Below are 72,089 nucleotides of genomic sequence, written 5' to 3'. Positions count from 1 at the left end.
GTTCGGTGACAGAGCTTACTTAGCGTGTCTGAAGCTTCATGTTTGATGCCTGGCACCACCAAAAAATGTGGAAAACATGACCCAGAAAGCCAAGTGTGGGTAAGTATAGGTGAAGGTGAGCACTGTATTCGGACATCAATGATTCCATATTCTGTTCAGGTTATCCCAGTGTTTCCCGAGTATCCATCCTCAGTATATTAATGATATGAAGTCACAGAGCTGCAGGGAACCTGGAGACTACCATATTCTGCAGGTCTTTCTAGGTTCCCAAGTAAGGCATGATTACATGTGACCTGTCCCGAAATTCACATCTGCATAGTGGCTTCCAAGGACACAACTCCAGCCTGAAGGTTTGTTCCCTCTGGCCATTCCTACTGGTCATTATCACCTGCACCCTCCTTGAAGACAGAGGACTAATATTAACCTTAAATTTTTTTTTTTTAGATTTATGTGTATGAATGTTTTGTCTGCGTGTATATCTGTGTACCGTATGTGTGCGCAAGGAAGTCAGAAGAGGGCTTCAGATTCCTGGAACTGGAGTTATGGATGAGTGTGAGCCACCATGTTGGTGCTGAAAATCAAACTCCAGTCCTCTGCAAGAGAAATGCTTTAAACCACTGAAGCCCCCTGATATTAGCCTTTATGGATCTCTTACTATGTGCCAGGCACTCTGGCAAGGCTTTACCTAATTTCCTCCTCATGGTACCCTTATTAGGAGACACCCTTTCCTCCTGGTTTTTCTTTCCTGATGAAGAAACTGAGGCAAAGCACAACATAGAGGATGCACTTGAACACAGGGAAACTGGTAGGAAGCAGAGGAAACAGGAGCAGCCGTGAGTTTCGCTTGTCAATTCTTTTCCCATTCTCTCAACTGCATATGCCTTTCCCCCATCTTGGTAACTTGGAAAAATAACACCCTTGGCTGTCTGCTCACAAGGCCGTGCCCCACCTTTGTAGGAGCGTGACCTTCTCCTCTCTGTCCACACTTGCTTAGTCTACCCTACTGGACACATGCAACCAGACTTTTGTTGTATTTGTAGAGGTGATATTGTCTTGACTAAATTAATTCGTTAAGGGTATAACTTTTGTGTGTGTGTGTGCTTAGAGTCTAGAATAATGAGTAGGATATAGCAGATCACTTACTTTTTTGGAGTGAAGACAATAGTCTGAGCCAACATGGGCATTCCATGAGCTGGGCTCTTCTGTGGAAAAAAGAGAATGAGAAGGACCCTGATCTTTGACATCCTCAGAGATAAGTGTAGCCCTGAACAGTGGCAGATTGTGATGGGTCACAGGGTCACAGGTGGGGTCTTGGGGTTTCAGACATGCCCTTTACTCTATCCTTAAGTCATTTTACTGGCTCCATGGGTCAAATAATCTGGAATTTTATCAAGTCTTCCTCTGCAGATTTAGGATCCAGTTAAAAATGAGCAATCTCTGAGGGAATTTCATGTACAAATTGGAAGCAATACTCAGTTGGTCAGTGGAGGTGGTTTGGATCTGCAAAGAACCTCTAGGACATTGGACATTTGAAGCTGATAAACAACCTTTGCTAAGAAGTTGTCCAATGGAGGTTAGTTGGTGGGCCTCAGGAAGTTCAGAAACCTAGCATTGCATGTTGATTGCTGACTGTGTTGCTCCAGAGAGCCTTCAGAACATCAGAACAGGCCCGGGGCTTGATTGAGAACAAAGGGGAGATGGTGGCCAATGCTTCATCACCCTAACCTTCCCCACCTCCAGCTTTCAGCTCTGGTTACCTAGGCCTTCAGGTACCACTGTCTAGTATAAAGTAGTAGTTCAGAAGAGAAGAAGGAATAGAGACGAAGAGGGCCAAGGCACTGAGAAGTGCTGTGGGATGGTCTGTATGTCAAGTTGCTCTGATTGGTCAATAAATAAAATACTGATTGGCCAGTGGTTAGGCAGGAAGTATAGACAGGACAAGGAGGAGAATAAAGCTGGAAAGTGGAAGGCTGAGTCAGAGAGACACTGCCAGCCGCCACGATGACAAGCAGCATGTGAAGATGCCGGTAAGCCACAAGCTACTTGGCAAGGTATAGATTTATAGAAATGGATTAATTTAAGATATAAGAACAGTTAGCAAGAAGCCTGCCACGGCCATACGGTTTGTAAGCAATATAAGTCTCTGTGTTTACTTGGTTGGGTCTGAGCGGCTGTGGGACTGGCAGGTGAGAGAGATTTGTCCTGACTGTGGGCCAGGCAGGAAAACTCTAGCTACAGAGAAGGACTGCAGAAGCTAGAGAATTAGGACAAGGTTAGGAATGTTAGGCATTAGGACTATGGAGTCTTGTGCTCTAACCCCCTTGTTAGTAGATAAGGAAATGGAGGTCCAGGGAGGTTAAGTAACCCCAGCACTGGGGTCATTCAGTAGTTTCCTTGCCAGAGAGTGGCCCTGCTCTAGGACATCTCTGTGGCCTCACAGTTTGTTCATTAAACAAGAGATAAGCTCACAAGGAAAGACCAATAGTGCTGCTGCTATCTGACTGTTTGGGTGATAGCCACTGTGCTATTGGAACTTGGCATTTGTAATCACAGATAGGACAAGGAAAACATTCTTCTGGGGATATGTGAGTGGATTAGAGTTGGGTTTTGTTGTTGTTGTTATTTTTGACACCTGACCTAAAAAGCTTAAGATGCTAACCATTTATTCATTCACTTCAATAACATTAATTGAGCATCCATGGCAGCCTCTGTGGAGGCTAAGGACAGAAGTAAGACGTGAGATGTAAGGAGGGACTAAGCCGTGATTATGATGAAAACCGACCCTGCAGAGGTAATTGGCTATTTGGATGGGGTGGAGTGCCCTTAAAAGAGCCTATCATATTCAGGTCAAAGAGGCAAGGCCACCTAGACTTCAAGGTGCTAAATCTTGGCTACCAAGGCTCAGGTATGGGTATGAATCTTGCCATAGACACAGATTCAGTGGTATGTGAACCACCCTAAGAATTGTGTATTCTCTTGGGGACCTTTTACCATTGTTATCATGGGATCACATAGCTTCAATTGTCATAGAGACTAATGTAAAGACCAAGGAACGACAACCAACACCACAGGTGTGTGGCTTGCAAGCTCCCCCACCCCCCAATCTCAGCACATACACACACCCACCCCCTGCAGTGGAGGATTCACTTCCCTAGCCAGAGCTTAAGCCACCTGGGAAGTGAGTGAGCTCATGGGGCTAGTTATTTTCAGAGTTGAACTCAGGCCTTCTGACCCCAAATCTTCATATGGTGTCCCTTTCCTCTTTCAGGTTAAAAGCCAAAGTTTGAAAAATTCTGATGAGGCAAGCAACAGAAAAAAAAACAAGTGGCAGGAGACAAACCACTGTGTTTTTTTAACTGTTCTTTTCCTCCTCTCAGGGACAGGATCAGTGAGAAAAATATGGCTTTGATGTCAGACAAGCCCAGTTGGATCCTAGGGCCCTTGTTAAGCCTCTGGTCCCCCAAATAATCACGACTTGTCATGTGGCTCAAAATGCCTTTAACTACCAAGGTCTCAAAGACTTCTAGGTCAGTCACTGCTGACATCCAGGGGAGGTAACATTAGGTACCCCAGTGGGAAAGCAGTGGATCATACACTGAGAAACAAGAGGCACCATCAGGGGCACAGATGAAGTCAGATCAAAAGGATGTCCTTGCCCTGGGCCTGCTGGAGGTGGATGGGCAAGTTGTGAAGAAAGCAGGACTTCAGTGAACCTCTTGTGCTAGCTAGTGCTGGGCCTCAAAGATGAATGAGAAACCCCCAGTGATAACTGATGGGCACTGTGAGCTGACTGAAATGTGGGGTGGGCAGCATGTGTTTTTCATGGACTGTCAAGTCCTCCTGTGTGAGGAAGCCACTGGGTGGGGTGTCTCAGTGTGCCTCTTGCTCCCCCATCCCCTTTCCGCATGTCTAATCAGTCTGAAATTTCAGTGGAAACACTGAGTGGGTCAAACCCTTGCCCTGGAGTTGGTTCAAGACAACCACATATTGATCTGAATTTCCCTTGTGAAGTCTTCATTTTCTCTCTCTTGTTATAGAACAAGTAACTCGTAATTGGAAGCTTGCTGAGCAGGATGGCCAGCCCCACCAGGTCAATCGATAGAGAACAGTGGCAGGATGTGACCATGGCTAAAGCATCTCCACTTTTAAATGACCATGAGTGAGGGATCTTGCTTTGCTGAGTCCCCGATAGTTGCTTCATTTCTTTTTTTCTTTTTTTTTTTTTTTTTTTGGTTTTTCGAGTCAGGGTTTCTCTGTGTAGCTTTGCGCCTTTCCTGGGACTCACTTGGTAGCCCAGGCTGGCCTTGAACTCACAGAGATCCGCCTGTCTCTGCCTCCCAAGTGCTGGGATTAAAGGCGTGCGCCACCACCGCCCGGCAGTTGCTTCATTTCTAAAGGAAAAGATTATTACACCTCAGCATATTCCCAACGCTGAGAACCTCGTGATCCCTCACCGGAGAAGATCTTGGGCAGCTAAGCCTGTGGCTCTAGAGTATCTTGGCTGCACCAAGATGACCCAGCCCCTGGGACTTTTGGCTTGTTTGTCTTACTGCCTTCATCTCTAGATAAGAGAACTGGATGTAGCAGCTTGTTAAATAGTATAATCACATACATATCCAATAATATACTTTGGTCATTCCTCTTTGTTCTTATTTATCCCCCTTCCTCTCCAGGAAAATCCCTTAAGTCTTGGGGGGGGGGTGCGCACACACACACACACACACACACACACACACACACACACACACACACACGCACGCCCATCCCACTGCATTTGATGATTGCTTGCATGAACATGGGTGGAGGGGGCTATTCACTTGAGCATGGATAACTTAACAATGGCCATATCACCGAGGAATGTGATGCTTCTTCCCCCAGCAACCATTAACTATGCCTTACTCCTTAATGTTTGTTTAATGAAACCCTCTGAGACTTTTTATGTAGTGTCTTTCCAGTTTAAAGCAAGAGTGCCTGGGGGCCCATTTCAGATAGTAAAAGGAAGGGAGAGATTTGTAGCAGATAGGAGATAGTTCTGGGAAAGGAGGAAGCTGCCTTCTCTGAGGAGGGAAGACCTGAAAGAGCAGGGAGACACAGAGGTGGAAGTGGAGGGGGAGCAGAAAGGGGAGGAAGGGGAGGGGGAGACGGGGAGGAGGAAAGGAATCAGCAGGTGGGATGTTTATAATCAATGAGACTCTGACCGTGAGGGGAGATCAGCGATAACCCAGATGAGGACTGAGGACGCCTTTGACACCCTTACAGCCAAGTAGAAGGGAGAAGGATTTTTACCAGCGCATAAGAGTAAAACTGAGCCAGAAACAATCTAGCCTTAAGTGTGCAGGACAGAATGAAGGGGGAGCCTGAAAGGAAGGCCCCCGGGTGACAGTGGGGAGTGAAATAGGAACAGATTCAGGCCACTGCAGGTTTACTGTGAGCATGCCTGAAGACCTGGATGTGGTTCAGGAAGTGGGATTAGGTATGAGGGAGAGAGGCCCAAACTCCTGTCTTTGGGGAACTCACATTCGAGAAGAAACAGAAGTAAAGACACAAAATTTAATCAGTTAACACTCCATTTTACTTTAAAGAGATTTAAGCAGTTTTATAGTAAAACACGCAGATCTGAAGGCTAAGTATAGATAAATGATTTTGTTATTCTCAACATCTTCTCTGCAGATAAAATAGTTTCACAGAGCTGATCTTACGAGGGTCAGTTACCATCTGGCAGCCAAGCATGACTAAACGAATTTCAGAAAAGATACCACCAATTAGACCCCATCATGTGGTTCTGTCTTTAACTTAGATAATGAGCACGAGGCTGCAGGTAGGCCAGAGTGGGCGCTGGACTCGCGGACAGATACTTTGACATTGTACCTGGTATTTTAGAGGAAGGCTGTGCTATCATGCTGTGTGGCTATCAGCCCATGCCCCTCACCATGCATGTCACCTGTGCAGCCCCTGGAGGCCTGGAGCCTCCCAGGAACCCAGAGTTTTCACAGGAGATTTTTAAACGAATCCTAGAGAATCTAGAAGGAAGATACAAAATTGCACTCAGCCAACCGCTGAGAATACCTGTTCGTCATGAACTGAGCAGAAGACACTGTGAGGAGCTATTCTACAGTGAAATACAGTTAAATGTGTTCTCTCTCAGAGGGGTCTTTGATGCTCTGGGCCTTGGGTCTTCGTCAGAAGGAGACCTGGGTTTGAGTACCAGAAAACGGGCAAGCACGAGGATAGGAAAACAAAACTTGCACCCCATCTTTCCCTTGAGCAAGCTTGGCTGGGTCCCAGAGACCCAGGACCCCTGGAGCATCAGAAATGGAATCTCCCCCTGGAACAGAGTAGGTGGGGGTTGGAGTGCTAGGGAGAAGAGGACTATAGAAAGAAGCTGGGGAGGGCCAGGGTGACACAGGCTTAAAGTCTCTAGGGTGAGTGCTGCAGGAGGAGAGACGGGAGACTCGGGTCTTATGCGCTAAAGGTACCAGAGAAGGAACTCCACATCCCCATGGGTATGGGGTCTGACCCCCAGTACCCAGGCCCATGAGGGGAGCTACAGGAAATGCCTGGTTCATACTGCATAGGTTTCCCTCTCCCAGGGTGCTGGCAGTGGTCCCAGCCAGACTCTCCTCCTTGCAGGGCCTGGAGAAGGGCAGCACCTGCCAGCCCAGCGATGCCCTGTGCATTGGGGGAATTCTATGACTATTACCAACTTAGGAGTAAAGCAATCTGTTAAATCTGTTTTTGAAACATGAAAAGTTGCCTTTCTGGAGATGTCAGAGCCAGTGATAACTCTTCAACCATTAAACATGTCTGTACTCATAAAAAGTAAAATATGGTCCAGAAGGCCAAGGAACTGAAGGAGAATGCCTTGATTTAGGGCCAGGGCATTTTGGGGGAAATATCTCACAGTGGCTGGACATCGCGGGGCTAACATAGGAAGGGTATACAGGTTCAAAAGAAAGGGGAGGAGAGGGTGAGAGACACCAGGATTCTGAAGCTAACACAAGGAGGTTTGGGTCTGGAGGTCTGAAGGGGCTTGACAAGTCTGGGTTTAACACAACTGTGGAGTCATGATGAGGCATCCAGATGGCTGTGTGTACAAGGCAGCTGGGGCTTGAGAGACAGACGGGAAAGGGCCAGGAGGGAATGGAGGCAATACCCACAGAGAGGTGAAAAGCCCCAGCTGGGAAATGCAATGAGTGTTATAGTATGAAGCATGGCAGACAAATACTTCAGCTGCGGCTGCTCTTGTTTGGAGGCCTGAAGGACAGGCACAGAGGAGCAGGGCAATGGAAGAAATGGGAAAACTTGCTGCTAGACATAGAGCAGGTGTAAGGATGACTGGTACACGAGTCCAATGCCACAGGAGGTGCGGGTGATGGCCAATACTGTTTTTTCCAGAGGACCTAAGTTTGGATCCCAGCTCCAATGTTGGGCAGCTCAGAACTGTACATAACTCCAGCTCCAGGGAAGTCTAGTGCCCTCTTCTGGCCTCCAAGGGCACCCTCACTTTATACTGACACGCATATATATTTAAAATCTGTTTTTAGAAAGAGGATAAAGGCACAGATGGGACAGTAGGAAGGTCGTGTGCCACCACTAAGAGGCAGGCATCAGTGGTGTGAAGTAGAAATCAGGAAATGTGTCAAAAGAGAGGCAATGGGAGTGGGTTATTTGTCATGAAGAAAAAGAAATTATGGCATCAAGAAGAGAGAGGAAGTTGGAGGTGAAGAAAGCGAGGGAGGAGAAGCTGGTGTTGTGGAAATCATGAAAACGAGTTGCAGGTAGTAGAAAGAACAAAAGTGTAGTTAGGATAGAGAGTGAACTTCCAAGCCAGGAAGGTTGATGCTCAGCTTCTGCCTTCACTGCTGGCTCCCACACAGCCTCATTTCCCTGCACTCAGGAGACTGAAGGAAGAGTGGCATGAATTCAAGGTCAGCACAGACTATACAGTGAAGCCTTGTCTCAAAAACAAGCAGAAACCAAGATGAGGTATAGCACTGAGTATATTCTGTAAGGCCATTGTGACTGTTGAAACAGAGTTCATATGCCAATTGATGGGACATCCCAGAAGATAGATTGGCCATATTGGGGTACCAGTGACACTATGTCAACACCATTTACTCCTTTAGTAAAACTGGGAGGAAAAGATGCTCTTTTTTTCTAATCTTTTTTGGTGATTCATGCCTTCTGGACACACATCAACTCTTGCACATCCGTCGCATCTCCTCGTTCGTCCAGGATGCTGGCACTTCTTCTGCCTCCACTGGTCCCCAGCTTCTCCACGCGTCTTCTGTACAATCATTCCTCTCCCCATGGCCTTCCCTTTTCTATTCTGTCATTAAATATTGGTGTCCTTTGAATGTCTCAGTCTGAATGGCTTCCTTGTCCAGTGCTTTCCACAGCCCAGGGGTTAATTTGGACCTACACATCAGTTCTGTCTTTGGTTGGCTCTGACCTGCTGCCCCCTGACCCTCGAGCTACTGGACATTAGCACTTGAGTGTTTCAGCCGTTCCCAGAACTCACATTTTCTAAACATTGATGATGAGTTTCCCACACCTTGGAAATGGAGGAGGAGTGGACCTGGGGAAGAAGGGAGACGGAGGAGGGGTGGGGCGCACTGGGAGGAGGAACGGAGGGAGGGAAAACCAGTCAGCATGTAATAAATGAGAGAATGATAAAAACAAACCACAACAAACCTGCTTCCGTCTCAGAGGATGGCACCACCATCCCCCCTCATGTAGAAGTTTCCAGTCAGGCAGCTTAGGGGCGGTATTTAACACTCTTGTCTCGTCAGTTTCTGCCACCTGCGACCATAGCTCTCCCACTCCTCTCCTGCCCACAGAACTGTGGAAGATAACCAGCTTGTCTCTTGTCAACTTCAACACTCACTATCTCCATAATGTTCTTTCTGCTGTAGCCAGAGTGTTTTAAAATGTGATCTGACTGATTTTCTATGATTGTCCTTTGATATACAGGACAATCCTTCAAGCCAAACCGCCACCGTCTCCATGAGTGCAGCTGTGCCCACTTGCAAAAGCTCACCACAGCTGGACCTGTGGGCTGGAGGTGCAGGAGGGTTGTGGGACCCTCACTTGAGTATCCGGGCATTCCTCCTAACCAGTTGTATGCAATTCTGCCCTGATTGCGTGTGAAGCCAGGGAGGGACTGGAGTCTATAAAGTGGGAAGGACTAGGGAGGGGGTTCATCTCTATATCTATGTGTCTACTGGAGAGTGAAGAGCCATGCCGACTTCCCAGTGAGGCTGGTGCTCCTGTCCACAGTCCTTCTCTGTAAGGAAGCCTAATTAACTCACTGGCTCCCCAGAGTGAGCTGTGGTGGAATCACACCTCCATTGTCTTCAGGACCTTCCAAGGGGGGAATAGTTTCTATCTTCCCCAGGGAAGAAACTTTGACAACACCTTTCATTTCTTCCCATGTCACACTTGGTCAGCTTCTCAAATCCCAGCAGCTTTATCACAGTCTATGTGAATGTGTCCAGCCCAGCGCACCTCACACAAGCCTCCCTCTTTGGGAGCTCTAGGTCCCTAGCTTTCTCTGTGTGTTTTGTTTTAACTGATGGTTATTTCTTATTAGCATCGAGCTTTCCTGCCCACCTCTACCCTGTCTACTACGCAATAGTCCCTTTACTTCTAAGCACAGAATGTTCTCCAGACAAAAAAACGGCCCTCCACTCGAAGTAGATAGAATTTCATCTCAGAGGAATAAAGTAAACGGACATAAGAACCCAGTGTCCATAGATTCTTTTTCTCAGATTACCCCATGCGGGCCGCAGCGTCTCCCCAGGACTCTGGGAGAAATCTTCTCAGGGCAGGCCCCTGGGAAAATTTCAATAGACACTAGCCAGGACACCTGAGGTAGGCCTGGAGAGATGTGTCTGGAGCCCTGTATCAGGTGGGCCCAAGCATGGGAGGCCATAATAGGTAAAGACTACCTGAAAATAGCAATAGAAGATTCCAAAGTGATGACCCTCAGAAAGCCAGTGGAGACTCAGGTAGTAATATTGCTCTTGATAGCGCTAAGCACTTGAAAGTCTTGTGTGTGTGTGTGTGTGTGTGTGGTGTGTGTGTGTGTGTGTGTGTGTGTGTGTGTGTGTGTGTGTGTATGTGTGGTGTGGTGTGGTGTGTGGCTTCTCCTGAGGAAATATACAAAAAATTACTTACCCCTGATAGGCCATTGACAACAGATTACAGGTATAATTCCTCCCAAATCTAGCTTAGGGACAATGAGTGTATTGGTGTCACAGGAACATAGGGGAGTCCAAGGCAGGTGCTTCACCAAAGGCCAACCTATCAGGGACTATGGGGGTCCAGCCCCTCAATAGTCCCCTCCCAGGGTCCGGGAAGAATCTACAACCAGCTGATAATTAATCTTTGATGAGAAGAAATGAATCTATGTACATGAAACTCCTTAGTCCATATACTTTATTCTTCTGAGTCAGTTACAAGCTTATATTCTGCTCTCGTATTTAGCTCATTATATAAAGGTATATAAAGGGAGGGTCCGAGCTAAATTGTGTAAAGCTATTTACTTCATGTCCACCTCACCTAGGCGGTGTCTCTTTGTGGAATTTACTTTAAATCAGGAGACTTGCCTGTGGGCTGCCATCATTGTTAGTCCTAGGAAGTTGGGCGCCCCGCTGGGTGGTGTCTCCTTGTGGAATTTACCTTAAGTCAGGAGACTTGCCTGTGGGCTGCCATCATTGTTAGTCCTAGGAAGTTGGGCGCCCGCTGGGTGGTGTCTCCTTGTGGAATTTACCTTAAGTCAGGAGATTTGTATGTGGGCTGTTATCACTGTTAGTCCTCGGAAATTGGGCAACCACCTGGGTGGTGTCTCTTTGTGGAATTTACCTTAAGTCAGGAGACTCCCCTGTGGGCTGCTATCACTGTTAGTCCTAGCAAGTTGGGCGCCCCGCTGAGTGGTGTCTCCTTGTGGAATTTACCTTAAGTCAGGAGACTCGCCTGTGGGCTGTTATCACTGTTAGTCCTCGGAAATTGGGTGACCACCTGGGTGGTGTCTCCTTTAGTCCTTGAAAGTGGCTAGGGGAGATATCTGATTCCAGAGAAAGCCTTTCCTGAGGCTGTTCTCCAAATACCTGGAATGTGTAGTCTAGAGAGTGATCAGTCCACATTGTTAGCCCTTCTTAGGGAAAAGTCAATTGGGAAAACTATGAAGGCACACATGATTTTCATAACAGAATACAGCTGATATATAACAAGCCAAGTAACACCAAAAACTCCTTGGGATTTGGCTTCCTCTGGAGGAATTGCCTGATTCCTCCAGGTAGTGACTTTGCCATAACCAGCTGAGTTCTTAGGATAGATTCCTGTGGCCCGCAGCACCCACCCAAACCTGGGTTCTGTCTCACAAGTGTGATGTGCCAGGAGCTCCCTCACCAGCTTGTAGGCAGTCCCAGGATAGAGTCTCCTCTCCACAGCAACTGTTCCCTCTTCTACCACGCTGGAGGGCGGTCTTATGAGTCGTGCAACGTTCTGAAGAGACTGAGCGTGAGCCTCCTGTCTGCCTCCAGGAAGGAACATTTCACCTCATGGCAAACAGCTAGGCATGTGGGCTTTGGGAGTGAGAGCATGGTGTTACTGGCAGGGGACTTGAAGCTACCTCTTTGAAGTTCCAGGACTTGTCTACATTCCTGTCTGCTATTCAAAAGATTCTGTTCAACCAACCCAGGTAGCTCATCAGAGTGTTGTGCCAAACACAAAAACCAAAGATCAATGAGACAGGACTCAGGGGAACGCTCCACCTGCGCCATCCAGACATCAGAAAAACTCAATCCTTAAACAAGCTCTTTCTAAATAACCTACCCCATCAAAGATGGCATAGTATCCACATGTAGAGACCCCAAGATTGTCATAACAAGCAACAACATGGCACAAATAAAAACATGGGCATTGGAGAAGACCACGTGGGTGCCAATCCAGGCTCTGCCATACAAAAGTTGGGTATCCTGGGACAAGTCACAAGTCACCTGACCCTCCCACAGCTCAATCTCTTCTTGTAAAATGGGGACAACCATACATTGCTCACAGGGTTGGTGTTGGAGTAGTATCTGCCATACAGCCAATGTTTTGAAAGTGTTACAAAAATTCTTTTTCTGTTTTTCTTTATGTGATGCTCTCACGGGGGTTTGACATGCTTTTGGGAAGCCAGGCTTCTGAGTCCCGTTTGGATCTAGACATCAGCAGCCTCTGCTGTGAGTGGTGGTTAACTACTGTAAACACAGCCATGCAACTGGAAATTGAACAAAACAGTCTTGAAACTTTAGAGAATATTTGTTATTATTCTATGACCTTTAAATTTTCCGGCCAAAACATTACTCTTATCACAACTTATACTTCTTAGAAAAACAAATAATAAAATAAATATTTTTGTACACAATAATTTAAAACAATTCATGCCTTAAAGTGATTTTTCTTTATCTTTTCTTTTTTTGTTTTTTGAGACCTGATTTCTTTGTGTAGCCCTGGCTGTCCTGGTACTTGCTCTATTGACCAGGCTGGCCTCAAACACAGAGATCCACCTGCCTTTGCCTCTTGAGTGCTGGAATTAAAGGTGTCTGTGAACATTGCCTGACCCATGCAAGGTTCGTAAACTGGGCATGGTGGTGCATTCTCATAACCCCAGTATTGGCAGGTGAGTTCAAGGTCCAAGTCAACCTGAGCTTTATAACTTGCACCTTTCTTATTAAAAAAAAAAAGTTATCAAAAGTATTTGAACATTCCTTTCTTCCTCCTCTTCCATTATTTAATTTGTTAATTTTTTTTGGGCGGGGGGTGGGGGTGGTGGTGGTGGTTTCGAGACAGGGTTTCTCTGTGTAGCTTTGCACCTTTCCTGGAACTCACTTGGTAGCCCAGGCTGGCCTCGAACTCACAGAGATCCGCCCGGCTCTGCCTCCCGAGGGCTGGGATTAAAGGCGTGTGCCACCGCCGCCTGGCTAATTTGTTAATTTTTATTTAGTGCATGCGTGTGTGTGTGTGTGTGTGTGTGTGTGTGTGTGTGCGCGCGCGGGCACGTGCATGCTTGCAAGTGCACATGCTCAAATGCTTCAGTGCCATTGTGGGAGTCAGAGGTCAATGTGAGAGGTGGTTCTCTCCTTCTACCATATGTGTTCCAGAGCTCAAACTCAGGTTGTCAGGCTTGGCTGAAGGTGCCTTTACCTGCTGAGCCACTGCATTGGCCTGCTTTCTTTTTCTATTGAACATTTTTTTCTCTGCAAAATAAAAAGCCTCAACCCATTCAAAATAGCTGCTCATTAACAAAGGAAGCAGCTAAGAACAGTGGCCGATTCTTCATTCTCCAAGTAGACCAATTGGGAACGTGTAACAATTAAGCTGCTCGACATATGCACGGGCATCTTCAGTGTCACACACATAATTATTATTTAAATGATAGGGTAATATAATGAATTAGCAAAATGATGAATGCACTGAAGGAGTTCAATTGTGAAATTTCTATAGTTACTAGAAATCAAAGGTTGCATAGAGATCAGGGGAGAAATATTATCACATAGTGCCTAAGAATCTGGTGAAAGTTATGGCCTTTCTCTTCTCAAGAGTGCATGTGAGGGCCGGAGAGGCCACTCAGGCGCTGAAGTGCTGGCTGCTTACAGAATGCCCACATTCAATTCTCAAAACCTGTATCAGGCAACTCACAAATGCTTGTATCCCTAACCCCAGGGCTCCTGACACCCTCTTCTGGCCTTTTCAAGCATCTGCACACATGTGTGCATACATACATGCAAACACATACACATAAATTAAAATAAAATCTTTTGAAAAAAAGTGTATGTGAAGCCAGCTGGTGGTGGTGCATGCCTTTAATCCCAGCACTCAGGAGGCAGAAGCAGGCCGATTTCTGAGTTTGAGGCCAGCCTGGTCTACAGAGTGAGTTCCAGGAGAGCCAAGACTACACAGAGAAACCCTGTCTTGAAAAAAAAAAAAGTGTATATGAGTACATACAAAATTTTCTGTAGTAGATCAGGGGATCCACACAGCTCCTGACATCCAATTTGAGTTGAGTTTCAGTATGAGGTAACACCCAGCCAGTCTTGGCGAGTCTCCTAAACTTCTGTAGAAAGTGTTCTACATAAGGGCAAAACATGGAGAGTGTCATCTGCCACTGGAAAATCCATTTGATGATAATGCTAGGAGTTTCTTCAACTTGGCTTCTGGAGACCCTGCCATCCATCCCTACAGAGCCTCCCTGTGAGCAGAGTTGATAAAACACCACTGAAAGACCCAACAGCACACTGCTGTTGAAAACCAGCTGAGCCTGAAAAGGGATTATCCTGCACAGGACACACGCCATCACTGGGACCCGTCGGCTGCGTGGCCCCTGAGCCTGCTGCCAGGGTGTGCTGCTCTGCCGATGATTCTCTTTCTCCATCCCCTTCATTTTGTTTCTCTTCTCTTTATTCTCTCTCTCCTATCTGCCTCTCCCACCCCCAGCCCACCTCTCATACTTATCCCCAAGAACATTGTCTAACTGGTCTGGGGTTCTACTTCTCTAGATCCCCATTAAAGCCACCAGAGAAAGACTGTCACATGTAGCACGTCTTGAATTTCATAGATACCCTAATGAAGACCCAGAACACTTGGATGGTGTCTAAGAAATGCATTCTTTCTGTAGAAATATATAATCTGAGAAAGTAATTTTGATCAAGGGAAGGGACTGGGACATTGCTTGTATTTGTTTAATTTTATCTCTTTATTTTTGTATTTATATATTTACATTGTGTTTGTGTATGTGTGTGTGTGTGTGTGTGTGCATGTGAGTCCCGGGGGCTGGACTCAGGTTGTTAGACTTAGTGGTGGGAGCCTTTACCTGCCCTTGACTTGTTTCATTAATTGAGTCTGCTTTAAAGAAAGAGGATTGCCTAAGTCAAGCTTCTGCTGAAGTAACAGTGTTTGTTCCTCTGGAATGAACTTCAGAGAGTTGACTCTCAATTGAGCATGTACGTCACTCTACACACTCAAGGGCAAGATGATAAAGTTCTATCAGACCAACCGTTGAACAGGACCTGAGTCTACCAAGGCCATCCTTGTTTTGACTTGTAACCACAAATTTGTCTTGTCTAAATGTCCAATCACTATAAAACAAAGTGCCCATCTCTCCTTTCCAGCACCCCTAGAAGTGGCAGGAGCTGTAGCCAAACCTAGGGGTTTAGTTTCTGACCTCACCACCGCTTTGTTCCTATAGAACTGTGAATTTGTCTTCTGAGGCCAAAGATCACAAGATGTTCCTGGAAATGCTGAACCCCATGCACTATAATGTCACCAACATGGTCCCAGAAGCTATGTCCATCAGTGTCATGCCGCTCCTGCTGATCATGGGCCTCCTCCTCCTGATTTGGAATTGTGAGAGCGCATCTTCAATACCAGGTGAGCCACTTTTTAAGTTCTATACCTAAGCAGAATGTTTCACTGGGCTCTTTGGTCCGTGGCAACAAAAATATTTGTTTGTAAAAAGATGAAGAGCAAACCTCGGAAGGTTTCTGAAGACCACAGCTGTGCTAGCAAGTGAGCAGTGAAATGAGAAATGTTAAACTGATCATCTGCACGTGGTGGATGAACACATCACAAATGCTGTGTAGATGCTTCCTCCGGTCTGCATAGTGTTTTTGGAAGGTTTGATTTGGCACAGAAAGTACCTTAAAGGCAAGCTTGAGATGGAGTGGGACAAGGTAAAATTCTAGAGATTTTGTTAATTAAAAGAAAAACAACAGATTCAAATTCATTCCAGTTCTGCTCTGCAGGTGGAAGTGTCTCTGTGCCTCCCGCCCCCGCCCCTGTCTGTTTTCTCCCTCTTTGTCTCATCCACACCTTCTACCTTCCTTGTATTTCTTCTTTCTCTTAATCTTATCCTTCACTTTCTCTTATTGGCATCATGGTGTCACCATAGGGCTTACTGGGAGCTGAGTAGTGGGAGAATAGGGACTCGAACCATTCTTTGGGAGCACCACATCCTGATGGAAATGTCAACCAGGTCTGTGTGTCAATCATAAGTAGAGACTGATATAATTATTCTGATAATCCCAGTGACAAATTTTGACACTGCTGCTGAAGTGATCAATTATCAAATTAATTCAGAATAAACAGAAAGCCCAGATAATGTCTTTAAATTTGGGTGTGAATACCTCACGGTTATCACCAGTTTCTAACGCCATAAGATATCCAACAAGGTTTGCTTCAACATCCTAGGGACCACCCATTCACAAACATGCCAAGGCTCTGCACAGGGTGATTGAAAGTGGCAGCTGGCCTGGGGACAGCGGGGACAAAATGCTGTGTCTGGATTCTTTTTGAAGTAGTCCAGAGAATCGCCCATCTCTCTGATTCAGCCTTGCACTTCAGGTTACTTGAATATCCAATTTAGCTGAGCATTATTGAGTTTGTTCTCTTCTCCCTGGTGGGGTCACCTCTGGAGGAGAAGGTCTAGATGCTGAAGGAAACTCCTCCATGACTTTGGCTTGGATGCTGCCTTCCACAGATTTCCCTTCCCATGGGGAGGTCCTTGGTCAGAGTAAAGAAGTTGAAGCTGAGACTGAAGATAGGGTGCAGTAGAATGCTTCTCCTTCTTTGTCCTGTCATAGGCTCAGGTGCTCAAGTCCAAGTCATCTGGATTATAAGAGCATCTTGCAAACAGGTCAGCCTGGCCATCAATCATCGAAGCCACACACTGTCAAATTTTAGTATAAGAACAACCTGGAAGGTGGGAGTAGGCTAGCTGATCCTCAAGCCCTTCCCTGGAGTGTTTGAATTGCAATGCCCTTAAAATGTTCTCACTATGTAGCTCTGGCAATCTGACTGGCCTGGAACTTACTACGTAATGTAGACCAGGCCTGTGTTGAACTCAGAGATCCGCCGTCCTCTGCTTCCTGAGTGCTGGGATTAAAGTCGTGCACCACCACACCCAGCTAAAACATGTGCTTTGAAAAGAAGCAGGGTGAGAACTGACAGCCCCCAGGCCTGAATCAGGAAGCTAGGTGGCACTTATTTGTACCTACCACTTCTGGGCCACAGATACGGTACTGTCTGTCACCAGTGGCAGCCACCTAGACAGTACAGTGGTCCTCAGCTCTGTCTGAGGTAGGGCCTCCAGGTTGAGACTCTCAAACCTTCCTTGGTGTTTCAAGAGCAGCCAAGGTTGAGAGCCACAGAGATCCTCCACGTGATAGAAGGGGAAGCCCCTGAGAGATGCTCTGTATTGCCGGGTAATGTGTTATGACAGGTAAGGGAAGGCAGAAAGTCCAAACAAAATAAAGGATTAAATCCTGGAGGAGGGAAATGGCTTGCTGATGCCAAGCTAGAAGGAAGATAGGAGCCCCAGCAGAGGGCCGGGAGTCTCTAGTCTCAGACTGTGAGCTCCTACCTATGCTCATGCTTTTCCTTGGAAATACGAGGTCTGGTCTGTTCTCTCCAGGGGCACAGCCCAGGATTCTCGGGCTCCTGTCAGGCCTAGGAAATAAAAAAACTGGAGGTTCTCCCAGCTCTTCTGTCATTGCTCTTGAATCATGGCTCTCCAGGCTCTTTGATTCACAAGTTTTAGGGTACTCTGGGTCCTCAAAAACCCTAAGGGAATTTAAAAGGTGTCGTGGTTAAAAGCCCTTACTTAGTAAGTTCCAGTTCCAGCAGCTTCCTCTCTGTCAGGCGAGGTTGGTGACAGTGCCCTTTTTTTGGAGACCAAAGTGGTCTGGAAGAGGAGAGATCTGACCCAGTGTGTCATGGCTCAGGGGCTCAGGTGTAAGCTGCTTCGTTTATTCTTGCTGAAAAGTCCGGCTAGACCTGGTGCTTGGCGACAAGGTTTGTGCAGAGAAGAAAGGTGTGGGTCCTGACCTGGACAGCGGCAAAGACCGGCTGATAAGGAGGGGAGGGTCTGCAGGTGTTGAGGAGTAAAGACTGGTTCCTATGGGAGGTGGTGTCACTTCGATTCTGAGAAATATCCCAAGTCCTCTGATCTCTGGTCAGGACTTGTTGTTAGGCACCTGGTAACCTTCCTCACCTGGAGAACACACTGCCACTCCAATCTTAACATTGGTCTTCTCCCTCCAGACAACATTCTTCCCCGAGCATCACGTACCCAGAGCAAGATACGAGGAAGCGGACATGACAACATGTCCCTCTTTTTCTCTTAAGAGAATAATTCACAACAAATGTACAGGGTGATGACAGATTTGCTGTCAGAGTCCCGCACAAGGAACAGGATGTTAACAGTGTTCCAGATGTTCTTGATGCCTTTCTTCTCCCTCTCTCCCCTTCTCCCTGCCCCTCTCTTCTTCCCTCTCCTCACTCCCCCTCCTTCTCTTTTTCCTTTGGTCTCTCTCAGAGGTAAACATTTTGCTTGATTTTGTAACAATTACTGCCTTGTTATGTTACAATTTGGGACCAAATTTCACATTCCCAGACAATATAGTTTTTGCCTTGTTTTAAATATTTTAGCAATAAATTGTATATTACTTGTCTTTCTTGCCCCTTCTGATTACTGTAGGTAAGATCCATCCATGATGGTGATATCAGTGTGCTTCCTTTTCACCATCATATAGTTTTGGATGTTATGCATATCTCATGGTTTATTCATCAGACGATGTCTCCACTTGGGTTACTGTGGACAGCATTGCTGTAACAGTGTGTGCCTGGGGCTCTTGAGGGTATATTCATAGGTGTGAACAGCATTCTCTGACTAGGAGAGCTGTTAAGTGTTCCTAGCCGCTAGCTTTTAGGGGGCGATCTGGGCATATCAGTGTACAGTGAAGTATATACTGCTCCTGGAGCAGGTGAGGGGTCTCTCACAATCATCCTATGCCTAGAGAAGCATTCCCAATCTGAGAAGCAGAGAGCTGCCTAATGTGGAAGTGACCAGAATACTTTCCTCATATTTTACCACCTAGAGTAGCTTTCCATCTGGGCGTAGTGCAAGATTTACATGCAGATGCAAGGAATATGTGCACACACACACACACACACACACACACACACACACACACACGTATAATGTGTTATAATTACCTGCTTTTATAGTTTTCACATTTTCTCAACTACCCTGAAGAACATAGAATTATTATACTTATCATGGAATCTCTAGACCCTGACTTGGAACAAATGTCTACAGTAGGGCCTCCATAAGTGTTTCTTGGATAAACTAAGGTGATAGACAGGTGGTCGTTAATGACCCCAAACTCTGCATCTCATCCTGGCAGAACCCTCAGGTTCTTAACCCATGTACTGTCTAGCAATCTTCATTTTCCAGTAGATAAAAATCTCCATTGTCATATTTTTTAAACAAATGTTTCACTTTGGTCAGGCAAGGCAAGGTGGCACACATCTTTAATCCCAGCACTTAGAAGGTAGAGGCAGACAGATCTCAGTGAGTTTGAGATTTTGTGTGTTAGTCTTCTTCTTCTTCTTCTTCTTCTTCTTCTTCTTCTTCTTCTTCTTCTTCTTCTTCTTCTTCTTCTTCTTCTCGTTCTTCTTCTTCTCGTTCTTCTTGTTCATCTTCTTGTTCTTGTTCTTCTTGTTCTTGTTCTTCTCCTTCTCCTCCTCCTCCTCCTCCTCCTTCTTCTTCTTCCTCTTCTTCTTCTTCTTCTTCTTCTTCTTCTTCTTCTTCTTCTTCTTCTTCTTCTTCTTCCTCTTCTTCTTCTTCTTCTTCTTTTTTCAAGACAAGTTTCTCTGTGTAGTTTTGGTGCTTGTCCTAGATCTCGTTCTGTAGACCAGGCTGGCCTCGAACTCACAGAGATCCTCCTGGCTCTGCCTCCCAAGTGCTAGGATTAAAGGTGTGTACCACTGCTGCCCAGCGAGTCCTCCATTTTTGATCAAAATGTAAATACAACCTAAAGCATCCTAAGGAAGAATAAAAATTGCTCTTATTGCATTTAAAAATTTTACTTGTATATGCATATGCATGTGTCTGTGTATGTGTGTGTTCTGTGTGTATGTGTGTGTCAAGAACAACATTCAAAAGTTCACTCTTTTTTTTTTTTTTTTTGAGACAGGGTTTCTCTGTGTAGCTTTGCGCCTTTTCCTGGAACTCACTTGGTAGCCCAGGCTGGCCTCGGACTCACAGAGATCCGCCTGGCTCTGCCTCCCGAGTGCTGGGATTAAAGGTGTGCGCCACCGCCACCGGCCAAAAGTTCACTCTTTATATTATATGCACATACCTTGTTTATTTGAAAACATTTACTAAGTAAGCATCTGTGATGTACTAATTTATAATATAAATGGTATTTTGTTTACAACACACATTTTAATAGATTAAAAGTTGGTACATCTGATATTTTGAAGAAATATATATTCAGTCAAATCTGCTTGTTTACATCTTTGAAAGAACGTAAGGGAATTATTTTGATATAATGTCAGTCATCTATGGGATAATGTAGTGCTACTAGAGTTAGAAGATTGAAAACCTTTGATCCTATTGCTCTTTTGATTCAAAGATCTTTTCTTCAAACAGGGGGAAGAAGTCTGATAACTGTATTAATAGGAACTCATTGCTATAAAATGAATGGTTAAAATTGCTAAATTGGGAGTAAACATCCAGGTCAAACGACTCAACTAAAAGCTTACACCATCTAGATCATCGCATTGCTCATACAAGTATACACGTTTGGCTTTATAGCAATGTCATTGACAACACGAACTTTTAAAAAAGATTTAGGAAAATTATTTTACACAGCAATTTTTTAAATATTGAATTCTTTTTATCCAACTTTTTATCAGTCACTAGTAAAATAAAGTCTAGCAGGTTTGATTGGAATCCTAATACTTGGGAAACTGAGGCAGGAGAATCTTGATGTTCAAGGACACCCTGAACTAAGTAGTTTAAACCTGTTCTCAAATAAATAAATAAATAAATAAATAAATAAATAAATAAATAAATAAATAAATAAATAAATAAATAAATAAATTAAGTACACAGAGCATATGTGTAAAAATGCTGGAAACATAATGAAACCCATTACTTTGCATGCTAACCTAGCACTTTAACAGAACAAATTCAAGCTACCGGCTCATCTTGTGATATAAACCACATGAAGTTTCCTACCTTTTCCCTGAGTTCATGCTCTGAATGCTGCTGCCATTGCCCATGTAAGCAAGGCTATTAGCTGGCTATTGCTCTCGGCTGAAACTGGATCCTGGTACATGAGCTCTGGCATAGGTAATGAGTTCTCAGGTTTGTGTTACCTCGTGAGATTTTTGCTTAAGGCTCCTCTTTATAAACTGAGCCTTTTGCAGGCAGTGGATGCTCTGAGATTGGACATTATCCTTGCAGACCTTCTCTCTCACGAAAGGAAGCCATGCTCAGCTCTAACCCATTCATTTTCTCAATCGGGCTGTTCATAACCAAGAGCTTCCAGATAAAGAGCAGCAGAAAGCCATACAGTTCCTCAGCTTGTCATCTATCACAGTTTCTATGCTTATTAGCAGACAGATCAAATGATTTTTATTCATGACTCTCAGAAATTAGCAAAGAGCCTCCTGTTGAGTGGGACTGAAATGACAGACCATGAGGAATTAGTGTGTAGCCATGTGCTTCTCATTCGTGAAGAGGTAGAGAGTCTCGTGTTTTGTTCTAAATCATGTTGAACTCCCATATAGACCAGAAGATGTGAAAAAAATTAAATATGAAAGAACAACTCTGGGGCTGGCGAGATGGCTCAGCAGTTATGAGCATTGGCTACTCTTCCAGAGGACCCAGGTTCAATTCCCAGCACCCACATGGCAGCTCACCACTGTCTATAACTCCTATTCTAGCAGGTCTAACACCCTCACACGGACCTACATGCAGGCAAAACACCAATGTACATAAAATACAAATACATGTTATTTTTAAAAAAGGAAGAACAACTCTTTTGGCGTTATTAAGAAGTTCACCATCATCTCATGATTGTTGTAGGTCCTGGCTACTGTCTGGGAATCGGACCCCTCATCTCCCATGGCAGATTCTTGTGGATGGGGATTGGAAGTGCCTGCAATTACTATAATAAGATGTACGGAGAGTTCACAAGAGTCTGGATCAGCGGAGAGGAAACACTCATTATCAGCAAGTGAGTCTGTGACTAAACTGGGCTGGAATGGCCGAGGAGGGTTACCTCAGCAAGAATGTGCGCTTAGTGTGTGCCGGGCCTGGGTTCAATACTCGGTACAAACGCCACTACCACTTCGACTACTCCTATTGCTCCCTTTAAAGCAAGGCTGAAACTTTTCCTATTTTTTAAAAACAATATTGAGTTTTTCCTACTAAAAAAAAACATATTTTGTTAAAGCTTCATCCCTGCCCCCGACCCCTGTGGAAATGAAGACAGAAAAACGGCCATGTAGCAGTCTGATAAGCAAAATAATTGAAAGTTTCTTGAGTCGAAGCCAGAGACACGTAGAACCATAGAAAGTTGGGAAGTCATTCAAAATTTCTCTGAGTAGCGAATGTGGTAACTCAGGGTCCAAATGGTTTTGGCCAAGCATGCTTTAGGGAAAAGATAACTTTTTTTTCTGCTTTCCTGAGATTATTTCTACAAGTCAGTGTACAAAAAATAAAAACCAAACCAAAACAATCCCCCCAATCCTAAACAGCAGCAAAAGAGAGGCTGATCTTAGCGTGGTCACCCTGCAGGTTCCTGGACATCTTTGAGGCAGCAAACAGCACAGAGGGAAGCCACCAGCTGCTGGCCTCTGGCTCTGTGCTGGCGTCATGGCTGATTTACCTGAAACCAATCAGGATCAGGCATGCCCATTAAAAACCAAAGCCCTCCCTCCCACACTGCTGTACTTTGCTGGATTGCATCCATCCTAGGATTAACTAAATACGAATCGACTATTAAGAATGATAAAAAAAAATAAAACAAAAATGAACTGTTTTCTTGTTTGCTAGTTTTCTTGTCTATTGATTTGAGAAGATGGAGGAATTAAGAGAAGGCATATTCCACTAGACTTCCAGCTATCTCAAGTTAACTTTTTAGCAAAGTTATCTACAACCACCATATCATAAATATTTTATAACCTCTGGTAGAACTTTTCCCACAAGCTAAAATCTACTGAGGCGTTTTAGTGATTCATTTGATTTTATATATCATTTTATTGAATCTAATAGTATCCTGAAGCCCAGTTCTTTGAAGTAAATACTGAAAGGGACACAAGGAAGAAAAACATCCTGTAATTCCAAATATTTCAATATCCCCGGTGGTGGTGTTTTGGATCTATCCAATTCCTTAGTTTTGGCCTGAGGTTTCCTTGTTTCATTTACTCTGATGTTCTAGCACTTTGAAGAATGGCTAAGGCAGACCACATCTACACAGTCCTGAGCAGCTGTGGGTGGAAGTGTCAAGCTCCTCACGGACCAGCGCTGAGGTTTCCTGGCAGGATTCCTTCAGCAGCAAACCACCACAGAGCTCAGAACTCGTTAGAAATGTACATGCTTGTACTCCACCAGGACCTACTAAATAAAAATCTGGACTAGGACCCCATGGTCTGCTTTGACAAGTTTTCAGATGGTTCAGAGGCCTTGCTCCAGTGCCGGGATCACGGCTTTGATTTGCTCTGTTACGGTCTGCTGAGCTCTGGCCAGCCTAACTCAAGCCGATTTGATACATTTTCTCTATGTCTTCGGTGTTTTAGTCACTTTTCAACTGGTTATTGTCTTAAAAAATGTCTTGTAACTGATGCCATTTAGGTTTGGGGACGGGGACAGTCACTTCCGCTTTTTAGCACATCGACAGGCCTGCTAGCTCTACTCTGCTTAGCATGGCTTCCTTTCCCCTTTCCCCTGGCAAACAGGTGAAATATGCCTCGGGATATTTATCCAGAAGCACATCAGCCTGAGCAGCAGTTCTTTCATGGGCAAGCCAGCCAGGGAGCAGTAGGAACCCTAATGCTTGGGCTCTGAGATCAAGCCTGGGTGTGGACAGACGCCAGTGCTGTTTAAGCTCTCTGGGTGATTCCAGAGAGCTGTGGAGCTTGGGAAACTCCTACCTGTGGAGCTTGGGAAAGGAGGGAAAAGTTGTTCCTGGAGCCAGAGTGCCTTTCTCTGGGACTAGGGCAAACAGCTAAGCAGCTCTGGAGCATTTCTCCTCTTACTGCATTACCCTTGAGGCTAGCCAAGGTGATGGATCTAAGACTAGATTTGAAATGAAGAATGACAGATTTGAGAACCGAGTCCTAGGTAACGTTGCTCCCAGAGAGTGGACATTTAGAAACTTAGGTCACCAGACAAATCCATTGGATGTCCACATACAACTCCTAAAGTGGGGTCCCTGTCACAGTCAGGACCATCCTCCCCTTCCTTCTCCATTAGGGAAGCAACTTTAGAGACTCTGCCAGCAGTCACGGAGGCACGGATACAGCCTGCCTCCCCTCCCCCAGCTCCTCCGGCTCATTTCTTGTTATGTTCCCGAAGTCCTTTCACTTGTTGGAGCCTTTGTGATCTCCTTAATTGCCTCCAAGCCCTCCATTTTATTGTTAAGGGCTGAGCTCCCCTCTGGAATAGGACGAGTCTGTCCCCATCTCCCTCCCTTGCCTGCCCTTCAAGTCCTTTCCAGAACTACCTGTACCTCTTGAAACAAACCCGTTGGACCTCAGCAAGATTGTTGTTTTGATTTGGATAGTTCGCCAGATCTCTCTTCCTTTTGAAAAGTTTGAGGTGTAGAGTCATTACTACCGTGGAGTGACTGCAGTCCAGCTTTTCCAATCAGCCCTGTCCCAAAGGATCAGAGGCTGCAGAATTTCAGGGGAGGCAGTCAGGAGGGGTGCTGCTTGCATGCTGCCTGCACATCCTGGAGACTTTGAGGTAAGGCTCTGAGATGTGCGTGACTATGGAATCGCCAAAGAGCAAGCACAGTGCCCTCGGGCAGTTCCGCTCCACACCTGCAGATGCTATACTGTATGTCCAGTATGTGTGTACAATTCATTTTGTCACAAATACAAAAATAAAATAATTTAAATGACATTCATAAAGGATAATTCACGATTAATATGGCAAGGAAAGTTTCATTTGCACACCTATCTTAATTATGTGTAAATTTACAAGGAATTCATTCAACTTATATTAAGACCGTATGTACTAAGCGTCAGCTCTCCAACCCTGAACAAATGGCTAACTGAGGTGCCTATTTAACATATCAAAGTGGACCTGGCTGCCAGGTTCTCCCAGCATTCCTCAGCCTCTACCTGTTACAGGGTGTGGCTGGCAAACCTTGCCCCCTACCTTAAACTTCTCCAGCCCCGGGGCTGGGCTGCCCTTCCCTCAGCCGCCCTTCCCTGTATAAGCAGCCATTTTGGTTACCTGGCTCTTTTAGTCTCTCCATTACCCTATTGGCCAGTCTCTTGGCCCAGGCCACCCATCTTGGTGGGCTATCACCTCTCCCCTCCCCCTCTCCTCACATGGCCCAGCTCAGTCTGGCCGTGTTCACCCTGGACTCTCCCAGATGTCTCTATCTCCCTCTCTGCCTATGCTCCTACAATAAACTTTCTCCTCCAACATACCTAGGAGCAGTATGTTAAATAGGCCCCTCAGTTAGCCATTTGTCCCAGGTTTGAGACTTAACACTAACAGTACTAATTGGCTTTTTATTCCTTTGATAAATGAGAAGATACTGAACACCAGGTTCTACTCTAGGAACACAGCAGTATTATATCTGGAGAATAAAAACAGCTCAAAGTTCTCACCATCGTGGAACAACATACAGTTAGTATACTGTGAATAAACAAACGAAATGTACAGGCTAGTCATGCATTCCTTAATGATGGGTGCATTCTGCAAAGTGCATTCTGGGAAATGCATTCTTAGGCTATTTTGTCAGTGTATGAGCATCATACAGTATATAAGATGGTCACTATAGTAATTAGGTGACATAATCTCATGGGGCCACATTGTTAACTGTGCAGTCCATCTGTGATGGAAGTGTATACATGATGGCCAACTGTTCAGTTTGCCTGAGATTAGGAGATTTTCTAAGCTAGGAGACTTTTAGTGCTGAAGTTGAGACAATCCCAAGGATTATAGATATGTAGTTATGTATAGATCTATACTAGTAGATATGTACTATATGGGGTGGGGGGAGGTTAGGGAGGACTAGTTGCGGGGAGCGTTGTATGTATAATTGTGAGTGAGTTGGTAGCTTGGGGCAGGCCTCGTTGATGGCAGACTCAAAAGGAGGGCTGGAGAGATGCACCAATGAATAAGGGGGAAGATTGACCAAAGATGATGATTCCTGGCATCAACTGAAGGCTTCCATGTCTACACTCACACACGTCTGCCTCCATAGATGTAGACATAGGTACACACACACACACACACACACACACACACACACACACACACACACGAAAAAGGAAAGATAAAATACACCTTTCAAAAGACTTGAAGTGAAGACGTGATCCAGACAGAGCTCTGGAGAAAAGTGCATCGTACAGAAGGAGCAGCAGAAGCAGGGGCCGTGAGGCAGGAGCTGGTCTGAACCGTTCAATGAACAGCAACGATGGCAGAGGGGCTGAAAGGAATCTGAAAAGAATCTCGGTAAAGACTCGATTGTGCCTGAGAGTTGTGGTGGCATTGGTGAACTACCGAGGAATTGCTAATGAAGAAAAGGGGGGTGCTATGTGAAATGTGAAGCTGTCTCAGGGACATGTTGGGGGACTAGTCTTGAATAAGGACATAACATTTCAACTATAGCAATAGGAAGGAAGGCCGAGCGTATAGCATGGGTCCCAGGGATTGTCTTCTAGCTACTACTCTTTCCTCAGGAAAATCTCTCAAGTCTTAGTTTGGAGACAGACTCACAACAGAGATGAGGTTTGCCCATTTTGGTGATGTCTTAACTTCAGCCATGTTTAAAAGTATGACCTCTGACCTCAGTGGCATTACACTGTTCACTGTCTCTTCTGAACTTGGGGACTCTGCTGACAAATATTCACTCTCCCAAACAGGACGTTTTCCCCAGCCTGGCTTGGCTTCAGGGCCAGGTCTCTGTGAGGGCCAGGAGGAGCGTGGCCTGGGGTCCCTTGTCCTTCAATAGTCTTCTCCCTCACTGTCCAATTTACCGCTTTATTCATTCCGCCTCACTTTGATAAATGACCTTGCTTGAAACGGCTTTTCTGCGGCTGGCATTTTTCCCTGATGGTTTCTCTGCTTGGCAGAACTTCCGACTGAAGATAACTGGGACAATAGCACCCCCTAAGGGACACGTGGATTTTTAAACGGTAGCTAACGTTCAGTAGGGTCCACAAGACAAATGTAGTATACATAATCCTTGGGAGCCAGGGCAGAAAAAAACAAGGCTCTGTCCATCCCTCAGGTACTGAAAATCGTTAGCTACAAGGTTGTGAACGAAGAATGCTTTACTTATAGAGTAAGCTAGGAAAAGGGAAGGGAAGCAATAGGTCTTATTTTAATTGTCAGTAATTTCAGTCTGTTTTATAGAGTGATAATTCTACCTAAGTAAAATTTGAAACGCCAGGTTAATTTGTTGGCATTCAATTTGAACCGTGTGAATTTTTGTTTTTGTTTTTAGAAAGAAAAACTTGTCAAAAACTTGAGTCATTTTAAGAATATTATTGGAAATTAAATTGGGAGACTTTGTTTTGATAGCTTTTATTTAAGTTTTTTCTGAAATAAATGTCAACTAAATAAGTTATTTCTTAGCATTATTATTATTTTAGAATTTTTTTATTTTTAAATTAATTCCAGTAGAATAAACCACGGGCATCCCCCTCGTCCCCCAAACTCAGCATGTTTATTATGTAGGGTTGAACGGGGAGGCAGGGTCATTGCATACAGCTGAGCAAGGACTGGGGTTGTTACATACAGATAAGGAGGCGGGGTTTATGGTATACAGCTGGATCAAGGAAGCAGCTTTAGCTAATCCCACTGGGAACAGTCTCTATAGGGGAGCAGTCTTCAGGCTGTAATATCCGGGGGAGAACGTGATGGTGGGTGTTTTCTGTACACACTGTCAACATCCACACGTGGACCAGAAGGGAAGGCTCTGCCATTTTCTTCTGATCACTGACATGGCGGTGCCATTGTCAACAGCACACATTCATTGACTCAGGACTCCGAGACTCAGGGCTTCCCCCTCTCCCTACAGTGATACGTAGGGATCAGAAAGTAGATTAAACTAGGATGTTCTCATGCTTCCCAGCATGCTCACTCAACCTGAACACTAGAAACCATACTTTGTATTTGGATCAACATGTTTCTGTTAAGAAAGTCACCACACAGTCTGAATGAACTGCCATAAATCCCCTCCCCTCCGTCGGCTTAACACCAAGGTTCGCTTTCTTTACAGGTCCTCAAGTATGTTCCATGTCATGAAGCACAGTAACTACATCTCCAGATTTGGCAGTAAACGTGGACTGCAGTGCATTGGAATGCATGAGAATGGCATCATATTTAACAATAATCCCGACCTTTGGAAAACAGTTCGCCCTTTCTTCATGAAAGGTAAATAGGAATGCTACATTCTTTTCTCAGGTCTATAAATGTACTTCTTTTAAAAAAAAATATGATTTAAGCCGGGCGGTGGTGGTGCATGCCTTTAATCCCAGCACTCGGGAGGCAGAGGCAGGCAGATCTCTGTGAGTTCGAGGCCAGCCTAGTCTACAGATCCAGAACAGGCACCAAAACTGCACAGAGAAACTCTGTCTCAAAAAAGCAAAAAAAAAAAAAAAATTATGATTCAAATTTTGCTGCCACATAATTTTGAAATAATATGAATAAAGCTTCTTTATACCTTTGCTTATGCATCAAACATCATTCTAGACACTTGACATTGTAATTCCACAGCAACCTCATATGGAGACATTTCATATCACCTGCATTTTATAGGCAGGAAAACAAGTTTCAAACAGGTTAAATTACTTGCCTAAGATTACAACATTAGCCCCCAGAATACAATCCCAGAGTCTATGATTATAGCCAAACTGAAGAGATTGACCTGCCTGAGGGTCATTTCAACTAAGAATTTAGTGTTTTAGCTCAGTGTTTGATCTAAACACGACTACATAACACACTGGCAGACCCGCTCTCTGACAGGCCACACATTTTAAGAGAAAACAGTGAGAGAATCTTACAGGGGAAGACTGTGTGTGACTTCATCTGGCCTCTGAGTTTTGTGGTTGAAGAAATGAAGTCCTAGAAGGGATGAGATTTGCACCAGCAGAGAAGGCAGAGGTCAGCAGAGACTCAGTTCCAAGCCTCCTTATCCAGCACTTACCCCTTACTATATCATTCGGAAAATGAAGCTGTTGAGGACTATATAAGGCCATTTTTTGATGCTAAATCAAGCATCGGAAAAGATAGCCATGCCTTGGCAACCTTGTCAGAGATGGCATCTGGAGCTACATGGATTTTAGGTATGACCGCGTACCATCCAAATTCTTCTCTCCGTGCAGGCTCTGCAGGTCTCTAGGACCTAGCCATGCTGCTATAGGAAGCCAAGGGCTTCCTCTGGCTGCTGTAACACACTAGACAGCTTGGGGTGAGTGACAGGCTTGCTGTCTTAAACTTCTGCCAGTCAGAGGTCTGTCGTGGGTCTCAGCAGGCCATGGCAAGCCCGTGGATAGGAGGCATCATTGACCTCAACTCTTCCGGCTTCATTCATTCCTTGTCTGGGGGGGACAGGTCCACTCCTCTTCACACCGCACACCTCTGCCCCACCTTCGCTCATGACCTCAGATGGGAAAGTTTCCTCACTAATGACTCTTGGGATTGGTTTGGGCTTACCATGATGACACATCATAATCTCCTCTTCTTGAGGACACACACTTGAATCATTTTGGGATTAGGACCCTAGACAACGTTGGAGAGTTTTTGTGTGTGTGTGCTACTATGTTGAAGCAGATCCATCTCCCTGTGCCTTACAAGACTGATGCTGGGTTAGTGGAAAGGTACATGTCTCAGGATTTTAGTGGGCTCATGTCCCAACAATGCCGCTTACTACTTATAGGAGGACTTCAGCAAGTCAATTAGTATCTGTGTGTTTTCTTTATCCACAGAAATTGATGAATATTATAGAACTGGGACATAAGCTGTTGTAAAGAACACATATGCATGTCTGACTCCATAGAAACATAAATTGTATTTTACTTTGTCATTTGACCCAGCTTTACTAAGAATATGTCAATTAGCATTTAGGAGTAGTTAACTTTCACATACCAATATCCTGTACTCTTAACATTCAAGAATTAATAGAATCTCTAAATTCTATTAATTAATTTTTATTTAACAAACTACTGTTCTCATCATTGTATTAGATACTAATAATCCAATGATAAGAAAGACTTGGTTCTGCCCTTTGAGGACCATGTAATGGGAAGGCTGGGTAAGGTGGGCCTGTGTATCACCAAATACTGTCTAGGCGAGGTTGCACCAGACTGCAGAGACTAGACACATGGGCCACCTGAAGCCACTAAGGGATCAGGAAAGACACTTTAGGGCAGTGGATGCTTCTGATGAATTTTGAATGAAGTAAAATCTAACAAAGTGTAACAAAGAAAGACACTGTAGGAGCAAAGGATGGGATATTGACAGCTGAGAAAGATGGAGCATCAGGACATATCCAGGAAGCTTTCGTGGACAAAGATCAGGCAAGAGAAAGACAGGTCCAAATCACTCAAGACACTTCTTATTAAGTCAAGGACTTGAGCATATCTCAGGAGTTACAAGGATTCACTAAATCTTTCAATGAAAATGATATGGACATATGTCTGTGTGTCTGTCCTCTGGGAACAGACGAAAATTAAGGAGAACAAAACACAAACATGGAGAATGAAAACGTGTGGGGGTTATTGCAGTGACGAGAGGCAGACAGAGGAGAGGTCATGGGGACAAGAACTGTGGAAAGGGGGACATTTTAGCAGAACTTGGAGATTTGTCAACACATCTTGGTAAATGTTTTAGACTAGCCCTGTATATCTGAGATCAGACTTTTTAATAAAATGTTATAAAATTAGACCCCAATTAAATTCCAAAAACAGTAAGCTAATTACTTACTAAAAAGCATACTGAAGTGCCTGACATTTTTATAAAATTAATGAGAGTCCTAAGCATCTCAATAACTCTTCTTTTGGAGTTAGAGTCTTTTGGTTTTCCTGGGAAAGTAGAAAAAAATGGGACACATGTTGGAGTCTAAGCCAGTAACATTATGAAGTGTTAATCTATTGGGAATGTAGGGAAGCAGGTAAACACAGCTGTGGAAATGGTTCATCCTGGGAGATGGGGGAGAGGTAGGTAGGGGTAGAGAGAAGTTGTGTACTGAAACTGCCAAAAGAGCTATTTATAGATGAAATTTGATTACTTGCTGATTCTTCTCTTGACCAAGATGAGAGTACTTTTAAGTACATTTACGCGTTAAATCGTATCTACATACACTAATGCCCATAAGCACTCTGCTGGTCTGTGAAGTATGACTTCAAGTTCTTGGTCATAGAGGCAAATCCTGCACTCACCTGGAAGGAAACCGTGGGTGACATGTGGAGCCACCCCTTCCATACCAAGAGCTGAGTCATTAAGGGATGATTTGTCCTTCTCTTGAATGTGATCATTACCCAGAGAACAGAGAACTTCCTCCACCTGGAGGAAGGCTTCTACTTCAGCCTTCTTTAACACATTTGGGGATCTTTAGAGTGTCGTTAGGCTGGTATCCCCAGATCTCTGCTACTCCATTTTCCCTCCCTTGCCTTCCTTCTCCCCATCCTCCACCCCCAACACACACTGTCTACCACATTCTTTCTTGACAAGATCCTACTCTGTAGCCTATACTGGCCTGAAACTCATTATGGGGCCCAAACTGGCCTTGAACTTCTAAGAATCCTTCTGCCACAGGCCCTAGAGTGCTGGGATTATTGGTGTGAGCTGCCATGCTGGCAAGCTTCCTTTCTTATTTGCTAAGTCGGCCTTCTGATATATGTTTCTCCTTTTCGAGAGAATGATCTCCTGATTTGAGAGAATGATTGCCTTCAAGGTACCCCCAAAATTTCCGTGTCATTTAAAGATCCTTCTCAGCAAGTCTGAATAACAGAAGACACAAAAATAGAGAATAGTCCCAAAGGAAACTTAAAGAAACTACCATGATGGGCTACCAGGGCCAGTACCCAGAGGGCCAGGAGCAGAGCAAAGGGAGGGCAGAGCCAAGTCACTTTATCTGTATTCATTCATTCATTCATTCATTAATTCATTCATTCACCCATCCACTCATTTGTCCATCCATTTACTCATTCATTTATTTGACAAACATGTGTTGAGGACCCTCATGCAAGATTGGTTGAAGGACAATGCCAGGAAGTAGTTGTCACCCTCTTTGAGGAGTTCCTCGGTCACTGAAGCTTGCAAAGCAAACGAGCAATTGCTCTGCCTGCCTTTGCTGTGTAAAATGAATCTGAAGCGAATCTGAAGAGCGGCTAAGGGTAAGAGAAGGACACACGGTCGGTGTTCCTAAGACTGGCATTGCACATCCGTGCTAACTAGGACGCACGCATCTTAGGTGAAATGGTTAAAGACCAACTTCACTGGTTCTGTAGTACTGTCCTTCCACATGCTAAAACGTAAAAGAAATGTGATCCTGACCAAATCTGAACCATCATCTCAAGGGAAATACGTACAGTAAGTGTAAAAAAGCACCATTGGTTATTGTACCCAGAAAAAATGACTGTTTCATCTGCAGCCTCACAAATGATTAACTAGGGCTTAAAGAAGGGCTTGAATTTGAATCATCTTTTAAAATTAATATTCACTAATTTTTAGTCAAAATGATAAGCACTTCTTACAGAAAATCAGGATAACACAGAAAGGTATGGAGAAGATTATGAAAATTCTCATCCTGTTATCGAATGTAAAGGTCTGGGCAATTGCTCCTGACATAAAAAGGCAAAGACAGCCTGCTCGTGTGTGTCCTGGTGTTTGTGATGGCCAAATCTCTGTCCTTCAGCTCTGACAGGCCCCGGTCTCATTCGAATGGTAGAAGTTTGCACAGAGTCCATCAAGCAGCATTTGGACAGGCTGGACGAAGTCACCGACAACTCAGGCTACGTGGATGTGTTGACCCTCATGCGGCACATCATGCTGGACACCTCTAACATGCTGTTCCTGGGGATCCCCCTGGATGGTACTGGATTTTGAATTCTCATGCCTCCTGCCCCCTTTTAAACAGGGCACATGGGGACAGCACGCTGAAGCAAAGTGCTACTCTGTATGTTGCTCATGGTTAAGTGAGCGTTTCTAAGTATTCCATAGGGCATTTCCCTGTAGTGTTTCTCCCTGTTCATTTCTAGGCTATAAACTTTCAAAGCAGAGGTCAACCTCCATCTCTTCTCTGTCTCTTGTGTTGCTCTGGGACATAACATTCTACTCTAGGCAAAGATTATCAATTAGTGTGGTCATTAACATAGAGCTGGAAAATTGGATGTATTTAACAATTTCCAATCATTCTTTTGGGCATGATATATACCCATGCAACTATTTATTTATATGTGTACATACTCCTTCTCTCAAAGATACTCTCTATGAGAACTTGACTGTATATGATAAAATGAGGTAACAATGCTGCCTATAATGCCATAAATGATGATAACAGCTGCCACTAATTTAGTATCTGTTATATACCAAACAATATGAAAAGACACTTTATGTACATGTCTGCCATTTAATATTTATACCAACCTGACAGCTCACCTTCTCCACTAAGCTAGAAAAGATGAATATTTTTAAATGTACACATTACTACCACCACCTAAAAGCAAACAGTTATTTGGATAAATTCCACTCTGCCATTGACATTAGTATGAGACTTTTCTAAATTAATTTATAACCATGTTCATTGGTTCATCCATTCACTCAACAATATGTATTGGCTGCTATTCAATGTTTTAGGTTCTGAGGAGAGCCAGGAAGATGGGTACAATTTTCACCTTTGAGGAGCTTATATTGCAGTAGAGGTGTATGGGCAGTAAAACAAGTAATTACCAAATTACACATTAGGCAATAATAAATGCCTTAAGGCAAAACCAAATCAAGGTAAAAGGGCAGGGACTGAGACAGGGTAGCAGTGTGGGCATAGTCATTATGGAGTTGAGTGGTCAGGAAAGATCTCTTCACAGAGGACATTTAAACACAGCCTGAACAAAGTAAAGTCACAGCCATGTGCAGAGCTGAAAGAAAACAATGTAGGCAGGAGAATGATGCTTATGTCCTAGCATTTGAGGAAACCCTTCTGAGTCATCCATGTGTCACCTGACTTCCCACATTTCAACAAGATCAGCTATGAGACCTCCCTTTCTCCCATGGCCGGGAGGAGATTGTCTTCTCTAGTCGACTGTTCCTCAGGAGGGCTATAGAAACTTTATCTAACTATGCATTTACTCTGGGAAGTTTTTGTGTCACCTTTTGCCTGGTCTGCTGCTAACCTCCCTGAATACGTTTCTGCTGAAGTTAACTAGACACGCTGATCCCACCCTGCTCCTTGGCTTCCCCCAGGCCTGGATTGTCAGGAAGGGTTGTGTCAAGGGAACTGTAGGTCTCTCCCTTAGTCAGTGACTGGGTTCAGACTGTGATGCCACAACACCTGTATAACCAGTGTGGGCTACCTGTGTTTCCCTTTATACTGGGTATTTGTTAAACTCCCAAGCTGACCTGCTGACCGTGCTGGCTGCATCCTTAATTTCTATCAGTTGTACTTTTTTTATTTGCAAATCAAAGACACTATCACTCCCCTGGCAAAGACTATAAGGATTAAACTTAAAAGCTCTGTAAAGCAACCTAGAAGTGATTGGCATTTTGGCAGTTGAGAATAAATGTTGATTCCTTTCCCATTTTTATATAGGTCTGGTGTAATGTGAAAAAAAATAAGCAATGACTTTTTTTCTTCATTATTCAGCTTAACTCATTATCATTTATCTGTTACTAACAATGCATGAGGCTCAGGACAATGCACTGGAGAAAGTAAAATGAACTCTTCACTTGGGGCCAAATGTAGGTCAGTATGAAGGCTGTGTGAAGAGCGCACACATGAATATAGTGCTGAGAAGTGAGACACTGAGGAACTGTTAATTAGGTGGGTAATCCAAGCACATGCACGGTCCAGTTAGTGTCTCACCAACTCCAAAATCAGCTGGACGGTGTTATCAGCACAACGGGATTGGAGGTTTAAAATTAATGTCATCTTCATTATTAATGGGAGAAGGGAGGGGCACATGTGCTACTCTGTGTACCTGTGGAGGTCAGAGGACAGCTCTGGAACTGATTTTCTCCTCCCACCTTTATGAGGGTTCCAGGAATTGCATTACGATCATTGGGAAGCAAGGACCTTCACCCACTAAGCCATCTTGCTTCTCCAAATAACACCCCTCCAGGTGCCAGGAGCAGGGATGCAATAACTAATCACTCCCCTCTGTCCAGAAAAGTCAGGGGAGGGGGAGCTCAACCGAAAGGGAGTGAGTGTGAGGCTGGGCGGTGGCGCACGCCTTTAATCCCAGCACTTGGGAGGCAAAGGCAGGTGGATCTCTGTGAGTTCGAGGCCAGCCTGGGCTACAGAGTGAGTTCCAGGAAAGGCACAAAGCTACACAGAGAAACCCTGTCTCAAAGAAACAAACAAACAAACAAACAAACAAACAAACAAAAAAGGGAGTGTGAGAGTCCAGGCTGTGGTCTGAAACACAAGCTTGAAAACTGGCAACTCTATGGATAACTTAGTCAATTTAGAGGCCAAGTAGATAAATTAATAAGTGATTTGCCTCATAGTATTATATAGCTGGATCATCTCTGGTGACTCGGAAAAGAACCTGTCTAGAGTTCTGCTCATAGGCTTGTATTTTCCTCAGTGAATTTCTTCTTGTTTTTGTCTCAACAGAAAGTGCCATTGTGAAAAAAATCCAGGGTTATTTTAATGCATGGCAAGCTCTCCTCATCAAACCAAACATCTTCTTTAAGATTTCTTGGCTCTACAGAAAGTATGAAAGATCTGTGTAAGTAGCACAAGCTTGGAGGGTTTACAAGCGTGGTCACACTGCACCGGGTCCTTGTGTCTCTGCTGCTGTTGGCCACTTTGGTATATCCGATGCTCCCCAGAGTGCAGAGGGGCGTGTTGGCTAAGTTACATGGGAAGGATCCATAGCAATGCGGCTGCATAGGGACAGACCAAAGACTAAAGGAACCCTTGGCCAAGAACCTGCTCAACAAGGAGCCAAATGTGTGGCCCGAGAGCTCCCTGGAACAAGGGCGCTGCAGTACATTTTGAGTTGACAGAAAAGTCTGGGCCACCCTAACGTTGACACTCGTCAGAACTTTCTGCAGATCTAGAAAAAATGGAAATGTAGAATTCAAGTTGCAGCTTTGAGATTACTACCAGTGTTTTAGAAACCGCAGTGAACTCTGGTAGCATACGATGAACGCATGCTTTATGTAACTTACGTATATTTGTGAAGAAATGAAATATGAACTCACTTACTCACGAGTGCCAATGGCTTTAAACCAAGCAGAGTCTGCTTTGCAGGATGTCTAAACTGAGAAAATTTTGACGTTTTCCCCCACAGCAAGGACTTGAAAGATGAGATAGCCATTTTGGTGGAAGAAAAAAGAAACAAGGTCTCCACAGCAGAGAAACTGGAAGACTGTATGGATTTTGCAACTGATTTGATTTTTGCTGAGGTATTGACCTGAACGAACCCCATTATGATGGTGTACCATTATTTAAAGAATCCTTTTTAGAATTGTGGCATGGTTTCTCTTTAAAAATTCCTCTAGCAGGCAGTCTTATGATAGTCCACCAAAGCAGCCTAAACACCAGCCATTTTATGACGTTCATCATTCAAATTCTTCTATATTATAATACAATACATGAAACCAGGAAGAGAGGAGACCTAAGACACTAAATAAAAGCATCCTTCAGTATCTGGAACTTTTAATTCCAGAACCCTCCCCAGATACAAAAATCTAAGAATGTGCAAATCTTATCTCTACCATGCCATAGCACTTGCATATACTGTGTCTTCCCACAGGATTCACTCACCTCTGGATTGTTTATAATACCTAATACAGTATAATGCTATGCTAATAGTTATGATATTGTATTATTTAGAGAAAAACTATGAAAAAGTCAGTATCTATTTAATAAAAACACAACAAAAATATATGCCCAGTTAGTTAAATCCATAGATGTGAAACTCGAGTATATGGAGGGTCAATGGGACATAGGTAATTACTATTTGTTTATCTTTAAGCAGAGTGTTAATATGTAAAAATGTTGGCACTAATTACAGAGACCTTTAACTTTATTTTGTTGAGACTGTTGATACTGGAGGGTCAGTCACCTCCCCTCATTTTCTGAAACTTGGATTCCGTCTTCCAACCTTTTCTCCTCCGTTCAATTCTTCAGAGACGTGGAGACCTGACGAAGGAGAACGTGAACCAGTGTATTCTGGAAATGCTGATCGCGGCCCCCGACACCATGTCTGTCACCCTGTACTTCATGTTACTCCTTATGGCGGAGTACCCTGAGGTCGAAACTGCAATACTGAAGGAAATCCACACTGTTGTTGGTAAGCTGTAAATTACAGTGCTTAAAAAAAAAAAAAAAAAAAACCCTTCTGAATGTGAATGTCGGTGGCTTCTCATGTCTTAAGAATCTGATGGTAAACGTAAAACCTGAAGGAAAAATAAAGTAAGTAGTCCTGCCAAATCTTGGATATGCTGAGTAGGTTAAAATGACTGTCCCTCCTATTTGTATGTTGTATAAATCACAAAAATAGCGTGGGCTTATTGAAAACTTCCAACAACAGAGCAACGTGCAAAGCAAAAAGTGAATGTCCTAATTCTTCTCACTGTCTTAGAGCCTCGTTCTCATCCACTACTACTTGTTTTCTGTGTGTTCTTCAAGGGCTTTTTAGTGTGTGTGTGTGTGTGTGTGTGTGTGTGTGTGTGTGAGAGAGAGAGAGAGAGAGAGAGAGAGAGAGAGAGAGAGAGAGAATGTGTGCGCACACATGCCACAGAGGACAACTTGTGAGAGTCAGTTCTCTCCTTCGCCCATCTGAGTTCTGGTTATGGAACCCATGTTTTCAGTTTTGGGGACATACATTTACCTGTTGAGTCATCCGCCCAGCCTGAGACCTCACTCCATGTGCACACAGATATATATGGTCACGTTTGTCCATCTTAGAACATACTAGAGTACTTGCATATAACCTGCTTACAACCTCCCACAGACTAAGCCATCTCTCTGTTGTTTATAATACCTAATGCAATATAATGCTGTATAAAAAATTACGATACCGGGGCTGGAGAGATGGCTCAGAGGTTAAGAGCACTGACTGATTCTTCCAGAGGTCCTGAGTTCAATTCCCAGCAACCACATGGTGGCTCACAACCATCTGTAATGAAATCTGGCGCCCTCTTCTGTCCTGCAGTCATACATGCAGACAGAACACTGTATACATAGTAAATAAATCTTAAAAAATAAAAATAAAAAAAATATTTAAAAAAAAAAATTACCATACCGTACAATCTGGAGAGTAACTACAAAATAAAGGCTGTGCACGTTCAGTACAAACACACACAAAATATGTTTAATGCTCTCAGTTGAATCCATAGGTGGGGAACTTGAGTGTATGCTCTGCCTGCCTTGTGGGTTACATAAATCCTTTTAGCTATCTGTTGCTTACACAAGTGTTTGTGGATTTCACTGGGTGGCAGGAGGAGGAGGGGAGCAGAGGCAAGCCATGGGCTTCCTTCTCCGCTGCAATCCAGTGATGGCGGCCCCTTCCTCCCCACTCTTTCCTCTGCAGAGAAGCCTCCAGGGCCCCATTCAGTTCTCCCACCCCCATTTTCATGGCTCTACCCCAGCGTCATCCTGTCCCCACACTGCTTTAGAAACACAAAATCAGAACTCTTTTCTGGGAGAAACCAAAAACTTATCAGGGATTGCCTTCACCTGGCTGATCTTTTTAGGAACACCTTACTTAGCAATGGGAGAAGACACAGTATGCGATGGACTTTCCCGGCTTTACGCAGCACCGGTGCAAGAAGTTATTGGACGTGGAACAGCACCACCTTTAACAAGCACTTTTATGGTGGCTAGAAGTAGTTGACACTAAGGAAAGGCTGCCTTAGCTTAAATGTGCTAGAGAAGGGTTCTGTAGGGGTATCGGTAAAAAGGGAGGAGAACAAAGAGATAGAGTAACATTGCCCCAAATCCCCGAATGCTTTCTCGATGTTTCAATGAGGCTTTCAGGGTCTGTGCAGCGGTCACAGCATTCACTGGGGAGGCTGGTAGGCTGGTGGGAGAAAGAGAACTCAGTTGTAATGGAGTGAAGAGAGAGGGCACTGTAGGAGGATGGAGGAGGGGAAACTGATTTTGAGAGCGCGCTTTTATCAGACCTCTAACATAAATTCCTTGAGAGTGAGCCGCTTTGTGCTTCCTAGTGTATTCCTGACTCTCCATCAGACTCTGTAAAGATGGGAAAGCAGCAGAACGGGTTGCAACATGCTCCCTCTTGTGGTCCACACACGGACATTACTTCCCAGCGAATGCCTGTCTTCCCTCTGCCTCTCCACTCTGTCTGGTCCTTGGTTACAGAGCACGGTACTTAAAACGCAGGCTCTCTTCCTAGACTTTTCTGACTGAACTAGACCTTCCTATATGGCTTGGTTTTACAGGAGACCGGGACACCTGGGGACCCCAGGACGCTTTGATTCTGTAGAAGTGGTGGCTCATTTGAGGGTACTTGGAAATCTTGCCATATCTGGGACAAATCTAAGCCTCATTGACCAATGTCAGGTTAGGCTGAGGCAGTGGGTGCCGCATCCAGGGCTAGGTGGGGTCCTGACTTATCATGATGGGGAGTAGTAAGCGTCTTGCCATTTTCCAGGAACAATTTGTTCATGGTCAGACGTGGCGGGCCTGCCAGTGACATGTGTGGGAAGGTAGCTGTACAGATGACTAAGGAGTGAACATTATAAAATGGACTGAGTTGATCTCCCTGACTTTGCAGCAACCTGGGCACCCTTGTTTGGGATGGTTATTGTGTTAGTTGGCTCACATGTTAAGAGACAAAGTAAATGTTCCCTAGAATGTGGAGTAGATGGAACACTCAAAGACTTGAGGCACACAGATAAGAGGAATATGAGATGTGGAGGAGGTGTGGCCGACATGGAATTACAGAGCGCATGTCCCTCTGAAGGGGTAGCTGCCCCCGCCACATCTTCTGCCCATTGTCTGCAGGTGGGAATGTGGGTCCTGCATGAGCAAATTTTCTGATATTTTTAGGAAATCTTTTTTGTTGTGGTTATGAACATTTCCAGAAATGATTTCATGTCTGAACTTTTATAAAGACCTTTGCAGACCAAATATAACACAACTGTTTCCAGTGGGTGGTATGCACTAGAATTACAAGCATTTTTTTTTAACCAAGAACAACTTCTTCTATAGAAAAAAGGAGGAGCTATAGCACTTGTCACATGTAAAACTAGCATTGCTGTCTTTGTCCTTCTGGTCTGTTCCACAGGTGACAGAGACATAAGAATCGAGGATATCCAAAATTTAAAAGTGGTAGAAAACTTCATTAATGAAAGCTTGCGGTACCAGCCCGTTGTGGACTTGGTCATGCGTCGAGCCCTGGATGATGATGTGATTGATGGTTACCCAGTCAAAAAGGGAACGAACATCATTCTGAACATCGGCAGAATGCACAGACTGGAGTATTTCCCCAAGCCCAATGAATTTACCTTGGAAAACTTTGAAAAAAATGTAAGAGCTCCTCCTTGGACCGAGCATGCTGTTTCTGGTGGTGTGGTCAGACCTGCTCCAGTTCTGTGCTTGGGCAGGACGTCCTTAGCTTCCTTCACTCACCCTTCAACGGCTTCATGGGAGCACCTGTGCCCTATAGCTTAGAACATGGTTAACACATTCATCCCAAGCCAAAGCTATTGGTGTGTGTAAAATCTCTCTGTGTGTAAAATCTCTGTAAATTTGCCACCCAGGAAAGCAAAATATGAAAAATCCTTAATTGGGCAAAGATTTATTTAAGGCAACTGATCTCTTCCACTCAAATTTATCATTTAATTTTTTAAAAATCTCTTATGCATATGAGTTTTTTGCCTGCATGCATGCAAGTGTACCATGTATGTGCCTGGTACACACAGAGTTCAGAAGAGGGCATCGCATCTCTTGGAACTGGAGTTATGGAGGGTTGTGAACCACCATGTGGGTACTGTGAACTGACCCTGGGACCTCTGGAAAATCAGCCAGTGCTCTTAACCACTAAGCCATCTCTCTGGCCCAGAGTTTATCACTTCTTCTATAATAAAGTAAAAATTTAAAAAAAACAATAAATGCATCACTATAGCATCATCTAGCTTCAACTGTTCCACCAACTAAGCAAAGGAAATCCATTTTTGCTTTAGATAGAAATCAAATAAAATTTAGTTTTATCAGTGCCTTTATTCTATCAAATGGCCTCAAGCAGTGGATCTTACTCCAAATAAAACTCAATGATTAAAAGCATCAGCCTTCATCTTTATCTAGCTGGAATATAGGAGAGATTTTTGCTTCATTACGTCAAAACAATGTTATTAGGACAGAATTTTCCAAATAGCTCCCTGTCTCCCCCTTTCCTACTTGCATGTAGCATAGAGACCCAGTGTTGATCCGGCACTCTAATTAATGTTTCTAGACAGGAAACCCAGACAATGCCTTGTCAACTGGTCAATAAATTTTATTTATTTTGTAGTTCTAGTATGTCGAAGTCATGTAAATCTAGATCGGACAAGACAGACATACATGATCCACATTAATTTTCACAGTAACTAAAAGTGGTTAGAAGACCTGGTGTAGTGGTGCATTCCTGGAATCCTACACTCTGAGGTAGAGGCAAGAGGACTAGAACTCTGGGGCCAGCCTAGGCCACAGAGATCCCTCGGCTCTCACATACACAAGAAGCTTGACACTAATAGTCTGGAAATCCCTATCTTTTATCTTCATGTTATCCACTATACCAGTCACACAAAAACAAACTGTCTCAGTAACTTGCAAAGCACTAGGAAAGCAGAGTTTCTGGATAACTAATATTGCCCATATGGTGACTTGCCCTGACTTAACCCAGCTTACTGACATGTACAGCAAAACCAGGGACGATCTGAGGCCGGGACTGTCTGTGTCACAAGAGAGGCAGATTGGATGAGAAGGGTGCTTCTTCAGCCACAGCTGTTTGTCTCCGGGAGGAAGCAGGGTGGCTGAGGGTCAAGCCGAGGCATTCTGACTGACAAGTGTTTCCATAGACGGTTGCGTGACCCTGCCTAACCGTCTGCTCGTTTTCATAGGTTCCCTACAGGTATTTTCAGCCATTTGGCTTTGGGCCCCGCAGCTGTGCTGGGAAGTACATCGCCATGGTGATGATGAAAGTCGTCCTGGTTACAGTTTTGAAGCGATTCCATGTGAAGACATTGCAAAAAAGATGTATTGAAAACATACCGAAAAAAAATGATCTGTCCTTGCACCCGGATGAGGACAGGCAGCACCACGTGGAAATAATTTTCACCCCGAGGAATTCAGACAAGTACCTCAAGCAGTAAAGACGTGTGGTCAGTATCTACTCTGGAGCATTGCTGTGTCAGTAGTGATATGGAAGCCATCCATTTTAGTGGACGAGTGGTTCAACCTCACATTGAACCTGTGATGGCCTGATGCATCTTATGATCATAGTTCTTGTGGTTTTTCAGCAAGATGGGCATTCATCCAGAGAGCCAGTATGCAAAGGAGAGGAGAGAGACTGACGTCTTAAAGGGCAGAGCCTACAAATTATACTTTGGGAAAGACAGGTCATCAGTTAAACCTGTCTGGTCCCCTGCCAGAGTCCCAATGCTGCTCTCGTCAGCTTAGCTAACGCCTCTGGCAGAAGGACTCGAGTTGTTAGAAAGGAAACCTGCTACTGTGGATAAATGAATAAAGGAATTCTCATGTGTATGTGCATGTGTATGTGTGTTAAGAGTGGGTAGGGCCGGGTGGTGGTGGCGCACGCCTTTAATCCCAGCACTCGGGAGGCAGAGCCAGGTGGATCTCTGTGAGTTCGAGGCCAGCCTGGTCTCCAAAGCGAGTTCCAGGAAAGGCGCAAAGCTACACAGAGAAACCCTGTCTCAAAAAAACAAAAAAAAAAAACAAACAAACAAAAAGAGTGGGTAGGAAGCAACAATCTAGACTCTTCCCACAAGTTAAGCCCAGTTACTTCTGATGGACCCACATGTAAGCTGTTTGGGGCAAAAGTTAAACATGAAGAGTATCCTTTCATACTCTCAATTCATGGTCCCAGACATGGAGTTTGACCATAGTAGGCATAGATTCAAGTCAAACAGACCTAATTAATACTAGCTTAAGTAAAATAGAGTTAGGACTCTGTATGTGTGTAGGGGGAAATCACATGGTGCACTTCAAATAAATAAGTGTTTGTTTTTTAATGTTTGCATTGTTGCTTAGTTCCTTTAGTTCAGTTTGGGGAAAGGAGAGTCCTCTGTGTCGACATCTAATGCAGCATCCCAGTGGGCCCTGACTTCTAAAGCCATCTCTTCATTTGACATACATTCTTACCACCCCCCCATGACCCCATTCTTTCTAAGAACAAAGGTCAAACCTTTGTTTACAACCTTTGTTGCGAATCTTTTTTTTCATCCTACCTCAGATTTAATAGTTACCTTAGAGATTTAGCAAATAACTGGCCCACTGAATCACTATAGCCATAGATCAAATGTATACCATGGAATTAGCTCTCTAGAAGGAGTCAAATAAACAATTAATTTTCTCTGTATCACTTTGTGTTCCAAAGTCACTGTAAATATATGTAATAGTCAGCATTCGGTAACTTAAAAACTGGAAGTTAAAGCTCCCTTACGAACATGACATGTTTCCATCCAGCTGACAGCCATCGTGCCCTGCATGAACATTCTTTTGCCTTACCGCTTAGTAACAAGGCCACAGATGGGTGTAAAATATATGTAGGAGCCTTAAAGCATGAACTGTCTTTTGTTATCCACCTCAATCTTTCTCCCTTCCTAATCTGACTTTCCTTATTCACTGCCAAGATCAGCTCGACAGAGACATACTTGTTCATAGATATCCTAAAAAATTCAAGGATGAACATTGTTAGGAAGGACATATTTCAGCTTGAAGTTATATGGTTTAAAGACAGATAGTGGGTAACTATCCACACAAATCTGTCTGTTTACAGATCTAGATAATCATCCAAGTAATTTTGACTCTCATGATCAAGGTGAGGGTCAGTGACTCAAGCTAGTTCACTTGATATTCTATTGCTAATTATATCAGAATGTTCTAAGTATAATAGAATAATATATTGTTCTAATTATAATAATTATAATAGTCTATTGATCATTATTGCTGTCTCTGGAGCTGTGTGGTTAAAGAGACTTCTTACCAGTATTTTTCACTCACCTAATTCTCCTGGAATATCTACTTTTATTTCATATGTAAATATGCATCCGAGCCTATCTTTTTACAGTGAAGCGGGAAGTTGAAAGAGTTATATCTAGATAATGTGGACACAAAGTGATGTTGGGAAAAAACCCCCAGGAGTTTGGAGTAGGAACCTGGACAGGACAGAAAGAGAAGTGCTGGGCTGATGGAGGAAGGTTCTCTCAGAATCAAACCCCTGGTTAATGGTTGAACTTAGCCTCTTCACACAAGCACCACGTGTTCCCACAGGTTGCACGGTGCAGTGGTATGTGCTGATGGACACATATTTGAAAATCCTAGTATCTCTTCAAAAATCTTGTATATTGTGAAGCGCTTGCTACTCTTGAATGCGCCACAGATTCTGTTGTTGTCAGTTGCCAGATTGTGTGTGTCACCAGTAAAACCCGTGTGTGCAAGCTTTATCACTGTCAAGTTGTGAGTGCAGATACGCCTTCTCTCTGTGTGTTGATCGCCTCCCTTACACCAGGCTTTCACTGAGATGGTACATTTCTCTTTCCAAGTGGGAATTAATCAGGTTCCGAAGGCCTTTCTCAGATTGGGAAATGGCTGTTGGAAATTGCCATTCTGTATTTCTAAGAATCACTTTTCACCAAGTAGTATGTGGCACAGACGTCCTGAAATAATGCTAGTTGAACTCTTTCGTCTCTTGTATCAGCTCTGGGGCTGACCTCTGGCTAAACTGAATGGAATCAATTGGTAATGAATTGGAATATGTGATACTTTCAGTTAGATGCTCAACTGAATTTAGGACGTTATTATCTCCATTTTATGATGCATCTCTTTTACCTCCCTGATTTCATTGTTTGTTGCCTACTGACTGGAGATTCCCTCTTCTACTCGCACATAACCCATCACACACGGGAAATCTCCAGATTCTGTTAGTAAAAACTCTCAGTGTTTAAACTGGATCTCTCTCTTGAAGATGTGACTCTGTTGGAACCCATGTCTTCCGAACCTTTAGCTCCTCTGGTGTAAAATGGCCAGGACAGCAAGCAGCCAGTCTCACAGAGCCTATGCTAAGACATTCTTACTTGTCTGAGCATAGGTTCCAATTTGGAATTTAGGCAATACACCACTCCCTAAAAAAACGATGACGAGGCTCTCCCAGCACCACTACCCTTACTTAGGAGGATGTGCTGTCAAGCTGGGAGAGAGAGAGAGAGCAGCAATGCTCCAATCAGGCAGTAGGGGCAGACTTGGCCAAGGTTTGTTAGTTTGGAAGTCTGGCAGCTTCCAGCGGAGGGGAGTGCAGCCCGCCCAAGCTTCTGGCAGTCGCTCCCCACATGTTGGTGTTATTGTCTGGTAAATGGAAATGCCCCTGAATACCCATTTATTTTGTCATTTCAGATTCCTTAGAGGTTGGCTCTACTAGTTCACGGGAGTTTAAATCAGAAACTGTCCACTGAGAGCTATGACTTCTGGAAAGTTACCCCCTGAGCTTTGCTCTCTACATTTGAACACAGGGGAAGCATAGTATCCACCTGCTGGAGGTGTGACACATTGGGAACTACCCGCTGTCTAGTGAATATTCAATACATATGATCCAGGGATAATAGGAACTTGTTAATTTAGCCTTAAAAATATTTATAGACCACACTATGCTGGGTGTTCAAGAGAAATAATAATAAGACAGTCTCTCAAACCTATTATAAATATTATTTTCAAGGTTTAGTCTATTGTCATGATAATAGCAACACTATAATCTTTCATTTCTTTCATTACGAGGAAGCTCAGCCCAACTCTGAAGCCTGTGCTTCCTGCTGTTTTTATCCCTTTAGTTGTCTGACTCACATTCTTCTTTCTGGTTGGCTCTCACAACTGTTTATGCCTCATACTTTACCAAGTCAGTGTATAAACCTTTGACCTGACCTGCTTCATCTAGAGATCTGTGCTTTACCCTTCCTGGTGGAAAGTCATCGCCAGGCATTCTGGGAGCAGGAGGGCTGCCAATCTGGAAAAAGAGATTTCAGGTAAGGAAATGACTAAGGGGGCCTGAGGGGAAGGGGAGGAAACAGAAACCACCAATGATCAAAACATCTCAGAGAAAGACAGGCTGAATCCACAGCACCAGACAAACAACGAAAGTAAAGACCTGGACCCGATCCAGCCCCTGTGTGGGCAGAGGAGAAAAAGGAAGAGGCTGTGAGGTGAGGAGAGAAGCCACTTTCATCCACCTTAGGAGCAGAACAAAGCAGGAGGATTCTTTTCAATAGAATAGAAATGCTTTTCAATCAGGACTCAGAGAAGAGGAATACAGAAAGCATCGTCTCCACAGCGGGAAAACTGAGTCTGAGGGGAAATGAGTTACAGGGTCAACTGTTGAGTTCCCGAGGTCCTCCAGAGGACTGTGAGCCTGCCCTGGGAAGCTGATACTGCTCTCTGTGGATGTGGATATAAAGAGCTGGTCTTGTAAACATTAGAGCCATAAGCGGTCAGCTTTGGACCTTGCTCAGCACATATTAGGGGCCTGCAAATGGTATGGCATCTTTGACCCTAACAAAGGAAAAGTATGAAAGAGAAGTTGCTGATAGTGGTGAAGGAGAAATGAGGCAGACCCCATCTGTTAAGCCTGAGTCAAGAAAACGTCTTTCTAAGTAACTCAATAACTTAAAACAAATTCTACAAAAATATGGGACCCTGTGGGCCAAAATGCATATACTGTAACCACAAAGTAGAACCTTCTCAAATGTCTGCCCGTTATATAGAAGATAGATTAATTGTATCTTTATGCATCACTGGGAACAAACAAATCAACTACGTTCAACAATGTGGATAAATCTCACTGACAGAACATTGATGGATGAACACACACACCCCCAAACACACACACACACACACACACACACACACACACACACACACACACTGTGGACTATGATTGCCTTTATGTTGCGTCCGCCTTGACCAGCAAGGAAGACGCAACACCAGGCTCTTCTTCAAGCAGTTTATTCAGGAACCTTGAACAATCTTCTGACCCCGGGGAAAGCCATCTTCTTCTTCTTCTTCTTCCACTGGGCAATCAACCCCGTAGTGCCACGTGGACAATGCTGATAGGGTCAGACATACACAAGCAAGCCAGATTAGGTCCAGGTGCGCAGAAGCAAGCCAGATCCTAGTCTTAGCCAAATAAGGAGCACCTCCCATCGGGAAGGCGGAAGCCGGATGCCGGCGCCATCTTTGCGGTGCGGCCGTGCACGGCTCTCTACACCTTTGTATCAACATATGCTATGCCATTAGAGGTCAGGGAAATGGTCGCCCTAGGGGTGAGGACTAGATTCCATGTGAGGTGGTCTTGGGATACTAGCAATGTTCTGTTTCTTGATCTGAGTGCTCTTGTGTGTATTTGTGTTCACTATGTGGAAATTCACTGAGCTGTATTTTTTCTGTAAGTATATGTCAATAAAAATTACAAATAGACAACAAGAACCTGAAAAATAAACACACAAATAGATCCTGAAGCCTTGACCCAGCAAGGCCTAGAAAGAGCAATGAGCCACACACCTATGCCACAATCCAGTGCCAACTGGGTACAGCGATCAGGTGAAAGAGAGATGGACCACCAGTCTCATAGCTGGTGCCTTAGCAAGGACAGCCAAACCAGTTCATGCAAAGACTGGCAGCCCTGAGCACAGCAAACACTAACTGCCCCACATGACATCCCAAGTCCAAAGAGCCCGACCCTGGTTCAGGGCAGAACTTCCTGGGACCTCAGTTCCCATGAATGTAGAACAGAGATGGTAGTGTGTTGAACAGATTGCATTAGGAATTGTGACTCGCACAGAGTAAAAAGATCAAGAAAGTGGTTCTATATTACTACTTGTCGGACACTTAGGTCCCCACAGTTCTAGTAAGAGGGGGATTTAGCCAGCTGATCTGCATGAAGCCACACGTTAGTAATGCTAAATGGAGATTCTGACCTCAAGGTTTGTCAACCTTGAAAGCCTACAATCTAAGACTTCCTAAGGATAAATGAAAACTCATTCCTGGGATGGAGTAACTAGCAGAAATATCCAATGGGAAATCACTCATTTGCAAGGAAACATTTAAGAGTTTGGGATAAGTAAAGGTGATTATCAAATAGCCTTTTAATGGGATGTTGGAACTCTCCCAGGTTATCTGATTCTATAGGGGCTCTGACTTTTATTGCCTTGTGTTATATTGCTGTAAATTATCACAGAAATGTAATTCATGTCTGTAGACCTGTAAACAATTTTCTCTTTCCCAAGTAGTAAAGCAAGCTTCAAGCCCATATAAAAAAAGTCATTTCAACATTCTTCTGTTCCACATGAACCTGTCATTTTGAGCTATAACATCTAACACCCGCCCCAGCCCCCAATTCAGTTAATGAGTTAGATCTTTACTATGTGTTCCTTTTACAATTCTCTGAGAACCACGGGGAGAGGTCAGATTTAGTTCCTGTGGCCCCGAGTTTCCTGAGGAAGGCTCACTCTGCTGCAGGAGATCTCAGGGGATTTTACAGAGCAGGCGCTAGCCCAAGGCCCAGGTTTGGCCTTGTATTCTGCTTCCTGGCCAGGGTTGATGGGGACATTGGCAGTACAGTTGGACTTTGGGAGGAACTCTGTGCAGCCTGGAGGCATTTAACAGTAGACAAATGGGGGTGGACTCAGGCCTCTGACTAGACCAATGGAGTTTGATAGTGAAAAAATTAAAGGGCGCGATACTGGGAAGTTATAAATACTGGATTTTGGAGTTAGACTTAGGGACCTTCTATGCTTATATTCTAGTTCTGTGGTCTTGGCAAATTATTCAAATTCCCTACCAGAGTTTGGGCCTTAAGGACCCAGTCTCTACTACCACTCCATGAGTTTAAAGGCCCAGTTATTGGCATAGTACTAATGGAAATGGCAGTACCTTTAAGAAGTGGGTTAACTAGAGGTCTGCAGGTGGTTAAGGGCCACGCCATGGAAGGAAGCCCTGGGACCCCAGACCTTTTCTTTCGTTCTTATTTACTCCTTGGGTATGAGGTGAGAAATCTTGCTTCACTGCAGTATCCCTGCCATAATGGGCTGCCTCACCACAACCCCAAAGCAGCAAAGCCGATCACAGTCTGGTTACCTCAGGCATTGCCTTATGAATGAAAAGATGCCTAATAAGTTCTCTAAATTCTACTTCTTCCTCTTTCAAGTTTCAGAGCTACCACAATCTAATGGGGAGAGGGAAGTGTGAGAACGAGGATGCAGTGAATAAATGCTGGTGTGGAAACTCCTGAGGACTTTCCTTGGAGGGGTGGGTTCAGCAGCAGAACATGATTTATTTCTAGTATTTCCCGAGCACAAAAGAAGAATCATAACCCTTCCCAAGTGAAATGCAACCCAACCAAAAGAGAAGTCAGGTTCTCATTAATCTGTCCAAGCAAGAAGTGCGTATGTTTTCATTCTTTTTTTTTTTTTTTTTTTTTTTTGGAATGTTTTCATTCTTAACTACATGAAAAAAAAGTGATCCAAGGGCATTTTGAAAAGAAAACCATGAGTGATTAAGGACAGCAGTAGTGATGGCAATGGCTTATTGAGTGTTTGCTCTCTGTTCCTGGGGCTTCATGACCTGTCATTTTTATCCCTCACTGAGCACAAGCCAATAGCAGTCTCATGAGGTAGGGTGTGCTGTGACCCTTTGCTAGCGTGGAGGGGAAGTGGAGTTGGGATTTAAACCCAGGCTAAGTCAATCAACCCCACTCTACTCTGTATGTAGATTCCAGGAGATCTGATCCTAGATCCTAAGGAGCAAGGGGCATCTGAGGCACTGGCAGGACCTTCAGGTGATGCTATTCATCACAAGTTGTAACAACAGTATGATGATAAGGAGAAGATAAATATTTTATGCATTCCACAAAAATTTATGAAGGGCTGTATGTCAGGAAAAAAATAAAAACTTGACTTTAGGGCTAAAATTCTAATGGGGCAGGCACATACTAAAACTAATAAGTGAAATATATAGTATGTTTGTTAGGGACACTTTTCATAGAGAAAATAAAGAGAAAAAGAATGCAGAGGGCCAGGGGTAGGCAGAGGACTGAGATGTACCTGCAGTGCTTATAGGAAGTCCTCACTTCACTGAGGGCTAGTTATAGAAAACCTGAAGGAGATGGAATAATGAGTCACACAGTAACCTGGGGAAGAACCATCTAGAAGGTGGGAATAGCAACACAGGGGCCTTGAGATGAGAGGGTCCTTGGCATGCTAGCAGAAACAAAACAAAACCCACAAAGCAGTTGTCACAGTCAAACCACAATAGGTATGGGCAAGTGTGTGGACACAAAGATAGGGAGTAGGTGTTATACACAAGGAAGTCCGTCAACGCTGAGTGGGATGGAAAGGGTCTGAGCAGAACATAATCAGTTGTCTGCAAAAGAAACACCCTGGCCACTTTATACACAGTTAAATGGAGTGGAGAACATGGGAGATCACTTAGTAGTCAACTGCAGTAATTGGGCAAGAGACGATGGCCATGTGAATAGACGGGTAATCGGATGCCTCAAAATAGGACTAGGTTTCTGTACACATTTTGAGGGGAAAGCCAATAAGCTTGGCAGTCCTTGGTACTACTGTGGTAGCTACTCAGACTACCTTTAGAGCGTGTTCCCACGTGGGCTCCAATCCTAATAAGTTAGTCAGTGTTCAATTGCTGTGATGATCATCACATGACCACAGCAACTCTTTTTTTATTAATAAAATTTACTTATCTACATGTTTTCCATATCATGCATCTTGGTCTCATTCAATTCCTGTCCCTTTGCATCTGCCCTCTGCCCCTGCATCCCCCTCAAGAAAACAAAATTCAAGAGAAAAAAATGAAGAAAGTAAAATGAGAAAAAAAAATTTTTAAAAGAAAAGAAAAAAAAAGGGAAGGAATTAAAAATCTCATGGAAGCTGTAGTGTGACCCAACAAGTCACACTGTATATTCCTTGGTCCGTACATCTCTACTTGAAGTGTTCATTGCAAGGAGTCATTGGTCTGGTTCGAGGCCTCTGGTCCCCACTCCACAATCAATGCTGGACCCCCACTAGGACTCTTCCTGGACATCCCACTGTCGCCCTGTGTTGTGCAGATCCTGCAGCTTTGGGTCTGTGGGTCAGGTCCCTTCATGTGCTCCAGCAGATTATACTTGGGGGGGATGTTGGGGAGGCCTAGAAATAACCCTGGGCCTGGGCCTGGGCAGCTGTAGCATTGGTCCGCCAGATGAGAAATGGGGACAGCTGTCCCTTGCTCATGATTTCAGGGGTGACTCACCCACACCTCTGCTAACAGGTTTAGATCTGTTATGCTGCCCTGGCGGGGTGCAGGACCTGCTCTCCTGAGTGTTATAGCTGGTGGGGGACCACAGCAACTCTTATAAAGGAAGGCATTTAACTGGGGCTTGCTTATAGTTTCAGAGGTTTAGTTCATTATCAGTATGGCAGGAAGCATGGCAGCATGCAGGCAGACATGGTGCTGGAGGAGCTTAGAGTTCTACATCTGGATCCACGGGCAGCAGGAAGAGAGAGAGAGCCACTGGGCCTGACTTGGGCTTCTGAAACCCCAAAGCCACTTTCAGTGACATACTCCCTCCAAGAAGGCCACACCTTCTAATCCCTCTCAAGTAGTGCCACTCCCTAATGACCAAGCATTCAAATACATGAGCCTATGGGAGCCATTCCTATTCAAACTACCACACCTAGTAAACTGGGAACCCTTCACATGTCTCTGGGGATAAGAGAAATACTGTCTCTGTGTGTAGCTAGAGTTTTCCTGCCTGGCCCACAATCAGGACAAATCTCTATCACCTGCCAGTCCCACAGCCTCAGACCCGACCAAGTAAACACAGAGACTTATATTGGTTACAAACTGTATGGCCATGGCAGGCTTCTTGCTAACTGTTCTTACAGCTTAAATTAATCCATTTCCATTTATCTATACCTTGCCACAGGGCTCGTGGCTTACCGGTATCTTCACATGCTGTTTGTCATCATGGTGGCGGCTGGCAGTGTCTCTCTGACTCAGCCTTCCACTTCCCAGCTTTATTCTCCTCCTTGCCCCGCCTATACTTCCTGCCTAGCCAACGGCCAATCAGTGTTTTATTGATTAATCAGCAACACATTTGCCATACATCCCACAGCATCTGTGAGGAAGGCTTCCTGGCTGTTGCCAAGCATGAGGCAATATGACAGATTTTCCTTTCCATGAGAGAAGTCTGGGCCCACCTCTGAGTTGTGGAGAGCAAGGAGAAGGGGCATGAGGAGACAGGGAGGATTGGATGGGGGAAATGGTGGTTGGGTATGATCAAAAACATTATATACATGTATGAAAAATTTAAAGAATAAAGAAGAATATATATATGACTTTTTTCCTTCACACACACACACACACACACACACACACACACACACGAAGGAAAAATTCCAATTTCCCCAAATCAGATACTGCAGGTCCACAGTACAGTAAGGCACTAAGGCACTGTATTAGTTACTTTTTGTTGCTGTGATAAAATATCATGAGTGAAGCAACTTAAGGAAGAGCAGGTTTAGCTTGGCTCACAGCTCTAGAAGAATAAGGATTCATCATGGCCCAGAAGGCAGAGCAGCAGGCAGGCAGGTCGGCAGGAGCAGGAAGCTGGCTAATCTCATTTCATCCACATGCAGGAAGCAAAGAGAGAGGTGAGGAAGTGAGGTAAGGCTATAAACCCGCCAAGTCTGCCTCCAATGACACACTTCCTCCACCAGAGCTCCACCCCTTAAAGGTTCCATAACCTCCCCAAACAGCACCACCACCCGAGGATCGAGTGGGGGAATGATGTTAACAGTTGACAAGGAAATCTCTGAGAGATGAAACAATGATTTAGCTGTAAGTCTTCCCTCTTCTGTTAGGTTCTAGAAGGCATGAAGCCAGGGCCAGCTATGAGATGTGGCTCACAAGTTTTCTAGGGCTCTGGTTGCTGACCAGTGCCCACTGTTTGAGGCTGTCTGTTCGTGCCATTCTGTTTAGACTTGAATACCAACCATACCCTTGGGGGCTTTTCACATGGATGGCCTCCTCATCTGCTTCCTCCCATCTCTCTGCAGCTGAGAAAATCTCCCAGCAGTGACCAACATTGAGACGAATCCCTCTTTCGTTCTTATCCATTCAATGTGTTTATTTTTCAAGATTCCATTTGTGGAAAGCATTTAAACAGCGTCATTTAGAAGAAAACAAAAGTCACCAGATGGAAAAATAGAATAAGAAACACACACACACACACAAATACACACGCACACACACACACACACAAATACACACACACACACACACACACACACACACACACACACACACACACACACTCCCCAAGCAATCTAGGCAGGGTAGCAGAATTATTGTCCTGCTGCTGTGGACTGTGCAGCTGTGTTAGACAGAAACGCTGTCTGCTCTGACAGCCTAGAATTTTCCAGAGAGAATGAACACAGGCCAGTGGAATTCCATGCTACGGTGACTTTGGGAATCTTTGACAAACCTGTCTCTGGTGACAGTTCCTGCGACTACCAGAGGCATTGAATTGTGAAGCATGGGCAACTCTACCTTAGAACCGTGCTTTCAAGTCGGCTCCCAGCTTCTCTGGGCAGGCCTGGTTCTCAAGAGGCCAATCAACACTCTTAGCCACTAACAGCAGTAAAGCCAGGATGGTGAGGCGCGGATGTGGGGTGTGTGGTGGGCGGGGGAGATGGTACTGCCCTGCTCTGAAGGAAATCAAGAAAACCAAACTGCTCCCCACCCCCCACACCCCCCACATACCAGTTTGTGCAAGTGAGGGGAAGAAACACTGTATCAGTTAGCCACAGGTTCAGGCAGAGCAACTTTCATTTACAAGTAAATGCCAACTACCATCTTCTTTTCTTTTCTTTTTCTTTTTTTTTTTTTTTGACATTTGTTCTCCAAAGGGCTAACACACACACACACACACACACACACACACACACACACACACACACACACAAAAGACAGAAGCACAAGGTGCTCAAGTCAGGACTTCTTAATGCTACATTTCCCTAGACTGATCTGTGCTGGACCCCGGGCCTCTATACACCATGTGTCTGGATATAATATGCTCAGAAAAATGCAGGATGCTGATAACACTCATTGGAGAATATTGAGCCCTATATTCAGACCATACACCCCAACTCTTAGCCACTCTGTGATACTCAGCGATTCATTTAACTTCTGTAAACTAGATCTCTCCAGTTCTAAATGGCAGCTCCTGCCTCCCAGGAGTACCCTGAGAATAAACAACAGAATATAAATCAAGAGCTCCTGGCACACCATCAGCTCTATAAACGGCAGCATGGTAACCATTGTGGGGATGCGGCTGCAGCTTTTTAATACCAGGATGAGGACCTGGTGACAACAGCTGCTTCCAGGGGCTGCTAACAGTATTGTAACCAGGGTTCTCAAAACAGTGATCGCTGATAGATACCATGCTGGGACTTCACATTAAGGGACCAATTGCATCAAGGCAAAGAGAGGCATGGAGAGCTCAGGGAGATGGTTAGGTCATCAGGGAGAAAGGTAATTGGCAGACAGATGTTTTAAAATTTTAAGGGCCTGGCTCACGTGATTCTGGAGACTGAGAAGTCCTTTTATCTGCTGCTACAGGAGAGCTGGAGACTTGGGAAAGCCAGTGGTTCCGTTTAGTATGAGCTAGAGCCCTGTGAAGAAGGAGCTCTGATGGAGTACTTACCAGTCACAGGGCAGGACAAGACCAATGTCTCAACTGTCAGCCAGGGATAGAATTCAACTTCTATACTCCCCCTGCACTATACGCCAGGTTGAATGATAGCCATCGACATCAGGGAAGTTCATCTTTACTCAGTTCTAGAATTCTAATGGTCATCTCATCCGGAAATAGTCTCACCCAGAACCTCCCCCACCCCCAGTAGTGATTAAACAGTTATGTGGTCATCCCATGGCCCACATCAAGCCAAGACATAAAATTAACCACCGCAGAGATAAAAACCTGTTCACAGAGCACGCCACTCCTTGCCTCACACCACAGCCTCTGCACACGTGCCTCCATCTTTCTCCCTGGCTTTTTTTTTTTTTCATTATTTTCTGCTCAGAATGGTCTTTTCTCATTTCAGATCTGATTAAGTCCTCATACATGAAGACTCAGTTTTAACAATTGCTCAGGATGTGTCAGTGGCTACTTCTGAATGCTCCCATAGTGCTACACTCACCCCTACCCTCTGCTGCTCTTATATCACACTGTGTATTTCCTATCACTAGTATAACAACGGCCCTGTGTGTGTCCACCTACAACATACTGAAAACTTCTAGAAGTCTAATTCACTTCTGTATTCTAATATATTCTATATTCTATATTTTAGATTCTACAAGAGTATCTAGCAGATAGAGGATATGCAACAAACGTGTTCTAGGTGAGAAAATGACTACTTAAATAAATGAATATATAATATACATTGCACAGTGGAAAATTATCCCAATCAATGCATTTCATATTCTTAATCTATAAGTATTGATCTCAGGAAATATTTGAAGTTTCTTCTAATTTTCTATACCTAATGCTGGTTCTTAAATCACCAGACTCAGGAGCAAGGATTTCATATTACTTCATCTTATCTCACTCAACTAAATTGAGCTTTGACAGCTCTCCAGAATGGTGAGAAATTCAATTGCAGTTACATTTGGGGGTGTCAAAGCATAATCTTCAAAATTCTAAAAATAATTTTATACAAATATATAAGGAGCATGTGTCAAAAGATTTACATAATTCATTAATGAGGGAAGGCAGAGTAGAAAAAGTTGGCTTAAAGGATGACACAAGAAAATGATAAATAGTTGGTCAGTGATTTAAAAGGAACAAAAGAGTAGTTGTTAACTATAAAACCAACTGTAGTTAGTGCTATGCCCAGCAGTTAAACCATCACTTTAGAGGCTACTAGAGAAATACTCATATTATAACTAGGTGAAAATTGTTTACTTTCTTTGAGGTTTGTATAAGTGTAGTGATTTGAATGAGAATGGCTCCTGTTTGAATACTTGGTCCCCAGGTGGTGGAACTGTTTGGGCAGGATTGGGAGGTGTGGCTTTGTTGGAGGAGGTGTGTCACTGGGGGAAGGCTTTGGGGTTTCAAAAGCCCAAGACAACCCCGGTTAACCCTTTCTGCCTCATGATGAGGATCAAGATGGAAGCTGCTTGCCTGCTGCATGCTCCTCGCCATGATAGTCATGGCCTCTAACTCATCCTCTGAAGCTGTAAGAGCCAAATAAAATCTTCCTTTTAAAAGTTGCCTTGGTTGTGGTGTTTTGGCACAGCAATACAGAAGTAACTAAGATAACAAACTAACAGATAATTCTACAAATGGTCCAGTGAGCATATGAGAGTGCCCTTCTCCCAGAGAAAGGAAGCAGTCTGTTCTGGAAACAGTCCAACTAATGAAGAGGATAAAGTGAGAGCTAAGTAAGCCATGGAGATTAATGTAAAACGCAGATCAAATTAGATTCTGGCGAAATGTGTGTATGTGGCAGGGGTGTGGTAAGGAACAAAGTGACCCGGTAAAGAAAAAAACAATAGATTGTAACAGGGACATTGGAGCCAACGCAGATGCAAAAGAGAAATACAAGAGCTGCATTTTTTTCAGGCCTGAGCAGCTTCCTGAGAAGACTAACAAATTGTGTTGGTCAACTATCCAAGATGTGTCCTGATAAAGTCTAAACCGCAGAGTCCGCTGGAAGTTTGGGATGAGCACCTGGCTGCTCCCCTATTGGTGTCTCTACGAAGAGAACTGTCACATAGGAGAACACCACAAACTTCATTTTTGCTAACAGTTTAGTAAAATCCCTTTGTGTCTACTTGTCACATTTTCATCGTCCACTCTTCTATGGATAGACAAAATGACGGAACTAGAAAGCATTCTGCTAAATGAGGTGATCCAGTTTCAGAAAAACAAAAACAAAAACAAAAACAAAATCTTGTACCCCTTCTCATATGCAGATATTAACTTTTAATGTCTGTCTGTGCATAAGTGTTTTTAAGAATGGGACGAGACCATGAAACTAGATAGGAGAAGTCGGGGTAAGAGGTGTTGAGAAGTTGGGAAAAGTGTCACAGGTGACAAGAAGGTGGGAAAGTTGATGTTTGCAGTGGGAGAGCATGAGGGGAGGTTCTGGTTTTATTAATCTTGTTTTTTTTAAGTTGAGCTTATAGCTACAATTTTTTCTTTTTGCTCTTTTTTAAATAAAATATTTTATTAAGAGATTTTTCTATTCATTTTATATACCAACCACAGATTCCCCTGTCCTCCCTCCTCCCACCCCCCAGCATTCCCCCCTCAACCCACCACCCATTCCCACCTCCTCCAAGGCAAGGTCTCCCATGGGGAATCAGCAGAGCCTGGTACATTCAGCTGAGGCAGGTCCAAGCCCCTCCTTCCATAGCTACAATTTTTTTAAACATAATTATTTATTAATTTTTTGGGAATTTCACATCATGTACCCAATCCCACTCACCTTACAGTCCCTCCATCCACCCCTCACCCCTGCAGCATGCCTCCCAAAGGAACCCCCTGAAAATTAAAAACAAAATGAAACAAACAAACAAAAACCCCTCACTCCTCTGTCTTTCTAACACCTCTTCATTCATCCTAGTGGATTTGTGGGCCATGGTGCGTCACTTGGTGTACCCCTTTGTCCAATCAGCCCCACCCACAAAATGTTCATTGCAATGAGTCACTGGTCTGGCTCAAGGCCTCTGGCACACCTTCATCACTGGACCCTCACTAAAACTCCTCTCTGATATCCTTCTGTTGCCCCGAGTCATAGAGATCCTGTGGTTATTGTTCTGCAGGACCAGTCCCTTCATAAGCTCCAGCAGGTCATAGATGGGGTGGATGTTAGGGTGGGCCACCCCAAGGCCCAGGATGTGGGTCTGGGTGGTAGCTGAGCTGGTCGGTCTGGGCCACTGGGACCGCCTCCCTTAGGCAAGGGGCAGAGCCAGCTCTCCTAGCCCATGCCATTGAGGTCAGCTCTCCCATGCCCATCCCATGGGGGGTAGGACCAGCTCTGCTGCAGTGTCCAGCAAGGGGCAGGGCCAGCTGTCCTAGGGTCAGTGAGGAGGAGGGCTGGCTAAGCACAGCCCTTGGATTTCAACATGCGTGGTTCCTATGACCCCCTGTGGAAACGTGGGCCATGGACATCATCACAGATCCCAGGTACAGCAGAACATTGACCCAAACATGGCCTTGGGCAGCAGCTCGAGCCCAGATGTCACCATGGCCCCAGTGGCAGCACAGGCCACCCAGATCAGGATGGCCTGGTGGCAGCAAGGCCCTCGGACACCAACATGGTCTCAGGTGGTTGTCCAGACCCTGGTCATCTGCACAGTCCCTGGTGGCAACAGGAGCCATGGACATCTACCCAGACTCTGTCTGCTGCTGGACCACAGACCCAGACATGGTCCATGGCAGCAGCCTGGTCCCACATGACATGATGGTCCTGTGCGGCAGTAGAGGCCACCAAGATTGGCATGACCCCAGTGGTGGTACAGCCCTCAGACATCAACATGCCCATAGGTTGCAGCCCAGACCCTGGGCATCTGTGTGGCCTCTAGTGGTACCATGACCAAGAGCATCAACGTAGAACCTGGCTGTGTTAGGGCTAGGGACCCAGACATGGTCTTTGGTAGCAGATGGCTATAGTTTTTTGTTTGTTTTTTGCAGTACTATGTAGATGTTTTCTTTAAAAATTATTTTGCATGCTTTTTTTATAATTCCAAAGTCATTCCATAGTTCAGAAGATCTATAATGGGCCAGTGTATTACTAGATAGACAGTATTGAAGTGAGTCTTTTCTTTGAGGAAAGAATGTGTAGACTGCAGTTGGGGGTTTTTCCTCATAGTCATGCCATTTTAAACCAGGAACAAGGCGTGAGAAAGCTGGGTAAGCATGCTGCTTCCACCATGTGGATCCAGAGTAAGGGCTTAGAAATGTGGATGAAGCCACCTTAAAATGAGCTGAACTTACCTATCAGTCAACAAAGGAGAAAGTCAAGACACTATTAATGCTATGCCCGGGAGGGAAGGATGGGCTGAGCCTGCATCCTGACAGAGACTCCTGAGGCATGGGAAGTGTTTCCTCAGCGAGGCTAGAGAGGCTCCATTCACATTACTGTCCCCAGCTGATTCTCCACGAAAGAAACCTTCTCTACAGAAAACCAAAAGAAACATCTGTCTCTAGTCCATTGCTCTAACCAAGGAAGACCTTCCCTATCCTTGGCTGGACCCGGACCCCTGGGCTGGAGCATGGTGCTAGTTAAATGAAGCAATCAAATTGGCTGTTTTCATAGAGTCAGATAACACACCAAGCTCCTGAAGAGTCCAGATGAGTCCTGTTAAAATCAGCGCCAACCGTGACAAACCTATTTGTCTTCATTCATGATCTAGTACCAACTTCAACACCTTGAACACGTCACGTAACGTCTCTGAGGCTGCTCTGGTGCCACCTGTAAAATGCAGATAACACCACTCAGGGATGTAGCAGGCATATTGAACAGACACAAAAGCAGTGTGGAGCACCAAGCACACTCACAAGTCGGGCAATATGTTGATGCTAGCCTTGAACAGTTTGTATTACTTTCTAAAAATAAAAAAGACTGCTAAGGAAAATTTATGAAAATTCATCTTTTAACTCATATAATTTTCATAAAAACTCTGGAAGTGTTAGCTTGTAAACAATGCCAGATACTCATTTTCTTTATAAATATCTATAATTGAAATCAGCTTTACAAAACAGAACAAATGCAAGTAAATTATATGCATGTGATTAATTACAATTTTTTGTCTTATTAACAAAGGCTTATGGTAATCTGAATTAGGAATGTATAGAGCATCCTTGAACTTTGTGATCTATTCCTTTGAGTTTAATTCCAAAAAACCTCAGGAACCACACTATTCCCGCTTTAGAGAAACAGAGCAGAAAATGAGCCAAAACCAAGACTACTTGTGCCCTAAAAAGCCATTAGTTATCAAAGAAATAGAAATTAAAACTACTAGAATGGCTAAAAAAAAAAAAGACCGAAAAGAACAGATATTTGTAAGACATGAAGCAGCTTGAGCTCCCATCTACTGCTGGTGGGAATATGAAATTATATAACGATTTGTAAATGCTAGCGTGAAAAAAACCAAAAACTTGAATACACACTAGCCCAGGATTTGTCCAAGCTTGGTTTCTGTTGCCATGATAAAACAACACTAACCTCCTCTCTCCCTCCCTGCCACTCTGTAGCCCAGGCTGGCCTCGAACTCACAGAGATCCACCTGGCTCTGCCTCCTGAGTGCTGGGATTAACTGCCTGCGCCACCACCACCTGGCCCTTTTTCTCTTAAAAAGAGAGAGTAGAAGGCTGGGAGGCAGAGGCTGGTGGATCTTTGTGAGTTCGAGGCCAGCCTGGTCTACAGAGCAAGATCCAGGAAAGGCGCAAAGCTACACAGAGAAACCCTTTCTCGAAAAAAAAAAAAAAATCACACCTGCAAGGTTATTTGCTGCTGTGTTCTCCCTGAGTCAGAAAGCAGCCACTTTAACTTTCTTCCCTGTTTAATAAAGGGTCTCTCTGAATCCAGTGTTTGAATGCTGTTTATGCCTAATCCAGTTTGGGGAGCCCCCTCTGTGCAGGGGGTTTTCTTCTGTATATATGAGAACAATATTTTCTCTGTGTGGGCGGTGTTTCCAGCAAATGTTAACTGTGATGAGTTCTTGACTACTAGCTGGGGAGCAGCTTCATCAGACTCCAAATGAGTGCAGGGTCCAGGCTTATGTAGCCAGTAGTGTTGCAGAGGAAGTAAATGAAATCAAATTATTCCTGGAGAGTTCAATTTTAAATGACCTACTCTAGATCATGACAGGGAAATGCAGAGTCCCTTGAAAGCAGGGATCCTTGGAAGAGCAGGGCTGAGCCTCCAGTAGACAGGACACACAGCACTGTCCACTGTCCAGGACTGAACACGGCGGGCAGAAGCTGATGCGGAAGCAGGGTCTGTGTGTGAAGTATTAATTACACCTGAGAGGAACCTGCAGGAGCATCCTGGGATATTCACATATCCTTATTGTGAGCCAAACACCTCACTTTATCTCAACTTGACCCGTTAAAACCATCAATTCCCCTAACTCCCTGTGTTCATCAAGAACTATGTTTAGAGTGGTTTTTCTAATGTGAAAGTAATACATGTTTTGTTGTTGTTAATGAAAGAGAGTCTGTGTGTGTGGAACTAACTGGCCTGGAGCTTGCTTTGTAGAAAAGAGTGGCCTCAAAATCACATTCCTCCTGCTTCACCTTTCCAAGTTCTGTTAGTATCGTGGTGTGCTACCATCCTCGGCTTTAAAAAAAAGTACATTTTAAAGTTTTTGTTATCACATTCGTGTGTGTGTGTGTGTGTGTGTGTGTGTGTGTGTGTGTGTTTGTGCTACAGTGTCCATGTGGCAGTCAGCGGACAACTTGTGGGAGTTCTCTCCTTCCATTATGTCAAACTGAGGGATTGAACTTAGATTTGACAGGCTCAGCTTTGAGTACCTTTGCCCAATGAGCCTTAAGCAACACATGTACATATATAGGTAATAAACAGGAAATATGGACCAAACCCAAGAATAATGTGAGAAGTATTAACATATTTTCTTCCAGCTTGGGCTACATAAGACCCCACCTCCAAAAAAAAACCTTAAAAAAAAGACCACTTTTATACTTGGTGCTGTGTTTAAATGTCATCGGAAAGCAATCAGGTCTATTGAACACTTCTAATGTGTATATCCTTTTGCCCAGACATTCTCTTCTAAGAGTCTAGCCTATGGGAAACACACATTCAGGAACATTGTACAGAAATATTTGCTGTAACATTGATCCTGGTGTATGATTAGGGGCGTGCTCAGCATCTAGGAGCAGGGGAGCTATTGGATACAGTTCAGAGTACTCATGTTGCAGAACTCCACAACCTCCATCAAGGGATGACACAGGGCTGTGTGGAATGTGGCTATTATGGGTGAAAACAGCATGCTGCAGAACATTATTCATAAATTCATATTTGGCTTATTTTTCCAGAATGAGATTAAAGTGTTTTGAACTAAATACACTTGATTTCGTAATCATCAATTACCCAGTTAATTCTCATCAAAGTGGTTATGCCTGCGTGTTTGCACTACCCCGGCACTGCGGGACCTGCTGGGACATTACTTGAACAACCTTCCTTAACAGCCTGCTGTGTTGGACTTGATGACTTTGATGGCATAAGATCCTCTCTTGCCGTGGTTTGCTTCAATTTGGAAAAAAACGGAAGCCCCACAGTGACAAAATGGTTATAACAACACTTAGTGATATTTTTATCTCCAAAAATTGCCAAGTGGCCATGTGCTAAGCTGCATCCAGCTCAAAAGGCAAATTTCAAAGAACATTAACAAGAGAAGCCAGTGCCGGTAATGTTCACAGTGCCCCAGAGACTCAGACACTCTCCACAGTGTCCTCGTCATCAGCCTGGCTTCCAGACAGCTCCATCCCACACATCTGCCATTAGAGACCCGCCGAACAGTCTCCCCCAGTCTGTCTTGTTCATCGACTGTAAGTTCATAGGAGTGGGGACCACATCTGTCAGTCACAGTCTTTGGCAAATACTAAGTGCTCAATTAATTTGTTGGGTGAATGTGTGTGAGATCATGCTTGAGGACTAGGGATTAGACTAAGAAGTACTATTTGAGCCTTTATTCTTTTTCAATGACCTTGCTCTTGTGGTGGTATTGTGTTCCCCAAAATATTGTGTACCTTAATAAACTTATCTGGGGTCAGAGAACAGAAAAGCCACAAGATACTTAGGCTAGAAAATGTTAGCACACACCTTTAATTCTAGCATTCCAGAGACAGAAATCCCTCTGGATCTCTGTGAGTTCAAGGCCACATTGGAAACAGCCAGGCATGGTGACTCACGCCTTTAATCCCAGAAAGTGAGCCTTTAATCCCAGGGAGTGGTGGTAGAAAGCAGAAAGGTTTATAAGGCGTGAGGACCAGAAACTAGAAGCATTTGGCTGGTTAAGCGTTCAGGCTTTTGAGCAGCAACTCAGCTGAGACCCATTCTGGATGAGGACTCAGAGGCCTCCAGTCTGAGGAGACAAGACCAGCTGAGGATCTGGCGAGGTGAGGTAGCTGTGGCTTATTCTGTCTCTCTGATCTACCAGCATTCACCCCAATAACTGGCCTCGGGTTTGATTTTACTAATAAGACTCTCTAAGATTCATGCTACATGCTCTAATTTAAGTTTTTTAAAAAGAAAACTCATGGATTAAGCAACCACCATCTAAAAGCAGGACTGACCAGCCTTATGGCAAGCCTGCTACTGCCCAATGGAAGATGTGTTTTCAGGGAAGTCACTCCTTCCACCAAGGAAACCGAGTACAAAGGCCCCAGTACCACCACCTGAGAAGTCTGACAGGGAGTGTTCAAATTACGGAGATGTTGAAGGAAAACTGCAGGGTCACAAATAAGAAAAGAAAAACCATCCAGGACATAATAAGTAGCTAGCAGTAACCAGTTACCAAAATCATATTGAAAGTTGCAATTGCTTATTGATACCAGCAATAGAGGCTGCTTTTAAAAGAAAGTTCAAGCAAGTAAAAGCAAGTTGTTTCTAAATGTTTTAAAAAGCAGTTTCTACCATACTTTTCTATATTTGTTCCTTATTTCCTTTTATACGCTATTTATCATGACTTGAGGTTGTTCTAATTATTTGTCTGCCTATGTTTTTTCTTTCTCTCTCATAGACTAAAATCCACAGAAGAGGAGAACATATCTGTCAGTCACACTCTTTGTCAAATAATTGGTACTCAGTTAATTTGCTGGATGAATGTGTAGATGGATTAAAAGCATTATAAGGATCCACTTAAGATCTCAGACCAGCTAACTGTGAAACAGAAATAGAATGGAAACTCATTAGAGATCAAAAAACCCTGCAGGTCATAAAAGAAATTTATGCCAGAAAGGATAGAGCATGCTAATGCCTTTTAATGGTTCCTTCAGAAAGAAAAATTGCAAATTAATATCTTAATTTGCCTGATTAAGTCAATCCCTCAAATCTATAAAATGTTATGAGCAAATATATGCATGAGTCATGGAGGTTCTCTAGTCCATAAGGTAGGTTGAGTGTATGCAAAGAGCACAGGGTGCTGGGAGCATTAGTCTCACTGTGGATTCTTGTTTGGGTGAGCATGTGCGGTCCTGAGTCAAACAAACCATGCATAAACACTTAGCTGAGGCTGAACCACTAGTGTGAAGTATATCATGTAGGAGTTGTTCATTTGGGTGGTATATGCTTTAAGCAAGTCCTCTCTGGAGACACATGATCTTTGGGTTGGGTGGGGTGGAGTTTGCAATTTGCTTTAGAATAATCAGGGTCCAGGCTGGCTAGCATAACAAATAAAACAAGGCTGATGGTGAGCTGCTGGCCCCTGGAACTAAGATTGGGTATGTGGTTCTTCACTAGTGTTCCGTCTCTAATGCTGTATAGTTAAAGTTTTTATAATCAAAAGCTAAAAACAAAAACAAGCCAGTATGTATATATAGATTAGGTTATCAGTACCTGAACGATGGAGTAAGTTTCTAAACTTCTCTCTGCTCTGCTTCATCTGAGATGATAATTCTTACCTTACACGTTGCCGGAAGGGTTAATGAAACGCAGATGTGAGACTTAGAACGGTGATTGGCATACAGTGAGAGCTCATGAATATTATCAGAGAGGGAGACACATAGGTAAAAGTCTGGACACATCTTAGCCAAAACATTAGTTCAGGTGAAGGAATTATATGTGATATTAATGTTCTTTTTTGTTTCACTCTATTTTCTAATATTTAAAAATGTGACTGTGCATTGCTTGTATAATAAAAGTTAAGCGGAATATTGCCTCAGGCCCTTTTACAAAGTGCAATCATCTAGCTAGTGAACGTTTGGTGACCAGGAAATTAATTATTAAGGGGGGGAGCTAACCAGAGTTAAGGGAAGAACAGAATACAGAAGGGTGGTGTGGCCAGGACGGAGGAGACAAGGCTGGGCGGTGAGGGCAAACCCTCTGGGCACTGCTGCCCTGCACAGATATCCTGTCAATTTGCTGGTTTTCTTCCCACCACGGGTATCAGTCCTTACCTGGGCTCTTGACCGATGTCTTCTGGAGGCAACTACTTTTTCCGACAGTTTTACCTGCCATAGTCCAAAGGTAAACCCCAAACCCGCATCTCCAGTCCTGACATCTATCTGTGCTTTCTCCCAGCTGCCTGGAGTGTGGGTTGAACTTGGCATACCCACTGTTACCTGAAGTTACTTTACCCACAGTGGTATGCATCCTTTTTCTCCCCCACAGTGAAACAACAGCTCTTCCCATCCCTTGGCCTCCATTCTCCAGCATAAAATCCTCATGTCTCCACCCTAGAAATCAGTTATATTAAGCAATATCTACCCTGTAATCTCTCAGGTGGCAGGCAAATGCATGTTCAGTCAAAGAACATTCCAGGCAGGAAGGCTGGCATGAACATTTGACCCTGAATGCTCTTTGACTGAACTTGTATTCACCCTTCAATGCCCAGTCTTTGTGACATTTTTTCCAAGGCCTCAGCTTATAACCTATTGCCTTATAAAAGATAGCTACTTATTAAAAAAAATAGCTACTTGGTAGGGGAGAGACAACTAACTGTCCTTCAGCATTTACTATCCTTTCCCTACAATAATAGAATCTCTAAATGTCAGCCCAAGAAGTGATATCCCAGAATAAAGAATACATTTCCCAGCTGGGCGGTGGTGGTGCACGCCTTTAATCCCAGCACTCAAGAGGCAGAGCCAGGCGGATCTCTATGAGTTCGAGGCCAACCTGGGCTACCAAGTGAGTTCCAGGAAAGGCGCAAAGCTACACAGAGAAACTCTGTCTCAAAAAAACCAAAAAAAAAAAAAAAAAAAAAAGAATACATTTCCCAGTCTCCCTTACATTGCTTGTGACTATGTGAACAAGATATCTAGGGAAGAACTTGAAGGGAGGGGTTATGAGCAGCTCTCCCCTCTGTCCGTCCTGCTGATTTGAGCAGAGTTATAGCAGTAAGCCACGTAGGTTCAAGCAGATGAGGCAGCTGGCACCAGGAAGGAAAGGATGCTATGGCGAACCTGGGTGCCTCGCTCTTGTTTGTTAAGTAAAGATAACAAGATGTTTGATTTCGGCTACCCTTGTTCTGTGTCTCTGTAACACACAGCTATAACCATTTCTTAAACTATGTACTTGCCTACGTCCGATCCACATCATGTCTGCATTCTTGAAGGGGTTACACGTGCAAGTAGAATCTCTGAATGATAAGATGAAGAACATGAAGCATGTGCTATAATTCAAGATATAATATCACAAAACTGTCAAAAACTCTCAAAGCTTATCCATGGTTCTCAACCTTCCTAACACTGAGACCCTTTAAATACAGTTCCTCATGTTGTGGTGAGCCCCAACCATAAAATTATTTTGTTGCTACTTCACAACTGTAATTTTGCTACTGTTATGAATCATAATGTAGATATCTAATATGCAGACTATCTGATATGTGACCCCTGTGGGCCACTGGCTTAGATTCATGAAACTATATGATCAAAATAGGATAAATTCAAAGAAAACTACAACTATCAAATCAAAATAAGACTGATGAAAATCCAAAGATAAGATCTTGATGGCAAAAAAAAAAAAAAAAAGAAAGAAAGAAAACTTACTTATTTGCCCAGTGCTTGGAAATAGAGCAACCCCTAAAGAAATATTTCTTAAATGAACAAACAATGGCTCATCGGAAGTTTGGTGGAGTAAGACTGCTTTGTTGCCCAGGCTGCTGTGGTAGACAGTGCTGAAATGGGCACCAGGAGGCCCGAGTTCTAAATCCAGCCTATCTTAATTAGCAGTAAAATTAGACTACTGACATCTCCCTCCAGGCCACTCTGTCCTTGCTGCAAAATGAAGGCACCAGACTTTGCCCTCAAAGATGGCAGAGTAGTTTATTGAAGACCAACCTCACAGACACCTGAAAATGTTAGACAAGATTACAGAGCCATCCAAACCACTAAGTTAAAAGGCAGTGGAGAGATGCATGCAGCTAACACCGAGGAGACCAAGTCTCAGAGAGAAGGGAGCATGCTGGTGCGCACTGGGTATTCTGTGGGCACCTTCCTCCACAGTATAGTTGCTGATCTGAGTAGACAGGAAGCCGAGGAGAACATGGTACCAACAGTCCAGCAGCTAAACTTGGCTTCCGGCAACTTCACAGGTGCTGAGGGAGAGCTAAGTGGGTGTTCTTAAGTATTTTCCTTGCCCTGGAAGCAATAAAGGTATATTTTATGTACAATCTAAGAAGCTAGGGATGGGCATTGGTAACCTCTGAGATAATCACTAAAAAAAAAGCAAAATAATGTATAATTAACCAGCTGGAAGAGAAGGAATGGAAAAAAAACCCACTTGATTTATCCATAATCCATAGAAACAATACAGATTTGTGGTTACCGGGGGCAGGGAAGAAGAGACTAGGAAGCAACTGCCCAAAGGGAAGTGGGGTACAGTGGCCTCTGTGTGTGATACCAGCATTCCAAAGACAGGCAGCAAGGCTGAGTTTGAGGCCAGCCTGGGCTACATAGTGAGGCTTTATCTTAAAACACAAAGGGCTGGGGATGTAGCTCAGTGGTAGAGTGCTTACTCAGTCTGTGCAAGGCCCTGGGTTCCATTTTCAGTACACAAAAGCGGGCTGGATGTGAGATCTCCTTGTGGGATGATGAAAATGGCCTGGAATTAGACAGAGGTATTGATCAGAAACACAGAGAAGGTACCAGACGCCGTTGAGTTATTCATTTTTAAATGGTTCAATTTATGTTATATAAATTTCACTTCAATGAAGGTTAAAAATATAAAAAATAGTATTAGAGCTATCCAAAAGTATCAAGAAGAGAAAAGGGGAGAAGATGGCAGCGGCCGTAGAGCTGAGACCACTGAAAAGTCTCTGGGACTGAGGCCAGAGAGCAGCAAGTCCAGCACTCAGAGCAAGCTACAGATTCCAGTTCTACAAACAATGGTCCATGTCTAAGGGTGTTGATTGCGATGGTGACCCATCCAGTCAAGCGAATGGATAAAGAACTCTTGCTGGGGGGTACTGCAGAAGAAGAGGCAACAGTTCAGCAGTAATTAGAGTACAAAGTCTTTAGAACAGACGGATACTCCAGTAAAGACTATCCCCATCCTCTGCCGAGGGATCTTAACTCCTATCTCGAAGATTAAGTCTACCTCGCAGGATGTAACTTTACCTTGGTGGATAGCCTACTGCACTACATACAGGCTCTATCACTTTATAGTTGGCCTGACGGTTCAAGAAAAGGAGAAATATCTCAATGTGTCTCACTGGTTTTGTCACATTCAGCCTTACCCAGACATCAGGCAACATCTGTCTAGTGTTGTCTTCATCAAGAACAGACTGGATGCTAACTCCCACTAGAAGCCCCTGCTGTGTGGCAGCAGGATTAGAAGCGTAGTGGAAAATGTATTTTGGATCACAGCACTGATGTAAATGAATACGATGTCATTGTTTCTTTGTTAATGTTCGTAGAATTTTTAAAGTGTAAACTCAAGTCTGAATGTTTTATTTGCCCCTTAGTTGAAGTTTTGCAGTTTTTTAACGTAAAAATTTAACTGTTATCCAAACAAATCATGATCACATTACAAATTATCTCATATTTATAGGTGAAATTTATTTTAATAGAAGTTGCAAATCAGTGGTTCACTCTTTAGAAAAAAAGTCACCCTGCCAGTGGTCCACATCTGGTTATTTACCTTTTTTGTGTTTTTAAAATTCATTTTCCTCTTAGTTATTTGTGGTAGTTTATTAAAGCCTATGATAAATTATGTTGAGGATTCAGAAAGGGAAGGTAGATATTTGTTCTCAAAATATTTATGTGACTGGTAAATGTAGTTTTTAAAAAAAGAAGAGGAAAAGGAATACAGAACAGGTGGGATAAAAAAATAGAAGAGAAAGTATGTGGGTAGAATTGAACTCATGTATCAGTAGTTTTATTGAATTTAAATGGCCCTAATACAACAATCAAAAAGGCAAAATTATCACAAAGTCCACGCTTATTAAAATAAGTTTCAATACTATCCATGTAAAGGAGGAAAATGACATGACATGTACAAACTCAAGGAAAATGCTGGAGCTGAACCAGTGTCAGGCAAGTTAGACTCTGGGGCAAGAAGCATTTTCAGAGATAAAAAGGAAACACTATTTCAATAGAAGTTCAGCACACCAGGAACTCTAGTAATTCTAAATCTGACTGCACCAAAAAAACACAATCCCACAAATGCAAAACAAAACTTGACAGAATAAAGAGAAATAGACCCCAGAATCATGAAAGATTTAACAAATCTCTCCAATAATTCCTAGGTGAAGCAGTAAAAAAACAACAAAAAAACAAAACAAAAAACAAAAACAAAACAAAAAAAACAACAACAACAACAACAACAAAACCCACTAAAAATATTTAAGATTTAAACGCAATGATGTATAAACTTGACTTAATTAATTTATAAACTATGGACCTAAGAGAACATTGCATTCTACAACTTTAGAATACACATTATTTACCCCCCCCCTTTTTCAAATCCTTCTTTTCTAAAATTGGAATTCGTGAAGACATAAAACCAGTCTCAACACAGTTCAAAGGGCTGAAGTCATGCAATAAATATGCTCTGACCATCATGGAACGGAGCTAGAATCAATTTTAAAAGAAGGCAAGTTCACAGATCTGTGGCATGCCATGGTGATTACAGTTGGTAGCACTGTATTGCATTCTTGAATGTCGTTAAAGGAGACTTTGCATTTCCATCTTCAACATCATTTTTATCACTAGAGAAATGCAAGTCAAACCTGCCCTGAGACCACACCTCACAGTTGTGCCGTCAGGTCATCCAGATCTGTGCATTCATCTAACCTCTGATTTGAAAGACTCCTTAAAAAGTGTCTATGTGAACATGTAAAGGCCTTTTTAGTCATTATTTCCTAAATAATTTTCATAAATATTTCCTAAATAATTTCCATAAATATTTCCATGGCATTTTTACATTGTGTTAGGTCACACAGAGATGACTTACTTATGGGAGGATGTGCAAAGGTCCTCACAAATGGACACCATTGTGCAAGGGATGTGAAACTTTCAGATTTACCATATCTGGCAGGTCCTGGAGCCAGTGCCCCAGAGGTAGCGAGGGAAGGCTATCCTCTGAGGCATAGCGAGAACTGTGGGGTGCAGAACACTTGTGCATTGCTAGTGGGAATGTTATCGTGTGTCTACTGTGGCGATAGCTCAGTGGTTCCTCAGAAAACTAAACACAGAACAAGAAAGTGTGACCCAGCTACGTTGCTACTAGGTGTAAACTCAGAAGGAATTAAAAGTAGAGGCATGACAGATATGTTTATGCCAATGTTCACTGCAGCTTAATTCAAAATGGTACCAGTCAGTTTTGATCACCGTGACAAACTACCTCAGCAGACCAGCTTAGTGCGGGAACTGTTTATTTGCTCACACGGTTCAGCCCTGATGGAATCCATTGCTCTAACTATAAGGCAAGGCAGAGTGTCGTGGCAGTGGGATGATGGCATGTCAAAGCAAGCTGCTCACCTCACAGGGCTTGGAAGCAGAAAGACGGACATAGGAAGGAATCAGGGACAAGACACCCTTCACAAACACCCCCACAGGGATTCACTACCTCCAATCAGGCTCCACCTGCCATAGTTTCCACTTCAAGTACCCACTCAATTACAAACCTCTCAAAAGATTGATCCATTGACAAGGTCAAAACATTCACGATCCAATCACTTTGCAAATACTCCACCACTGAACATTGCTCTGGGGATCAAACTTTCAACATATGAGCCTTGGGGGAGATATTTCACATTAACCCACAATAACCAAAAGATAGATTGACTTGAGTTCAATAGATGAGCAAGTAAGAAAAAAATGTGACATATATGTATTATACAATGAAATATATTTATTTATTATTATTTTATATGTATTTATTATGATCACTTCCCAGGTCACTGCTCCATGTCCCCAGTTTTCATCTGGGAGGCTTCCCACAGGACATGCAGCAGTGACCTGGGAAGTGATTTTTGGATGCTGTACAGACATCTGTAATGAAGCCCCGGGTGACTGAGACCAGCAGACATAGGCTATCATTCTGTTTGAACTCTCCTCCCTAGGGCATGTGCGGCTCTTTCGTTTAAGACTTGCAGATATTTAAAACAAATCACACACCACTGACACCCCTGGATGAAGGAGTGAGTCTGGGATTGACAGGTCCCAGGATGATAGAAGATTCCTGTAGTTACCATGTCCAACCTTGTCACTTACTTACGTACTGGGAAAAACAAACTACTCTACAGTAAACATGGTAGATAGAGTTTAACAGGCACCTAAAACTCATGTCTTCAATATACATTTATTAAGGTCCACTCCATAGACACTGTGGTGACAAGAAGGAATGTGAATGATTCATATCTAGGAGAATTATGCCTCCAGGGTCTGAGGACCATGCCTTTATTGGTATCGTT

The 72,089-nt window shown here is 43.8% G+C and overlaps 1 protein-coding gene and 1 pseudogene across 1 annotated transcript; both read left to right on the top strand.

Moving 5' to 3' along the window:
• The first annotated feature begins 15,269 nt into the window (after positions 1-15,269).
• LOC131914316 (aromatase) lies at positions 15,270-42,962 on the top strand. The gene is made up of 9 exons (XM_059266908.1): positions 15,270-15,414; positions 21,923-22,073; positions 28,305-28,459; positions 32,943-33,119; positions 35,859-35,973; positions 36,541-36,655; positions 37,383-37,545; positions 40,507-40,748; positions 42,320-42,962. The coding sequence occupies exons 1-9, from the start codon at positions 15,270-15,272 to the stop codon at positions 42,569-42,571; spliced, it is 1,515 nt and encodes a 504-aa protein (XP_059122891.1). The 3' UTR covers positions 42,572-42,962.
• A 25,489-nt stretch (positions 42,963-68,451) lies between these two features.
• LOC131914315 (eukaryotic translation elongation factor 1 epsilon-1-like) lies at positions 68,452-68,978 on the top strand (annotated as a pseudogene).
• Positions 68,979-72,089: the final 3,111 nt, after the last annotated feature.

The sequence above is a fragment of the Peromyscus eremicus genome, chromosome 7 (genome assembly GCF_949786415.1).
Source record: "Peromyscus eremicus chromosome 7, PerEre_H2_v1, whole genome shotgun sequence".
Classification (NCBI taxonomy): domain Eukaryota; kingdom Metazoa; phylum Chordata; class Mammalia; order Rodentia; family Cricetidae; genus Peromyscus; species Peromyscus eremicus.
Note: the sequence above shows the minus strand (reverse complement) of the source record. Positions and strands in the feature narration are given on the sequence as shown.

Excerpts from the sequence above, each read along its gene's own strand:
- LOC131914316 (XM_059266908.1), top strand. The coding sequence starts at position 15,270 with ATGTTCCTGGAAATGCTGAACCCCATGCACTATAATGTCACCAACATG. Across the intron at positions 15,415-21,922 it reads GAGCGCATCTTCAATACCAG|GTCCTGGCTACTGTCTGGGA; the intron begins GTGAGCCACTTT and ends TGATTGTTGTAG. Across the intron at positions 28,460-32,942 it reads TCGCCCTTTCTTCATGAAAG|CTCTGACAGGCCCCGGTCTC; the intron begins GTAAATAGGAAT and ends TCTGTCCTTCAG.